The sequence below is a fragment of the Idiotropiscis lumnitzeri genome, chromosome 2 (genome assembly GCF_059441095.1).
Source record: "Idiotropiscis lumnitzeri isolate Australia: NSW breed Sydney's pygmy pipehorse chromosome 2, RoL_Ilum_1.0, whole genome shotgun sequence".
Lineage (NCBI taxonomy): Eukaryota > Metazoa > Chordata > Actinopteri > Syngnathiformes > Syngnathidae > Idiotropiscis > Idiotropiscis lumnitzeri.
Genome location: NC_142392.1, coordinates 8,545,752 through 8,617,840, shown reverse-complemented (window position 1 = coordinate 8,617,840; position 72,089 = coordinate 8,545,752).

Below are 72,089 nucleotides of genomic sequence, written 5' to 3'. Positions count from 1 at the left end.
AACTATGCACATGTGCACAAAACAGTGCAAAGCCACCGGAGGTTCATTGACTCATACCCGACCAAGCCAGTACAAAGTTAATAAATAAATAAGACCAATATGTACTTGATTTTTAAAAATAAGTTAATATTTTGTGTTTTATCCACTAAAATTGATCATCCGCCATTGATGTTTTCGCCGCAGTGTGCACATTTTGTTAGAGTCAGGCAGAATTCCTTCCGTAAGGAATTGCTTGAACATGATATAAAAACCAGAAAATTGAAAATGTTAAATAATCAGTTCAAATTTGATACTGGCAAAAACATGGAATTCACCCCCCACTATTGGTTATTCTTTGGCATTTATTTCCTGCACTGATTTAATTTGGCATAAACAATTGCTCAGCAGACCTGCAAGTAAAAGGCAATATTTAAAAATAAAACGGCGATAACCTTGAACGCATTTCCCCAAACAACTTAATGTTGTGATGCATATGTTTAACGACAGAAAGTCGTTCTTGACAAAGCAAATGAGAGTAAGACGTGTACAAACCTGCTTTGAGTGGCACAACACGAGGCTGCTTGCTAACTTCGCCCAGCAGTAGACGTTGCTCGTTCTCTTCTTTTATTCCACAAAATTCCTCTTTGTACTTGGGTGCCGTTCTTTCACACATTTTCAAATGATAATCCCAAAAAATCCGCAATGGATCTCTGCTTGGCGATGAGTCATGTGCCTCTTTTCGCTAGCAGCTAGCTAGCTAACAAGCTAAGCTAACTACGCCGAAAAGCATCAACGCGCGAAGATGAGGTTTTCGGGACACAAAGACTTAATGAATTATGTCGTAGTCCTTTAGAGTAGCACTGGACATCCTTTGAGAAAATTACAGTCAGTTCCCCACTAAATCAGACGAATTTAGCGGTGGACTGCTTTTGTTCCGGTGTGGACGGGTCGGTGGATGTGGTCGAGGTCCTTCGGAACCTGCGCGCTTGCTTATGACGTCATGCTTTAAGCGCGTATTTTCCAAATATATTTCTTTGCATCAGTGGGTTTTTTTACACCTGGCTGTTCTATTTTAATATATATTTTATATATTTTAATTCGGTTGATAAAAAAAATTAACAAAATAACTAAATTAACGCCACATTGGCGAGTCATCTCGCGCGTCACTTACACCTATGCCCCGAGAAGCCCCTGCTCGAACTGCAGTGGGACGTTTACGTTTCTCCGACCGAACTTGCAACAATGCTGTGGTTCACTCGGGCTGCAAGATTGTATGAATATAATGTCTGCGTATACTCGCAGTGCTTCTCAATTATTTCACGCCCGCCCCTACCAAGAGGAAAAAGAATCGTGCCCCCCACCACCATTTTTTTCTGTCTTTGTAGATTGATATTAGATTGTCAATAAAATATCCCTTAACTAACCTACATTGATAAGAAATATAATTTCGAGAACTATTATCGTGAGGATCTCGAAGGTCAGTACTCAGTTGTGCAAATATTGATGAGATGACAAATATTTGTCATGTCATGTCATTATCCACACCGCTTATCCTGAACAGGGTCGCGGGAGGGTGCTGGAGCCTATCCCAGCTGATTTGGGGCGAAAGGCACACGACACCCTGAACTGGTCGCCAGCCAGTCAGAGGGCAGACATAGACACCGTCACTGAGAGGGAACTGAACCCACGTTGCCTGCACACAACTCAGGCGAGTGTACCACTCCACCATCAGTGACATGATAAATATTTACTAATACGTTTTTTGTAAAAAACTTTATTAACATTAACAAACACAGTTATTAATACGTACATAATATAGAAAAGACAAAAAGAAGAGCCAGGGGGATTTTAAACAAAAACTCTATATGAATAACAAAAAGCAACAGCTTTAGTATTGTTGGAGTTGAGTCACTGTGGAAATGAGAAGTAGTTTGTAAAGCAACCTTTAAAAGCTAAACTCACTCCAATGCATGTTCGTTTTTTGTACTCAAGAAGAAAAGGGTCAAATGAAGACTCAACAACTGATTAGAGTTCCGATATTTAGTTTCTTCAATTTCTGGAGTTCAGGAAATAGTACAAAGACAGATATCTGGGCGGCTTTTTCTTAATCTCACGAGAAACTGGACTGGCAGAAGCGCTTCCATACTCTTGACACGAACTGTGGGCCCCGGTCAGACACCAGGTCGGAGGGAATCCCGTGAAGCCTGAACACGTGCCGCACGAGTAAGTTCGCCGTCTCCAAGGTGGACGGAAGTTTCGGCAGAGCGATGAAATGGGCTGATTTGGAAAAGCGATCCACTATGGTGAGTATAACGGAATTCCCCTTGGAGACCGGCAACCCGGTCACAAAGTCCAAAGCAATGTGCGACCAGGGTCGTGGGGGAACTGGCAAAGGGTGCAGTAGACCCGCTGGAGGTTGATGAGAGGCCTTACTCGAGGCGCAGGCATGACAGGCCTTGACATAGTCTTTGACGTCCTTGCCCAACACGGGCCACCAAAAGCGTTGGCCTATGAGGCCGTGGGTACGTCGGGCCCCGGGATGGCACGCCACCTTGGAGGAGGGACCCCATTTAAGCACCTCCGCCCGATGCTGGGGCGGCACGAACAGGCACCCTGCTGGGCACTCGGGCCGCTTGTCTGCATAATTTTGGGCTCCCTGTATCTTTTGCTCCACCTCCCAATGTAAGGCTCCCACCAGGCGATGGCTTGGCACCACGTAGTCTGGTTCTGAGTCTTCCTCCGCCGGATCGTGGATGCGTGACAGCGCGTCCGGCTTGGTGTTCCGCGACCCCGGGCGATACGTGAGAGTGTAGTTGTAGCGGCTGAGGAGTAAGGACCAACGGGCTTGGCGAGGGTTGAGTCTTTTAACAGAGCGGATATAGGACAAGTTCTTGTGATCCGTGAACACGATGAATGGTTCGATGGTCCGCTCCAACCAATGCCTCCATTCCTGAAGGGCCAGGAACACTGCCAAGAGCTCCTGATTTCCCACGTCGTAGTTGGCCTCCGCGGGGGTGAGTCGGAGGGAGAAGAAAGCGTAGGGGTGGAGCTTCTGGTCGACCGGAGAACGCTGGGATAGGACTGCCCCGACTCCCGAATCCGAGGCATCCACCTCTACAACAAAAACACAATCGGGTTAGGGTGACGCAACACCGGGGGCATTGTGAAGGCCCTCTTCAAATTATCAAAGGCCGCTTGAGCCTCCGCGCTCCATGTGAACCGCGTCTTCACGGACGTTAAGCGAGTAAGGGGTAGAGCCTTGCGACTGTAGTCCTTGATGAATCGACGGTAAAAGTTAGCGAACCCTAGGAAGCGCTGTAGCTGCTTCTGGGTAGTGGGAACCGGCCATTCCACCACCGCGCGGGTCTGGGCGGGGTCGGCTTTGATCTGCCCGTTCTCCACAATGAACCCCAGGAATTGCACCGAGCTCTGGTGGAATTCGCATTTTTCAGCCTTAACATATAGTTTGTTCTCCAGCAACCGCTGTAACACTGCCCGGACGTGTCGTTGGTGTTCCTCTGGGGAACTTGAAAAAAATCAAAATGTCGTCAAGATAAACGAAACAGCATACGTTTAGCATGTCCCTTAATACGTCGTTGATTAACGCTTGGAACACGGCCGGGGCATTCGACAACCCAAATGGCATAACTAAATATTCAAAGTGCCCTAAGGGCGTCTTGAAGGCGGTCTTCCACTCGTCCCCCGCTCGGATTCTAACCAGATGGTAGGCGCTACGTAGGTCTAGTTTGGAAAAAATCGCGGCCGACTGCACTGGAGCAAACGCGGAGTCTAACAGTGGAAGCGGGTACCGGTTTTTCACCGTTATGGCGTTCAGACCCTTGTAATCGACGCAGGGCCGCAAGGTCTTATCCTTCTTCTCCACAAAACAATCCGGCCCCGACCGGAGATTTTGACGGCCGGATCAACCCGGCTTAGAGGAAGTCAGTAATGTACTCGTTCATCGCGGTTTGCTTGGGCTGGGAGACTTTATACAGACGTGCTGACGGAAGCGTCGAATTGGGTAGCAACTCAATGGCGCAGTCATACGGACGATGCGGAGGTAAGGACTTGGTGTGGTCCTTGCTGAAAACCGCTCGCAAGTCGTGGTAGACCTCGGGAACGTTATCTAAATTAACGACCTCGGGCGGCGCTGCCCGGCCCCTTTACCCCTCCTCCGCGGAACGCAAACAGTGGGCATAGCAAAACGGACTCCAGTTTTCGATGGACATCCTTCCCCAGTCTATCACCGGATTGTGTGATTTTAGCCACGGTAACCCGAAGACAACCGGTGCCGCCCTTGACGGCATGACAAAAAAAGATCTCGTCTCGATATGATTACCGGATATTTTTAACGTGAGCGGTTGTGTTAACCCGCCGAATGTCTGCCAGGAGGCGTCTGTCCAGGTCGCACAGTTTTTCGGACTTGTCTAGTTCGGTGACCGAACAACCCAATTTTGCGACTAAACCGGAATCAATAAAACAGTCATCGGCCCCAGAGTCGACCAAGGCACGAATCTGGATGCTGCTGTTTGGTCCCCGGATCTCCCGGTCCACCTCCAGTCTCACAATGTCCTGTGATCCTCTGACCCGCTGTTCATGGGTTGCAAAGCTGGCGTTCTCCTTCCCGGAGTTGTGGTGGGCGGCTGCGGACTTACACTGGTCGGCCGGTGCCCGGGATGATGTCCGGCGCGGAGGTTGAGCCGGGCACGAGGACACCCGGTGCCCCTGGAGTCCACAGTAAAAACAGGCTCCCGAACTGCGCCGTCGTTGTCGCTCCTTGGAAATTGAGCCGGCCGGCTCCCAGCTGCATCGGTTCCTCGGCGGACGACGGCTCTGGAACCCGGTAGTGCGTGGACTCGCTGCGACGTTGCTACGCTCCCTTCTCGCGCCGTCGCTCTTTGAGGCGGTTGTCGAGGCGGATGGCGAGACTGATGAGCTCCTCCAGCGTGGCCGCATCCTCGCGAACAGCAAGCTCGTCCTTTAGTGCGGAGTTTAAACCCCGACGGAAAACAGTCCGCAGGGCACAGTCGTCGAACCCGCTCTCTGCCGCAAGAATGTGGAAGGCTATGGAGTAGTCCGCTACAGAGCGACTGCCCTGCGTGCAGTCTAAGAGCTCGGCCCCGGCTTCTTTTCCCCGGAGTGGATGGTAAAAAATCCGCTGGAACTCCGCCAGCAAAGCGGGGAAAGAGGAGCGAATGTCCGGACGTGCATTGCTCACGGCCATGGCCCATGCACGAGCTTGGCCAGTCAAGAGACCCATCATAAAGGCTATCTTGGAACTGTCGTGAGCGTAAGTATATGGCTGTTGATCGAAAATTAACCGGCAATGGTGAATAAATGGCCCGCAAAGGCCAAGTTCCCCCCCATAGCGGGGCGGGTGGGGTAGGTTGGGTTCGCGGCCGAAAACACCGGGAGGGAGCATCCCGTACGCGGAGGCAGTAGGATCAGCGCCTGGTGCTGTGTGCGCGCAGAGGGACCCTATGCGGGAGTCGACGCCCTCTAGTCGGAGGGCGAGCAAGCCGACTGCCTCGCGGAGCGTTGCGAGCTCTGCGTCTTGTTTACCGACTAGCTGTCCTTGGCTGGCCAGAGACTTTAGAATCCTTTCCTTGTCTGCAGAGTCCATGGTCGGACTATTCTGTTAGGGGTATTTCCCAGCAATCGCTGGGAAATACAGGCTGGACTCCAAAATCGCAGACAAGGATAGATCTTGGTGTAAACAACGGTATTTATTACTATAGTTAGAAATCAATTCACAATCAGGATTTATAGCGTGCCGACAACTATCGAACGAAAAACGCTGGTGGCTGATCGCGCACCAGGGGAGCATAAAACTGACGGCGGAACAAAAGGCGCTTGCAAAAGGCAAGGAACACAAAACATAAATTGTTTACCAACAAAGGGGGCAAGGGGTAGTCAATCAGAATAAACGAGAACAGAAACGAGCAAAGCCTTAGCTCGTCACAAAACGGGAAAACACAAAAACGTCTACTGCGAAGTGCAGGGCGAGAGCGCAATACAATACGACGCTTGGGATCATGAACGTGAGCAAGACGAAAGAATAGTCCAACGCTGAATGGTCAGCGTTGTTGGTTTAAGTAGAGCGGCAATCGTTGCATTAAGCAGCATCAGGTGCGCAGCCGGTGGGCGCGCCTCTCAGCCAGGATGACATGAGTGCCGGGGGAAACGCCCACTCAGCTGGAGAAACAAAACAAAAACAAAGGCATGACAGAACGGATCATGACAACTACTGTGCTTTATCCAATGCTGTACTTAAATATTGACCAATGCTGTATTTTGTTTACCATTGCAGTAGTCTTATCATTGCAGTACTTTTACCATTACAGCACTTTAATCATTGCAGTATTTTTATTAATTTCCCCTCTGTACCATGGACAGACATTCAGAGTGTTTCCTTACACTTGTATATGTTGTGGGATGTAAGTGTGTATATTCAGGGGGATTTGTGTATTTACGTATATACAGTGTATATTTGCATGCTTTTTATGAATGTCTGCTGCTAATGTTATACATTAACGGCGACATTACGCCGCCTCCTCTGTGTGAACTATACCTTTGCTGCTGTAACACTGCAAATTTCCCCATTGTGGGACTATTGAAGGACAACTTTATCTTTATCTTTAAAAACCTTGTGTTGGTGCTTGTTAAATAATTTTCCATAAGATTAAGATTGAACAAAATGGTGAAACAAAAATTTAAAAAGTAAATACTGTAACGATTAAACATTGAATACTAAATTATTCCTAAAACAGTTCAATGAATCTTGAAATTAATAGTGAATTCTTGTAGTTTAATGAATAATGAAACAAATGATGAAATATTAAAGTACTTAAATAAATACCGAAATCATTTTCGAACACAAGAACAGTTAAGTAATAAAACAGTGGCATATTTTAATTGAAAATTCACAACCACATCGCAACCTGTTGAAAAACCCTGTAAAAAGGCAAAGGTGCAAATATGTTGACATAAAGTATCACTTTATCATGTCAACTGATAATAATAGGGAAATACATTTGGAATACTCTCCAAACAACAACATGGTGTCAGATGTATAAAAAAGTAAAATTCAATACATCTCTCAAGTTCATATTTGGGAAGTAAAATGTTTGCTCATGTGCATATGGTTTAAATCGTACGTTTTTCCAATGTTTAGAACACATGTGTCACACTCAAGGCCCGGGGGCCAGATTTGGCCCGCAACCTCATTTTAGGTGGCCCGCAAAGGGCAAATCATCTGCATCAACTTCCTGTTTCTAGCATATTTTCTTCACTTTTAACAACACTGAGATATGAGATATTGCCATTTAGTTGTTACTCCCCTTTTAAAATAAATGGAAAAATTGTTGAACAATTACTTACTTGCTTCTGATTTCAAAACTGTCTTTCCAATCAATTTATATGGGTTCACAGTCATACCGGCCCTCTGAGGGAAACCACAACTACGATGTAGCCCGTCCACAAAAATGAGTTTGACGCCCCTGGTTTACAAGATAACAATGATTTGCATCGCAAATGGCGACATCTGTCGGTGAGTTGATGACAGTGCTCCACACAGCCAGCAGCCAATCATATCACAGCGGGGTGTGTCCTGTTCTTCCGCTTTCGTGACGAACAGGAAGTCCTTTCAGTGGGACTTTGAAAAACGACGCCATCTTTCATTCGTCTCGTCGAACAAAGAGAAGCACACGAGTTATCGCCAAGCAGAGATCAAGTGCGGATTTGTTGAGATTGGCTTTTGAAAATGTGTGAAAGAACGACACCCAAGTACAAAGAGGAACTTTGTGGAATAAAAGAAGAGAACGACCAGCATCTTCAACTGCTGGGCGAAGGTTGGAAGCAGCCTCGTGTTGTGCCACACAAAGCAGGTTTGTACACGTTTTACTCTCATTTGCTTTGTAAAGAACGACTTTCTATCGTCAAAAATATGCATCACAACAGTAAGTTGTTTGGGGAAATCGTTCAAGGTTATTGCCGTTTTATTTTTAAATATTGCCGTTTACTTGCAGGTCTGCTGAACATTTGTTTATGCCAAATGAAATCAGTGCAGAAATTAAATGCCAAAGAATAACCATTAGCGGGGGTAAACTCCGTGTTTTTTTCCCAGTTTAAAATTTGAACTGATTATTTAACATTTTACATATTCCAGTTGTTATATGTTGTTAAAGAAATTAAGTTTGTCATGTCATCATGTTTCAAAACTATGCTGACAGATGTTGTGTATTTTTATATCCACTGTTGGAGTTGAGCCACCGAGAAAATGAGAAACATTTAGTAAATGAATCTTAAAAGCCAAACTTGCTCCAATGTGTGTTCGTTTTTTGTACTCAAGAAGAAAAGGGCCAAATAAAGACTCAACAACAGCTGATTAGGGTTGCGATATTTTAGTTTCTTCGATTTCTGGAGTTCAGGAAATAGTACAAATACGGATATCTGGGCGGCTTTTTCTAAATCTGACGAGAAACTGTACTCAGACGCGTACAATCGAAAAATGGCGCGCTGATCTCAGCCCAGCCTCACATTTTATAGGAGGTTTTCTATGTCAAGGGTCATATAGGTTGAATCGGTCGTCCTTGCTCCTTCCCCCGTCCACGTTCCACGTCCAAGGCTGACCTTCTCAGGCAGCCGGCAGTCTCTCCTTCCCCTGTAATCTTGTCGGTGTGCAGATTGTGTGGTGTATGTTTTCCCAGATCAGATAATATTTTTGGTTCTTCTTGATAGCATCCCTGTGACGTCCTCCCCGGCCCAACTTGATATGTTTGTATCTTCTATGGCCTATGTGGAGAATGTGTTTTGTCGTATTTGTCCATGAAGTGCCATCTGGTTTGTCATCAGTTTGACCTGAGCAGACTGAATCTGTTTGTTCTGAATGAGAGTGTGGGTCGTGAAAATACTATGTGTGCAAGTTTGAGGTCTTACATTTAAACTAAGTCATATAAATTTAGCATATGAATGCATCAGTAAACACCATGACTACAATCCCAGTCAATCTTATCGATGCACTGTACTTCTACTTTCATTTGATAAATGCTTTTTGTTTAATCAATGTCGAACATATTCAGTAAATATGAACCTGCTAAATTAAATAATTGACCTTCTGTCCCATAAGTGTTTAAAATAATGCCAGCAATCGTAATACAATACCTTCAATATTCATGTCCGGTGTGGCCATTCCCTATAAGAAGGGAAGGCCGGAGAGAGGGGACACCTTTCCCTTTTTGCATTTTGGGGAGACTTCTTTTGACATCAGCATGTGACGAGAATAAAATCTCTTTCCAACCAAAATGGCTGTGTCAGAGAATTTTTTTCCATCACCAATTCTGTCATGCTCCGCGACCTGTCCGGAGGGAAGCAGAGCCAGACCCACACATCAACAACAAAATATACCACATTTTTGGTATTTTGCTACATTGAGGGTCTCAAGGGTGCTGGGGCGCAGGCGTTCAACAGCCGGCCGGCTGAACTTCAAGTGAGATGCTTTTACTCACAATGGGTGTTGTGCGCCTGTGTCCAAGCGGTCGGGGCTTTTGGGGTCGTGAAAGAAAGCTTGTGCGTGTGGGTCTGCTGGCTGATTGGTCATGCAAAATGTCCCTGTGTTAGTTTCAATTATCGTTTAAACAAGAGGCCTCTATAATGATTAAGACATTAAAAGATGTCAAAGTAACCACACTATGAAAGAACATTAGAAAAAGTATTTAGAAAAAATAAATAAATGAAAAAAATATAATAGGAACTAAGTAAATGGGGACTAGTGCGGGAGAAATGTGCAGAAGATAAAGAAAAGAAAGGTCTAGTGCTTAAAGAGATGAGAAATAAGAAGTGTAAAACTATAGCTCTAGACAACATAGTCGTGAATAAGCTCAGTTTGAGCACAGAACCTGGCCAGGGTGTAAATTTTAGCAGGACAATTATGAGCTGATAATAGAAATAATGAAGAGCAGCGCGCTTCCACGAATCGTATTAGGCACTTTGTGGCATGGAACACAGTAAGGATCGAGACGTACCGTTGTGTGGAGAGCCTGGGGCTGAGCCGACAGTTTCGCTGGTACGTAGCAAGAATAATGCATTAAGTTTGGGCCGGTTTGACTCCGCTGTTCAGATACGTACCCTGTGATTACTCGTGTTCTGGTCAAGGCCACGCAAAATCAAAAACCTGGCTGCGGTCCGCCCCGTATTGGCACAGGATGTACGCAGGGGTTTGTGAAGAGATGAGATGAAAGTACGTGGAAGTTCGGCCTAATTAGGGGGGTTGCTGCTTCGTTTGTTTTTATTGTTATTTGTGTTGACACATGTGGGGCATGTGTCAAAGGGGGGAGATAGGTGCAGTATTTTGTTCTCGTAATTGTTTTTTGCATGTAAGGATTTTTAGGTGTTAATAGGACATGTCAACAATGATCATGCAGAGGTGAAAGTTGAAGATTGGGCCCAGCAGGAAGAATGCAAGCAGAGCGCTGTGGTCTCACCTCCATCTACTGTGGGACCAGGAAGTCAGGCAGCCCCCACGCAGGAGATAAGGGGTGATAGTTATAAACCAGTGCCGAATTGCCCCTTCTAAAAGCCGTATGTGATTGCATTAATATTCCGTTTTATCAGTTCAACTAACGCGTGTGCGTCCTAGTGTGCATTGAAAGATGCAGCATAAAAAATGTTTAAAATTTTGGATTATAACTAAAGCAAAATTAGAATGAGAAAGATAATTGGCTACATAATCATTGGGGTGAAATTAATCTTCATTGCAAGAAGCGGTGAATTAAATACAGAAATATAAGATCATAAAAGAATGAATGCATGTTCCGTGGAATGGGATTTGTCAACACGGAAAAGCCCTGAGTGATGAAATCGTTAACACAGATAAGAGATACAATTTTGTTGAAACAGAACATGCAAGGTTAAAGGTCATGCAAAACGAAAAAAACCCCATCTAATGTTCCATACTTCAGTTTTGCGACCGATGTACTACGGTAATTCAATTAATGGAACGACATTTTGAGATGGAAATGACAGGAATGTCATGAATTATCATGTTATGAGGGGACTTTTGATTTACAGTTAATTGATATAAATTAAATTAGAAATTTTTAGTCTGGGGATAATCCACTTCAAAGAATACTGACTCATGGGTTGAGGAAAACGGGGTTATATTAGTTAGTTAAAAAAGAATAGCTAAATTATAATTGACGTGTTCATGGGGATTGAATATGAATCATAAACAGAAGACAAAACCAATTGGCATTGGCATTTGTAAAATATGATGAGGGATTAAGTTGGTGAGCTCTTATGGGAGACGGCGCAAGACGCGAATGGATTGAAGCTTCCGCCAGTGACCCGTCCAATAGTGTCACCACCACACAGCTGTGCTGGTGGCCGTCCTCGAGGGCGTGCGCCTCCCAGTTACTGACATCATGCGAAACAGTCCGTCAATGAGAAACTGCTCATCAGTATGAGTAGAACCCCCGTTTTTGCATCGATGAAAGAAAATATTGGATTGGATGGAGAAAAAGAATTGTTACACCTGCGGGTTCAGAGGGCCAAGAGTGCTAATTCACCGGGAAAGGAAAAAAGAATATGGGAAAAATAAATAAAATAAAACAGGGGGAAGCAGTTAATGCAGCAGCCGACGCATGCAGCTCCCATTGCGTCTGCTCTTTCCGTTTCCGCTGCCACCGCAGGCTTGTTGTCCGCACCGGCCGGTCAACAAGGTCACGTAACAGAAGTAGGGGTGGTTATAGACATGGGTTGTGAGTGGGACGTTCTTTTGCTGTGGGGTCACTGGGTGATGAGTGGTCCAAACCGAGCCACTTCCTGAAATGTGCCATCCTGTGGTCCAGCACCATGCCAGTCACAAAGAGGTCCACTAGCACTGGGGCGCCATCGCTACCCCCTCTTCCGACAACGCTTCTATGGCTTCCAAACGCACACTTGACGCCTCAACCCGATTGGGACCACATTCCACGATAGGGGTGCCCGCGGAGCCTCAGCATTCAAGGACCGGCAAGTCTTGGCATTCCGGTGACGATTGATGGACAACAGTTTTTGATGGTGGAACAAGATATTCCACGCTTTGCAAGCTCCTTCTGCATATCCCAGTGAGCAACAATACTGTCATGCTTGTGGGACTCTTGAGATTGGCCGAGTCACTGCCATGGACTGAACCTGCACCTGTGAAACAAACACTGGAATTCGAGTGGGACTGAATTTCCAGAAGGGACTGAATTTGACTGTGCACAACCGCGGGGGGAAGCATATGTTGTCCTCCGTTCCAGTAGACTGGGCAGCTCTGAGACCAGGGTCTCCATCCTCCCGCGGGTGGTACGTCCTGTTCCTGCTCTGGTCTCTGAATTGTCTCTGTTCGCTGAGCCACAAATCACATTCACTATCGGTGCGCATCATCATACTAAAGATTTAGGCCCATTGGTGAAGACGGTTGGCAGAGTTAATTTCAGATGTAGAATACTCCATGTGACTTGCAGGGTGTGGTGTTTCAGCACCCATTGCGAATTCCTCTGTTATGGAACATTTTCAGAATTTCGACACTATGGTGGACCCGGGGTCTGACTGCTCCACAGCTTCTCCAATTTGTTTTTGCAATATCTGCGAAAGTTTTTATATTATTGTGAAAGAAATTAAGTTTGTCATGTCATCATGTTTCAAAACTATGCTTACAGGTTAATAGAAGGTCACAAAAACATGGACCTCTTAAACAGGAAAACGTTAGTTCAGTGGTAACAGAGTTGTGTCTATGCTGGCAGTTTAGCAGGAAGCCACAAAAACAGATGCACGTCTTGAACCGTGTTTGACAGAAAACCGTTTAGCTCGCATTGAACAGAAGTGTGATAAAGTCAAAGTGTTCATGTTTTTCCATTCTTTATGAGTTGACATCTACAAATTGCTTTGCTGCGCTTCAATAAAACGCCGCACAGGAGCGGGAACGCTTTTCTCTTTGGCGGACTGCTCCTCGCGAGTGACAAAGACAATCTTGGCTGGGTGATTCATTTGTGCAGACTTGTCTCGTTTTTGACAAAAACTGTGCACACTGCGGCAAAAAGATCAATGGCGGTTGATGAATTTTAGTGGATTAAGCACAAAGGATTAATTTTTTTTAAATAAATCAAGTACGTATTGGTCTTATTTATGAAATTTTTACTGGCTCGGTCAATGAACCTCCGGTGGCTCTGCACTGTTTTGTGCATATGTGCGTCGTTTCACCCCATCCAATCTTTTAAAATACATTTAATGCATCCATCCAGGGTTGCATGGATCTCATCGGTGAACAAGCGCATGCTTCAAGGAATGCATCTGCATCTTTGGCTTACTATGGGCTTAAAAAGGGAGTACGCCACAACCCCCTTTTCTACCAACAAGCCCAGGAACATTTAGTTCTATCTCTAAATGCAAAAATAAATTGTCATGATCCGTGTCGGTCATGGCAGGGCTTTGTTGTCATTTTTCACGTCCCATGCCTTGTCCTTGTTTTTGTTTACCCCGGTAGGCTGAGTAGGGGCGTTTCCCCTCAGCTCTCCGTTCCCTCCAGCCACGCACCTGTTCCCCCTTAGCCCCGCACACCTGACTCCCATCTGCTCCCCTAATCAATGGACTACTAAACCACCCCGTGCCGACAGCTCAGCGTCGGCGCATTGCCCCATTTGCGGACAGCACTGCCATTGCTTTGCCCTTTCCTCATGCCACCGTTACTCTTTGCTGTCATTCCTGATCATAGCTCGTAGTCACTTGTTATTGTCCCCGTTTCACAGTCTAGTTCAGTTCTGTCCTGTTGCGCCCTTGTTCGTCCTCATTGTTTTGTTATTTTGTCCCTAGTACCTTGTTGCCTTTTGGTTTCGTTTTGTTGAATAAATTCCCTTTAAGTTACCCTAATCCCGGCTTCCTCGCATTTTGGGTCCACCCCTTCCTCGCCGACCGGCGAACCTAACAGAAATACTTGTAAACATATTTCACTTGAAGGATTCCTATTTTATCAATGACATTATGTTGCGATGGCCCCCAGTGGCCCCCAATTATATGTTAGGGTCCCACAACAGGTGTTCCATCAGACGCACACAATAGCCTGTGTGTGCTAACTTCAGCTCGCTTCCAGAAACGTCTGTGACTCTGTCAGGAATTAAATCTGGCATCAGCCGCAACGTGCTTCCTTTTTAAATGCTCGTTTATCACAGTTGTGCTGCTAAAGGGAGGTTTACATCGTAGGACGTAATTTTGTGAAATGCCCCCATGGTCCGGTCCAAATCGGGGTTGCACGCATTGCTCCGTGTGCGGCGAGCACAAGTCAAGGTAGCATGGTAGAAACAATATAAGTCGAAGTCGCCGCCTGAGGTTTGACTTGACCAAACCAAATTTGTCTTTTTGTGTCCTGCAGACGTCAGACAAAATGATCTCTGTTCTGTGAAAGGGGAGCCAGATTTGACTCACATCAAAAAGGAGGAGGAGGCGGAGATCAACAAGTCACCAGTGAACGTTGTCCCTATAAAGACTGAAGATGAAAACAAGGATGTGAGTGAGGACAACAGAGGGGCGGAGCCTACAAGCAGCAGCTCAAGACATCACGTGACAACAGAAGGTGATGAAGACCACCGGGGGCCATCACAAGCACATAATGAGGACACATTATCAGACGCTCATGACGATGATGATGATGATGATGGGCAAGCCAAAGGTGAAAGGGCATGTCACTCTGACTCATTCACTTCAAAACTGTCTTTAAAAGGGCACAGAAAAACACACAGTGGTGAAAAACCTTTTTCCTGCTCGGTTTGTGGCAAAAGCTTCTCTCGAAAGTCTCATTTTGTAAGGCACACAAGAACGCACAGTGGAGAAAAACATTTTTCCTGCTCAGTTTGCGGAAAAGGTTTCTCTCAAAAGGCAAGGTTAATAGCACACAAAAGAATGCACAGTGGAGAAAAACCTTTTTCCTGCTCAGTTTGTGGGAGACGCTTCTCTGTAAAGTCAAATTTAAATTGTCACACAAGAACACACACTGGAGAAAAACCTTTTTCCTGCTCAGTTTGTGGCAAGAGTTTCTCTCAAAAGTCGCATTTAATAATTCACACAAGAAAACACAGTGGAGATAAACCTTTTTCCTGCTCAGTTTGTGGCAAAAGCTTTGCTTATAAGCCAAATTTAACTTGTCACACAAGAACACACACTGGAGAAAAACCATTTTCCTGCTTGGTTTGTGGTAAAAGCTTTTCTCAAAAATCAAATTTAACAAGTCACACAAGAACACACAGTGGTGAAAAATCTTTTTCCTGCTCAGTTTGTGGAAAATGCTTCTTTCATAAGGCAAATTTAACAAGCCACACAAGAACACACAGTGGAGAAAACCCTTTTTCCTGCTCAGTTTGTGGAAAATGTTTCTTTCATAAGGCAAATTTAACAAGCCACACAAGAACTCACAGTGGAGAAAAACCATTTTCCTGCTCAGTTTGTGGCAAAAGCTTTTCTGTAAAGTCAATTTCAATGAAACACACAAGAACACACACTGGTGAAAAACCTTTTTCATGCTCAGTTTGTGGGAAAAGCTTTTCTCTAAAGTCAAATTTAATAAAACACACAACAACACATAGTGGAGAAAAAACTTTTTCCTGCTCAGTTTGTGGGAAAAGCTTCTCTCAAAAGTCTCATTTGATAAATCACACAAGAACACACACTGGAGAAAAACAATTTTCCTGCTTGGTTTGTGGTAAAAGCTTTTCTCTAAAATCAAATTTAACAAGTCACACAAGAAAGCACAGTGGCGAAAAACCTTTTTCCTGCTCAGTTTGTGGCAAAAGCTTCTCTCAAAAGTCAAGTTTAACAGAACACACAAGAACACACAGTGGAGAAAAACCTTTTTCTTGCTCAGTTTGTGGAAAATGCTTCTCTCAAAAGGCACATTTAACAGAACACACAAGAATGCACAGTGGAGAAAAACCTTTTTCCTGCTCAGTTTGTGGAAAATGCTTCTCTCAAAAGGCACATTTAACACAACATACAAGAACACACAGTGGAGAAAAACCTTTTTCTTGCTCAGTTTGTGGCAAAAGCTTCTCTGTAAAGTCAAGTTTAACAGATCACACAAGAACACACACTGGAGAAAAACATTTTTCCTGCTCAGTTTGTGCCAAGAGTTTCTCTCAAAAGTCGTATTTACGACGCCACACAAGAACACACAGTGAAGACAAGACATTCAGTTGCAGCGTTTGTGCTAAAAAATTCTCCACTAAACAGCATGCGGAGAGTCACAATTGTGCTGGTGAGAATAGCAGCGATCCTTGAAGCTTAAAAAAAAGAAAACAAAAAACTGAAGGAACTGACTCTTTGTGGTAAGATGTAAATGTGATTTTGAATAAAATACGATATATTGAATTTTGCAAAGCTTTTTTATTGACATTAAGCCAATGTGATCAGTGCCAGAAGAACCATCGTGTCTGAGTGATGAATTTTTTTTGTATTTATATGAAACATTTTTAATGAAATTAATTGCCTTTGCCTGGAACATTTGTTAACATTATGCTTTTCAGTTGTCTTTTTAATCGTACTTAATGGAAAAGGTGTGAGAAGAAACGGTGCTTATGAAATCGTTGCCTTCCACAATCATCAATAAAATCACTTGTTCCACTTGCTCAACTGACTTTCATTACGCTGTGAAAAGGTGAAAAACTGAACTAGAAGTTGAACTATAAAAAGAACCAGAAAGAGAAACGGAAATAGTCTCAGTTTCTCTTAAAGGTTTTGTCAGGAGTTGGCAACTCGATGGCGACTGGAGTCAGCGCTGGTTTTCTCGCTGTGTTTGGCTGGCTCGTATATGTATGGTCCATTGAACAAAACTCAAACTCTTCAAATATCCCCTCACATACATTTAATATTACGGTTTCTGAATAAATTTCTGACTGCCCAAATACACTTTCTCGGTTGAGCTCTATCAAGCGTTTGTTGTGTGCTTCTAAGCAGAATCTCACTTTGGAAAAACTATGATTTTGTCAAATATACCCCAAAATATTTTTCATGCTATATTATATTTTTTATATATTGGATTATTTAGATAATGAAATAGGGAAATTTTAAAATTCGCAACCACATAAGGACTTAATTCAATTAAGAAGAAACATAGAATTTTTTTTTAAATATTGAAGTCATTGAGAAGAGTCCTAATCTTGAAATAAATATTGAATTATAAAAAATACTTAAAAAATTAATTCAATAACCCGACCCCGGATGAGCGGCAGAAAATGGCTGGATGGATGGAATAATTTCAATTGCACACATATTCAAAAGAACAAATTTGTTAATAAATATTCAAGTGTGAAATAAAAAGGTTTAAATTGTTGATAATTTTACATATTAAAATAATTGAATAAATATTGTATTATTACATAAGCAAGCTTAAATATAAATTGAAATAAATGAAAAAAAAAGTCTTGTATTTTTAAATGGCCTAATTTAGATCTGGGAAGTAATTCTCTTTATGAAACTATGAAGGGACTGAAGCTCACAGAAGTGACCAGTCTTGGTTCTGAAGTTCCGATGTAACCAGATACTGCCCTGAGAGAAAATAGGCCTGAGTATTGTTTATGGTGGGGGCAATTCTCTCGCCAGGTCAGTGACCTTCCAGGGTGTGAGAGTAATTTAAGGTGGTCACGAGTAGACTGGTCGTATCAAAGGGGAGACGCACCTGCTCTCCCTCTGGGGGACTTTTGGAGGGAAATCCCGAAGACTAGCGTGATGGGAATGCATATGCAACAAGGGAAAATGAGATATTCATGTCCTATTTGGGCATTCCCTATAAGAAGGGAATGTCTGAGAGGGGGCTCGCACGTGTGCGGAGCACACACACGCACACGTTTTTGGGGAGACTTCTTTTGACATCAGCATGTGACGAGAATAAAATCTTTCTCGAACCAGTTCTTTTTCATCACCAATCCAGCCTTGCTCGGCTGCCTCTCCGGAAGGCAGCAAGGACCCACACTTCAAAGACAAAATATACTACATATTGAAAGAAAAATAATACTCAAATATTGAAATAAGTATAGAATTGAATGAATAAACAACAAAGAAATAAATACCTCCTGGAAAATATCATTATTTATCAACAATTGTCAACATTTTTCTTTCTTAAACATTCTTCAGCAATTGTAATTTTATTTTTTTTTATTTTACTTTTTAAGTTACTTCAGTGCATTTCACACCTGTGCCTTCGGGGAATTCCTACTTTGTTCTACTTGAATAAATCCCCATCAAAATACCATCATTTATGACTGTGAGCCAGGGCTGGAAAGCGGTGAAGGTGGATTCTTAAAACGCTGACAAGGGAAAAGGTTGGTTAACAAGGATTTATTTTGACCGGCAAATGACAATCAATACACGATAGGCAAGGTAACTTGCTATGAATAATACTTTGGTATCTATTAGTGATGGGTCCAACGACACCGAGGCGTCGATGCGCGCGCCGAGCTTCCAGGGCAAACCCCGTGTCGGTGCGCGTACTGCTTTGAGAAAGTCACGTGACCACTACCAGAATCGTGTCGACACAGCGGTCGCGCGCCAAACTGTGTTCATAAGGAAGCGCATCTGTCAACAGGATGGACGCTCAAAACAAGCATCGAGTTATTGGCACGTTACTTTGCATTAAATATCCGCAAGATGGAAGACGTCACTGTTGATGCGCACTCAGAGGTGCAGCGCTATATGTCAGCAGGACACGTTGCACGTACGGAAGACCCGCTCTTATACTGGAAGTCCATGGAGGCAACGTTCCCTCACCTATTTATATTAGCCACACAGGCGTTGTGCACACCGGCCTCTTCAGTGCCTTGTGAGAGGATCTTCTCAAAGGCGGTGGAAATTGCCTAAAAAAAAAAAAGAAACAGACTGAATAACAAAACGCTGGAGAAACTAATTTTTTTTAATAAAAATCTTTAATTACAATGAGTCCATTGTCATTCACAACACTTTTACTTGGGCATTCAGACAGATGTTCTCTTAATTTATCAACTGCGTCTCGAATATCAAAGATTTTTTTTATGAAATTGCGTTTATGTAAAAATAATGTGAAAGCAAATGCCTAATCAGAATCAGAAATCCCTTTGTCATTGTACTCAAGTGTGCGACGAGATTAGAGAGCTCCTCTCTCCAGTGCAATACAACAATAATTCAGTTAAATATATAAATTAGATAAATATGAAAATAAATAGTGCGATGGAATGTAATACGAAATAGGATATATAAAAACACATCACGTCGCTAATCAATGGAATTGGATACAATTAGTTTGACAGATCAGTGTCAGATGACCCTGTCAAATGTTTCCTGCAAGTCCACCAGGTGTCAGTATTCAGCAACACAGTGTCAACACAGTGTCAATACATTGTGTCACTGTGTCGAAACGATACAGGATGCCTCATCTACCCATCACTACTTGATAGAGCTCAACCTAGAAAGTGTTTTTAGCAAGTCAGAAATTTATTCAGAAAGTGAAATATTAAATGTATGTGAGGGGATATTCGAAGAGTTTGAGTTATGTTCAATGGACCATACATATACGAGCCAGCCAAACACAGCGAGAAAACCAGCGCTGACTCCAGTCGCCATCAAGTTGCCAACTCCTGACATTCCAAAACCTTTGAGAGAAACTGAGACGATTTGCGTTTCTCTTTCATGTTCTTTTTAGAGTTCAACTTCTAGTTCAGTTTTTCACCTTTTCACAGCGCAATGAAGGCCAGTTGAGCAAGTGGAAGAAGTGATTTTATTGATGATTGTGGAAGGCACCGATTTCATAAGCACAGTTTCTTCTCACACCTTTTCCATTAAGTACGATTAAAAAGACAACTGAAAAGCATAACGTTAACAAATGTTGTTCTAGGCAAAGGCAATTAATTTCATTTATAATGTTTGATGTTAACGCACAAAAAAACTCATCCTCACTCAGACACAATGGTTCTTCTGGCACTGATCACATTGGCTTTGTGTCAATAAAAGATCTTTGCAAAATTCAATTTCATCATATTTTATTGAAAATCACATTCACATCTTACCACAAAGAGTCGGTTCCTTCAGTTTTTTTTGTCATTTTTTAAGCTTCAAGCATCGCTGCTTTTGTCACCAACACAATTGTGTCTCTCAGTACTATGTTTAGTGGAGAATGTTTTAGCACAAACGCTGCAACTGAATGGCTTGTCTCGACTGTGTGTTCTTGTATGGCTTGTAAAATTCGACTTTTGAGAGAAACTCTTGCCACAAACTGAGCATGAAAAAGGTTTTTCTCCACTGTGTGTTCTTGTGTGCATTTGTAAATGTGACTTTACAGAGAAGCGTCTACCACAAACTGAGCAGGAAAAAGGTTTTTCTCCAGTGTGCTTTCTTGTGTGGCTTATTAAACTTGCCTTTATAGAAAAGCTTTCACCACAAACCAAGCAGGAAAAGGGTTTTTCTCCAGTATGTGTTGTTGTGTGTTTTGTTAAACTTGACTTATCAGAGAAACCTTTGCCACAAACTAAACACGAAAAGGGTTTTTCTCCACTGTGTGTTTTTGTGTGGCTTGTTAACGTTGACTTGACAGAGAAGCATTTTCCACAAACTGAGCAGGAAAAAGGTTTTTCTCCACTGTGTGTTCTTGTGTGGCTTGTTAACGTTGAGTTTTGAGAGAAGCTTTTACCACAAACTGAGCAGGAAAAAGGTTTTTCTCCACTGTGAGTTCTTGTGTGGCTTGTTAACGTTGACTTTACAGAGAAGCATTTTCCACAAACTGAGCAGGAAAAAGGTTTTTCTCCACTGTGTATTCTTCTATGTTTTGTTAAAGTTGATTTTAGAGAGAATCCTTTGCCACAAACTGAGCAGGCGAAGGTTTTTTCTCCACAGTGCGTTCTTATATGTTCTTTTAAACTTGACTTTTGAGAGAAACTCTTGCCACAAACTGAGCATGAAAAAGGTTTTTCTCCAGTGTGTGTTTTTATGTGACTTGTTAAATTTGACTTTAAAGAAAATCTTTTGCCACAAACTGAGCAGGAAACGTTTTTTTCTCCAGTGTGTGTTTTTATGTGACTTGTTAAATTTGACTTTAAAGAAAAGCTTTTGCCACAAACTGAGCAGGAAAAGTTTTTTTCTCCACTGTGTGTTTTTATGTGACTTGTAACATTTGACTTTCCAGAAAAGCTTTTGCCACAAACTGAGCAGGAGAAAGGTTTTTCGCCACAGTGTGTTCTTGTGTGTTCTGTTAAACTTGCCTTTTGAGAGAAGCATTTTCCACAAACTGAGCATGAAAAAGGTTTTTCTCCAGTGTGTAATCGTGTATGTGTTTTTAAATTTGACTTTAAAGAAAAGCTTTTGCCACAAACTGAGCAGCAAAAAGCTGTTTCTCCACTGTGTGTTCTTGTGTGAATTGTCAAATGAAACTTTCGAGAGAAAATTTTGCCACAAATTGAGCAAAAAAGAGGTTTTTCTTGACCGTGGTTTCTTGTGTGTCGTTTTAAAGACAACTTTGAGGTTAATGAGTCAGTGTGACATGCCCTTTCAGTTTTGGCTTGCCCATCATCTTCATCATCATCATCGTCATGAGTGTCTGATAATGTGTCCTCATTTTGTGCTTGTGATGGCCCCCAGTGGTCTTCATCACCTTCTGTTGCCACGTGACGACTTGAACTGCTGCTTGGAGGCTCCGCCCCTCTGTTGTCCTCACTTTCATCCTTGTTTTCATCTTCAGTCTTTATAGGGACAACGTTCACTGGTGACTTGTTGATCTCCTCCTCCTCCTCCTCCTTTTTGATGTGAGTCCAGTCTGGCTCTTCTTTCACAGAAAGGAGATCGTTTTCACTGACATCTGTAGGACACAGAAAGACAAATTTGGTTTGGTCAAGTCAAAGCTCAGCCGGCAACTTTGTCTGATATTGTTTCTACCATGCTACCTTGACTTGTGCCTGCCGCACACGGAGCAATGCGTGCGACCCCAATTTGGACCGGACCATGGGGGTATTTCACAAAATTACGTCCGATGATAAGCTGTGATAAACGAGCATTTAAAAAGGAAGCACGTGTCGGCTGATGCCCGATTTCATTCCTGACATAGTCACAGACGTTTTTGGAAGCGAGCTGAAGTTAGCACACACAGGCTCTTGTGTGCGTCTGATGGAACACATGTTGTGGGACCCTAACATATTGATGCAGACCACTGGGGGCCATCGCAACATAATGTCATGGATAGAATAGAAATCCTTCAAGTAAAATATGTTTACAAGTATTTCATTTTGCATTTATAGTTTCATCGTGGGTACTTTTTGCTTTCATGATAATCTGGATACCTAAAAAAATTAAAGGGGCCCTGGCATCAGAGTCGCTATTTATTGTATGATTTACGTTTGGGTTTTTTTTTTACCCAAAATGACATTTATCCTGCGATAAGTTCCGACATTACCCTTTTTACGTTTTTAGAAAATTTCTGTTTCTAAATAAACTTTAAAACAAAATTAACGTTCGAAGAGTCAAAACCCCTACACATAAATTAAGCAACAACACTTTCACTCTGACTTTCGTGTTGACATATTTGAATAATGACTGTATATTTTAAAGTTATCCAATACATATTCAAATTAGACTAAGATACACCAAAACATTATGAGTTCACTGAATTATTTTGGAACTGCAATGATGCTTAACAGCCAAAGGGTGTCAGTAATGAGTAACAAAGTAACACAAGACCTCCCACTGATACATCCTCAATGTCATTTGGATAAATTACCAGGAACTATGAGTTGTGGGGGAGATGCAAACCACCTGGGCCACAGGAACTTTATTACCAGGAACTAAATGTTCCTGGACTTGTTGGTAGAAAAGGGGGTTGTGACATTCTCCCTTTTTCAGCCCATAGTCAGACAAAGATGCAGATGCATTCCTTGCAGCATGCGCTTGTTCACTGATGAGATCCGTGCAACCCTGGATGGATGCATTCAATGTATTTTAAATGTTTGGATGAGGTGAAACTATGCACACGTGCACAAAACAGTGCAGAGCCACCGGAGGTTCATTGACCGAGCCAGTAAAAATTTCATAAATAAGACCAATACGTACTTGATTTATTAAAAAAACGTAATCATTTGTGTTTTATTCACGAACATTGATCAACCTCCATTGATCTTATTGCCGCAGTGTGCACATTTTTTAGAGTCAGGCAGAATTCCTTCCGTAAGGAATTGCTTGAACAAGATATGTCAGAGTTTTTGTCAAAAACGAGACAAGCCTTCATAAATGAATCACCCAGCCAAGGTTGTCTGTCACTTGCGAGGAGCAGTTCGCCAAAGAGAAAAGCTTTCTCGCTCCTGTGCCGCGTTTTATTGAAGCACAGCAAAGTAATTTGTAGATGCAAACTCATAAAGAATGGAAAAACATGAACACTTTGACTTTATCACACTTCTGTTCAATGCGAGCTAAACGGTTTCCTGTCAAACACGGTTCAAGACGTGCATCTGTTTTTGTGGCTTCCTGCTAAACTGCCAGCATAGACACAACTCTGTTACCACTGAACTCACGTTTTCCTGTGTAAGAGGTCCATGTTTTTGTGACCTATTAACCCGTAAGCATAGTTTTGAAACATGATGACATGACAAACTTAATTTCTTTCACAATAATATAAAAACATTTGCAGATATAGCAAATACAAATTGGAGAAGCTGTGGAGCAGAGCACAACATCAGTCAGACCCCGGGTCCACAACCCCTCTGGCAGAGACGCAAACAGAGCTTTCGCTTCAGAGTGACCCATTCACTGTCTACCGTAGTGTCGAGAAACTCGGAAAATGTTCCATAAGAGAAGAATTCGGAATGGGTGCTGAAACACCACACCCTGCTTGTGACATGGAGTATTCAACATCTGAAATTAACTCTTCCAACCGTCTTCACCAATGGGCCGAAATCTATGATGATGCGCACCGATAGTTAATGTGATTTGTGGCTCAGCGAACAGAGACAATTCATACCGTTTCCTCTGCTCTGGGGCAAGGCACACATGCGAGGCAGCACCGGTAGACATCACAAATACATAATCCTAATGCAAGACGCACTTCTGACCCTCGAAATTGGGTGAATGCATCCTGAAAAACAAAATCATCATAACTCAGTGTTCAATGCAAAGGACCAATTGGTGGTTTGAAGGGGTGGAGGCGGCTACACCACGCAGACCAGAGCAGGAACAAGGACGTACCAGCTGCGGGAGGATAGAGACCCTGGTCTCAGAGCTGCCCAGTCGACTGGAACGGAGGACAACATATGCTTCCCCCGGCGGATGTGCACAGTCAAATTCAGTCCCTTCTGGAAATTCAGTCCCACTTGAATTCCAGTGTTTCACAGGTGTGGGTTCGGTCCATGGCAGTGACTCGGCCAATCTCAAGAGTCCCACAAGGGTGACAGTGTTGTTGCTCACTGGGATATGCAGAAGGAACTTGCAAAGCGTGGAATATCTTGTTCCACCATCAAAAACTGTTGTCCATCAATCGTCACCTGAATGCCAAGACCTGCTGGTCCTTGAATGCTGAGGCTCCGCGGGCACCCCTATCGTGGAATGTGGTCCCAATCGGGTTGAGGCGTCAACTGTGCATTTGGAAGCCATAGAAGCGTTGTCGGAGGAGGGGGTAGCGATGGCGCCCCCGTGCTAGTGGCGCTCTTTGTGTCAGGCATGGCGCTGGACCACAGGATGGCACATTTCAGGAAGTGGCTCGGTTTGGACCGCTCATCACCCAGTGACCCCACATCCCACAGCAAGTGCACGTCCCACTCACAACCCATGTCTATAACCACCCCTACTTCTGTTACGTGACCTTGTTGACTGGCCGGTGCGGACAACAAGCCTGCTGTGGCGCTGCGTCACCAGAACCTGGCCCAGGAGCAGCGGAAACGGAAAGAGCAGACGCAATGGGAGCGGCATGCGTCGGCTGCTGCATTAGCTGCTTCTCCCCGGTTTTATTTAATTCCCCCCCCCATATTCTTTTTTCCTTTCCCGGTGAATTAGCACTCTTGGCCCCCTGAACCCGCAAGTGTAACAATTCTTTTTCTCCATCCAATACAATATTTTCTTTAATCGATGCAAAAACGGGGATTCTACTCATACTGATTAGCAGTTTCTCATTGACGGACTGTTTCGCATGATGTCAGTAACAGGGAGGCGCACGTCCTCGAGGACGGCCACCTGGCACAGCTGAGTGGTGGTGACACTATTGGACGGGTCACTGGCGGAAGCTTCAATCCATTCACATCTCGCCCCGTCTCCCATAAGAGCTCACTAACTTAATATTTTACAAATGCCAATTGGTTTTGTCTTCTGTTTATGATTCATATTCAATCCCCATGAACACGTCAACTATAATTTAGCTCCTTTTTTTTAACCAACTAATACAGTGATTCTCAAATAGTGGGGCGCGGTGCGATGCTGAGGGGGGCGCGTGAGTTGATGACAGTTCTCCACATAGCCAGCAGCCAATCATATCACAGCGGGGTGTGTCCTATTCTTCCGCTTTAGTGCAGAACAAACTGCAGTTTTCACGCAGGAAATCCGTTCAGCGCTGCTCTAAAAAACTATGCCATCTTTCATTCGTCTCGTCGAACAAATAGAAGCACACGAGTTATCGCCAAGTAGAGATCAAGTGCGGATTTGTTGGGATTGGTGTTTGAAAATGTGTGCTCGAACGACACCCAAGGACAAAGAGGAACTTTGTGGAATAAAAGAAGAGAACGAGCAACATCTTCAACTGCTGGGCGAAGTTAGCAAGCAGCCTCGTGTTATGCTACACCAGTGATGCTGAGGGGGGCGCGTGGGACCCTGGGGAACATAATTTTTTGCATGGTTTTGGGACCGAAAAAGGCGATCTCAGACAACGCGAGTTTGAGCTCGTCAAAGCTGTTTGTGCCCCGAGTTCACGCAGTACAGGTTTTAAAAAAAACGTGTCGCCTTGTCACGCAGTACTGATTAAAAAAAAAAAGCGTCGCCCCGTCGCTCGTTGACCCGGAAGTGATATCTTTCGCCCCTCCTTAAATGCCCCGCGCCAAGCTATCTTGCGCCGCAGCATAGCGAGCAAGTTGGCGCTAAACGCGCTAATCGCTAAAATGAATTGCTTCGATGGATGCTCGACTTTTAAAGGAAGTCTGACTCAAACCGCGTTCGGGCGGAGAGCCAGCAGCTATGAACAGAAATGTTGTATTGCAACCATGACGTATCCAAAAAAATAAGACGATGGCTACGTGAGCAATTTAGCAGACGCTCTCAGGCTGGAACACGGAAATGGCTGACGTCATCACAACGAAGCGGTTTGACGTCAATCAGATTGTGAACATAAACAAAAATGTGTAGTCAACATATTAAAACTGTTGCTTTGTTATTTATATAGAATTTTTGTTTGAAATCCCCCTGGCTCTTTTTGTCTTTTCTATATTATGTACGCATTAATAACCGTTTGGTTTGTTCATGTTAATAAAGTAAAAAAAAAAACTAAACAAAAACGTATAGTAAATATTTATCATCGCATCAATATTCGCACCACAGAGTGCTGAGTTTCGAGATCCTCACAATAGTCGTTCTCAAAATGATATATTTTTTAATCAATTTAGCTTTGTTAAGGGATATTTTATTGACAATCTAACATTAATATACAAAGAACATGTACATGAGTATGAAATGTAAAAAAAACTGTAGTGGGGGGGCGCAAATGTATTTTCTTCTTGGTAGGGGGGGCGTGACAGGAAATAATCGAGAACCACTGAACTAATATAACCCCGTTTTCCTCAACCAATGAGTCAGTATAATTTGAAGTGGATTATCCACAGACTAAAAATGTCCAATTTAATTTATATCAATTAACTGTAAATCAAAAGTCCGCTCAAAACATGATAATTCATCATATTCCTGTCATTTCCATCTCAAAATGTCGTTCCATTAATTGAATTACCGTCGTACATCCGTCGCCAAACTGAAGTATGGAACATTAGATGTTTTTTTTTTTTTCATTTTGCATCACCTTTAACCTTGCATGTTCCGTTTCAACAAAATTGTATCTCTTATCAGTTTCCCTGTTTCATGAGTTGCTGCCGGGGGCAAAAGGGAGGAGTTCAGAGAGGAATTTCACCGTCAGGGGCAATCCCAAACTTTTGTTTCCAGGACATTGTAACACTCTGGGCTGGTTTATTGTTCTTCTTATTGCAATTTTACTGCGTTCAGTCTTCCTCGAGACTGAATACGTTCTCGTGTTTGCCAAATAGTTAATCCTAGTTTCTCACTTTAGCTTTTCACAGTCAAGATATGAACTTTTTCAACTGCACAATCACTTCATTGAGGTCTAATTATCAATTGTTTACCATAGTCAGACTTTGGCCGTCAAAGAGACCTGTTCCTGAACCGTACGTTAACGTTTTCATCACATTACGTTTTTCCGTGTTGACAAATCACATTCCACGGAACATGCATTCATCCTTTTATGATCTTAGATTTCTCAATTTAAATTACCCCTTTTTGCAATTAAGATTAATTTCACCCCAATGATTATGTAGCCAATTATCTCTCATTCTAATTTTGCTTTAGTTATTATCCAAAATTTTAAACATATTTTTTATGCTGCATCTTTCAATGCACACTAGGACGCACACGCGTTAGTTGAACTGATAAAACGAAATATTAATGCAATCACATACGGCTTTTAGAAGGGGCAAGTCGGCACTGGTTTATAACTATCACCCCTTATCTCCTGCGTGGGGGCTGCCTGACTTCCTGGTCCCACAGTAGATGGTAGCCAGGTTTTTGATTTTGCGTGGCCTTGACCAGAACACGAGTAATCACAGGGTACGTATCTGAACAGCGGAGTCGAACCGGCCCAGACTTAATGCATTACTATTGCGACGTACCAGCAAAACCATCGGGCCCTCCACACAACGGTACGCCTCGATCCTTACTGTGTTCCATGCCACAAAGTGCCCAATACGATACGTGGAAGCGCGCTTCTCTTCATTATTTCTATTTTCAGCTCATCATTTTCCTGCTAAAATTTACACCCTGGCCAGGGTCTGTGCTCAAACTGAGCTTATTCACGACTATGTTGTCTATAGCTATAGTTTTACACTTCTTATTTCTCATCTCTTTAACCACTAGACCTTTCTTTTCTTTATCTTCTGCACATTTCTCCCGCACTAGTCCCATTTACTTAGTTCCTATCATCAATTTTTAAATGTATTTTTTTTTTTATACTTTTTATAATGTTCTTTCATAGTGTGGTTACTTTGACATCTTTTAATGTCTTAATCATTATGGAGGCCTCTTGTTTAAACAATAATTGAAACTAACACAGGGACATTTTCCATGACCAATCAGCCAGCAGACCCACACGCACAAGCTTTCTTTAACGACCCCAAAAGCCCTGACCGCTTGGACACAGGCGCACAACACCCATTGTGAGTAAAAGCATCTCACCGAAAGTTCAGCCGGCCGGCTGTTGAACGCCTGCGCCCCAGCACCCTGAGACCCTCAATGGAGCAAAATGCCAAAAATGTGGTATATTTAGTTGTTGATGTGTGGGTCTGGCTCAGTTTCCCTCCCGACAGGTCGCCGAGCATGGCAGAATTGGTGATGGAAAAAAATTCTCTGACACAGCCATTTTGGTGAGAAAGAGATTTTATTCTCGTCACATGCTGATGTCAAAAGAAGTCTCCCCAAAAAGAAAAAAGGGAAAGGTGTCCCCTCTCTCCGGCCTTCCCTTCTTAGAGGGAATGGCCACACCGGACATGAATATTGAAGGTATTGTATTACGATTGCGGGCATTATTTTAAACACTTACGGGACAGAAGGTCAATTATTTAATTTAGCAGGTTCATAGTTACTGCATATGTTAAACATTGATTAAACAAAAAGCATTTATCAAATGAAAGTAGAAGTACAGTGCATCGATAAGATTGACTGGGATTGTAGTCATGGTGTTTACTGATGCATTCATATGCTAAATTTATATGACTTAGTTTAAATGTAAGACCTCAAAATTACACACATAGTATTTTCATGACCCACACTCTCATTCAGAACAAACAGATTCAGTCTGCTCAGGTCAAACTGATGACAAACCAGATAGCACTTCATGGACAAATACAACAAAACACATTCTCCACATAGGCCATAGAAGATACAAACATATCAAGTTGGGCCGGGGAGGACGTCACAGGGACACTATCAAGAACACCAAAAACATAATTTGATCTGGGAAAACATACACCACACAATCTGTACACTGACGAGATTACAGGGGAATGTGAGCAGGAGAGACGGAGAGACTGCCGCCTGCCTGAGAGGGTCAGCCTTGGACATGGACCGGGCCGGGGGAAGGAGCAAGGACGACCGATTCAACCTACATGACCCTTGACATAGGAAACCTCCTATAAAATGTCAGGCTGGGCTGAGATCAGAGCGCCATTTTTCGATTGTACTCGTCAGTTTCTCGTCAGATTAAGAAAAAGCCGCCCAGATACTATTTCCTGAACTCCAGAAATCGAAGAAACTAAAATATCGCAACCCTAATCAGCTGTTGTTGAGTCTTTATTTGGCCCTTTTCTTCTTGAGTACAAAAAACGAACATGCATTGGAGTAAGTTTGGCTTTGAAGATTCATTTACTAAATGTTTCTCATTTTCTCGGTGGCTCAACTCCAACAGTGGATATAAAAATACACTTCATCTGTCAGCATAGTTTTGAAACATGATGACATGACAAACTTAATTTCTTTCACACCATTTAAAAACCGGAATATGTAAAATGTTAAATCAGTTCAGATTTTATACTAGGGAAAAAACACGGGAGTTTACCCCCCACTATTGTTTTTTCTTTGGCATTTATTTTCTGCACTGATTTCATTTGGCATAAACAAATGTTCAGCAAACCGGCAAGTAAAAGGCAATATTTAAAAATAAAACGGCAATAACCTTGAACGCATTTCCCCAAACAACTTGATGTTGTGACGCATATTTTTAACGATAGAAAGTCGTTCTTTACAAAACAAATGAGAGTAAGACGGGTACAAACCTGCTTTGTGTCGCACAACACGAGGCTGCTTGCAACCTTCGCCCAGAAGTTGAAGATGTTGCTCGTTCTCTTCTTTTATTTCACAAAGTTCCTCTTTGTACTCGGGTGTCGTTCTTTCACACATTTTCAAACGCCAATCTCAACAAATCCGCACTTGGTCTTTGCTTGGCGATAACTCGTGAGCTTCTCTTTGTGCGACGAGACGAATGAAAGAGAAAATGGCAGTCTGTTCGGCACTAAAGAGGAAGAACAGGCCACACCCCGCTGTGATATGATTGGCTGCTGGCTGTGTGGAGCACTGTCACCAACTCACCGACAGATGGCGCCATTTGCTATGCAAATCATCGTTATCTTCCTCTAAACATAGAGAAATACCTAAGATGCACATGAACAAACATTTTAGTTCCCAAATATGAACTTGAGAGATGTATTGAATTTTACTTTTGTTGCTGGTTTTATTTATACATCTGACACCATGTTGTTGGTTGGATAGTATTCCAAATGTATTTCTCTATTATTAACAGTTGACATGATGAAGTGAAACTTTATGTCAACATGTTTGCCTTTTTACAGGGTTTTTCGCCAGCGACGTGGTTGCGAATTTTAAATTAAAATACATCACTGTTTTATTCTCGAAATGTTAGAATCTTAAAAAATGATTTCAGTGTTTATAACTTAACTAACTTAAAAATGTCATTATTCGTTTCAGTATTCATTAAACTACGGTGATTCATTATTTATTTCAAGATTCATTGAACTGTTTTAGTAATAATTTAGTATTCAATGTTTAATCGTGACTAAATTTATTTTTTCAATATTTGTGTCACTATTTTGTTCAATCTTAATATTATGGACAATTATTTTGCAAGTAAGGTTTTTGTTATTTATTGTGGCCACTTGCTTTTGAAGAAAGTGCCTTTAGCTTCTTGTACGAGAGGATTCTTTGTGAAGCCAAAACAACACGAACTTGACTGATAAGTAGGCTCAACGCAGAAAAAATATCTTTTTGTTTTAAGATTACACAGTTCCTGTCAAATAAATCTTCATCTTCCTGTGTGCATCAGTATCTTCCCACGCACTTCTCCCACTGAGATTACTCTGCAGACTGACCCAAAAGACAATTTATTTTCCAGACTATCTCATTGATCTTCCCTTACTGCTGAAAATTCCACAACAATCTGGGGTCAGACGTGGGATAGCTGAATATCCGCCGGTGAAATTCAGGGATGCTGGCAGGTAACCTCCGGGGTTCAATTAAGACAGCAGCAGCAACGAACAGCGTGATGCGAATCATCTCGTCCGTGGTGACAAATAAACGCTGACTCCAGTCGCCATCAGATTGCCAACTCCTGATGTTAGAAAGGTTCCTAGGTTGAATGTCGCCATCGATTGTGTGCTTGTTGTGTGATTGAATTCGCGTCGGTGCCGAGCTCTCGCGAGAAGCGCCCGCAGACTGGCAAATGCCTGTAGCGCAGCAATTGTCAGCCGACCACCACTAGTATGTGACGTGTTCGATGCCTCAGTGTCTGTGTGCGTTCCTGACCGCAAGTGAGTACATCGGTGTATTTATTTGTTTACAGCGTTCATTCATCGCGCCGCTGTGCATCGTCATGTCTACTCCCGTCTAGTCTGTATGTCGTTGTGCGCCGCCGCCATGTTTCTTGCCATGCGCCGTCGCCGAGCTGCCTTTGAAGTTCGCCGCGTCATTGAATATGTGCCTTTCGCTCGGTGTGTGAATGCCTAAATGTTCCCCGCGGTGTGCTAGTTATATACAAGGAGGTTGTACTCCACTAAAGCGCGCTCCTTTGTATAGTTTTATATAGTTTATACACCTAGGTGCGTCAGGTCTGCTGCAACCTAGGTAGTACGTCTGCTGTAACCTAGGTAGTACGCAATCCCTATGGCCGCCGCCATTGTGCGCCGTCCACGGCCGTAGTTGGCAACCGTTTGATGCAGTTGATGTCTCATTTGAGCTTATGTAATTGCGCATGCAAATACAGTTTATAGCTGCTGTTTGTTGAGTTGAGCTATATATTTATATGATGTTTCTTTTGTTACAGAACCACACGCACACACACATACACGTGACCACTGCTTGGCACACACGTGCTCACTGTCTGCCACCCGCTCATTGCTTCATGAGCTCACTGCCACAAGCTCACATGCATCCTGCATGCCTGAGCCCATCACCTCATTCCCATCTGTGCCTATGTGTTGTCCGCCTGTTGCCTGTGCTGTTACATGTTATGTGAAGATACACTATTAAAGCTGCCAACCCACATCTTGGACTCATCCTTGTGTTCTGACCGACACCCAGGGGTGAAAAGAGCATACCCCCATTGAACCAAATCACCTATACAGTCCACCCCCTAGGCTCTCCAACATTGTGGTCCTTCGAGCCGGATGCTCTCTTTACCCTTGATCAACATGGAGTTTGAAGATTGTGGAGCACGACCGACGCGTCAGACACGCCCCCCCCCCAACCATTTAGACAACTACCATGTCCAATATTTTGGGCACAGGCAGCGAGACAGGCATGGGCACGAAGAGGAGTGGCCATCTCACGAAGAGGGAGCAGCCAAGATGACACCCCCTCACTTCTCCCCCACTCCCTATACGGATCACCACAGGCGGGATGCTGACCTCCATGAGGCGGACCTGTACCACCCAGTGCGGAGGATATACAGTCCGGATTCCCAGCTAGCCCACCTGCAGCGTCCAGAGGGAGATCCCAGGGAGGAAGTCCGAGAGCCACACTCCCCCTATCCGGTGCTGCACAAACGCGCCTTGAGAGATGGCACACAGGACATCCATAAAGAGAAGGTCGTGCTACATCAACCACAGCAAGCCCTTCATTCCGACGTAGCTGCACTCCAAGAAGTTCAGGCTGAAATGAGGAGGCTCACCAACACAGTACTCAGTCTTCAACAAGCTATGTCACACTCTGTCAGCAGTCATGACCTCCGTCCCCTCCACTCGGTAGATGAAGATGAAGAGGACTGGCCTGACCCCCCCGCCATGGCCTGACACAGCAGACTGTGACAACCCGCCGACTCCAACGATGACTGAGCAAATAGAAGAGCTGATTTCAGAGTTACATCGGATGAAGAGACAAGCCTCTAGCCACTGCGAAGTGTCGCCAGTCAAGGTCAGCAGTCAGCCGTTGCGCCGCCAATCCCAGCAGTTGAGCGCGCAGCCCGGCCACCCTCATCTAGCTTCCTCTTCCACTGCGTCACAGCACTACAAGTGGAGTCATAGCTTCTCACCAAAGCATCCAGCTGCTACGGCGCCACCGCCACAACTCCAGCACCAGCCTGCGTACAAACCCTCACCGTTTAGGGCTACACCTTATGCCGCAGCTTATGCACCTCAGCAGCCTCCAAACCTCCACCCGCCTGCGCACTCACAGCATCTACCTCCTAGATGTCCATCCTATGCTGCAACCTGTACTCCTCAACAGTCAACGTACTTGCCAGCACCCACACAGCAAAGCTACGGGACGCCAGGACCAGGCTGGGAGACTCCAGCTCCACGGCACCAGGATCCACCCGCCACCACTGAACAGAGCTACAAAGGGCCACGCCCCTCCATACCCTACTTCAGCCACCGTGATCCATGTGAGTTTGCACGCTTGAAGATGGCTTTGGAGAACCTCTTACCAGTGGGAGGGACAGAGCTCTTCAATTACCAAATCCTGGTTGATCATCTGAAATTAGAAGAGGCCAAGTTGATTGCAGATTCCAACATAAACTCACCTACGCCTTACACAGACACCATGTTAGCCCTCAACGAGAAGTTTGGTCAGCCCCACCAAATAGCCCTCAAGAAAATTGCAAGTGTCCTCGACTCACCCGATGTTCGTCGCGGCGACACCGCAGCCTTTGAACGGTTCGCCCTTCATGTCCAAGCATTGGTCGGTCTCCTGAGGACATTGGGCACCGCCGGCGACGTCGAACTCCGCTGTGCCTCTCATGTGGTGAGACTGCTCAGCAAACTACCCCCAGAGCAGCGAGCAGACTTCCGTCGGTCCACCTTCCGACAAGCAGGCAACATTCCCACTCTGCTTGATCTGGCCCAGTGGCTCAAATATGAATCGTGGTGTCTGGACTTCGATGAGCCAACAGCATCCAAAGGGGAAAAGGAGAATCAAGCATCCAAGTTCGAGTGCCGCGAAAGACAGCGAACTGTTGCCGTTCTCCACGGCGCCAAGAGCACAGAGAACAGCGCACCGGTGAAGGACTCACAGAGGAAGAAGGGGAGGCCCAAGCCCTACTGCCCTTTCTGCGAGAATGAAGAGCACTTTCTTAGTCAGTGCGCCAAAGTAACCAACCTGAGCAGAGAAGAACTCACAGATTGGATAAAGAACAACAAGAGGTGCTGGCGCTGTGCAAGGCATCACCAAGCAGCCCAGTGTGATCTGAAGAAGCCCTGCAGCCTGTGTCAAGGAAAGCATCTACAGGTCCTTCATGAAGTCAACGACAGACAACACAGACCTTCGAACAGCGAAACCAGTCAGCAAGTGAGCCCCACTACTGAAGTCCTGTACCTCGACCGCCCCCGAGAGGGAAACAGGGTCTTACTGAAGGTCGCTCATGTGCTTCTTCATCACGGCAACCGCACCATAACTACCTATGCCATCCTGGACGACGGGTCAGAGAGGACAATGCTCCTGTCAGCAGCTGCCCGGGACCTGGGCATACAAGGCACGAGGGAGGACCTCCCACTGCGAACCATTCGACAGGATGTTCAGACTCTCCGTGGCTCGACGGTGTCTTTCCGCATCTCTCCCGCTGCTGACCCCAAGACCAGTTTCAAAGTCTCCAAAGCCTTCACTGCAATGCGCCTTGGTCTGGCAGACCAGTCCTACCCGATGGATCGACTCCAACGGAGGTACCCTCATTTGGTTGGGTTACCCATTAAGCCCTTTCACAATGCCAGGCCACTGCTGCTTATTGGGTCCGACCACCCACACCTGATTACCGCTGTCGAGCCAATCAGACGGGGCACTCCAGGCGGACCAGTAGCTCTCCGTACCAGATTGGGCTGGGTCCTCCAGGGTCATCCAGGACCCCTTACGTCCACAAGAGTGTTTGTTGACATCGGTATCCCCAGTCGATACAGAACTGTTTAGACACGTCGAAAGACTCTGGCAACTCGACACTCTTCCCTACAGAAGCGAGAAGATCGTGACGAGGTCAAAGCAGGATCAAGCAGCCGTGGCCCTGCTCGAAGAAAAGACCATCCGCTTAGAGGTGCACGGGATCCTTCGCTATGCCACCCCCCTTCTGCGTAAACGAGACATGCCTATTCTCCGCGCCCCGAAAGAAGCCGTCATCCCGAGTCTGCGGAGCACAGAACGTCGACTGGCTAAAGATCCAGAGCGTGCCAAGGTCTATGGCATCGAGATCCAGAAGCTGGTGGATGCAGGCTCCGTCTCCAAGTTAAGCCATCAAGAAGTTAACCAAGAGGGAGAAGAGTGGTATATTCCGCACCACATGGTGAGCCATCGCGGCAAGAACAGAATCGTCTTCAACTGCTCTTATCAGTATAGAGGCCAGAGCCTGAACGGTTCACTGCTGCCTGGACCCACTCTCGGAGCATCGCTTTTGGGAGTGCTGCTGCGCTTCAGGGAACACGCTGTCGCCCTTACTGCAGACATTAAGGGGATGTTCCATCAAGTCCGCCTACTCCCTGCTGACCGTTCCCTCCTTCGGTTCGTCTGGCGTGACATGACCAAAGGTGACCCTCCAGAAGTGTACGAGTGGCAAGTTCTTCCCTTTGGCACCACTTGTAGCCCCTGCTGCGCTACGTTCGCCCTGCAACGCCATGTAGCCGAACATAGCCAACCAGAAGATGACGTGAGGTTCTCCATTGAGAGATGTTTTTATGTGGACAACCTCCTGCAGAGTCTTCCTACTCCACAGGAAGCCAGTCGTCTGGTGGACAGACTCCGGACGCTCCTAGCTGCTGGCGGATTCGACCTACGGCAGTGGGCAAGTAACATGCCGAGCGTTGTCGAACACCTACCCAAGCAGGCAATATCAGACAGCTTTGAGCTCCATCTTCCCCACGACCAGGCAGACTCCCCTGAATCCACGCTAGGACTCAGCTGGCACTGTCATACGGACACTATGAGTTACCAACACTGACATTTCGAATATGGCGCGCCAACGCTGCGGAACATCTACCGCGTCTTAGCCAGTCAGTACGACCCCTTAGGGTTCCTGATCCCATACACCACTCGAGCCAAGATGCTTGTCCGACGCCTCTGGGAGAAGCACAGAGGCTGGGATGATCCTCTCCTCCCCCAAGATCTCCTACAAGCATGGAACAGCTGGGAAGAAGAGTTAGGGTTCCTCCCTCAAGTCACCCTACCAAGAGCCTACCTACCTGCCGAGGTAGATTCGTCAAGTGTCACCCATGAACTTCACGTGTTCTCGGATGCTTCCGAACAAGCATACGGATCAGTGGCATACCTGAGAACAAGCGACAAGCACGGGCAAGTCCACCTGTCTTTCCTTCTTGCACGCTCAAGAGTTGCACCCAAGCGTCTCCTCTCTATGCCCAGATTGGAGCTGTGCGGAGCTGTCACAGGAGCCCAACTAGCCAAGCTCGTCAGGAGGGAGCTCACGCTGAAGATTACCCAGACAATCCTGTGGACTGATTCCACCACGGTTCTGACATGGCTGCAGTCGGAGTCCTGCCGTTTCAAGGTCTTTGTTGGCACTAGAGTGGCAGAGATCCAGGAACTCACCAGCTCTGATGCCTGGCGATATGTAGACTCAGAGAGGAATCCTGCGGATGATATCACAAGGGGCAAGAAACTGCTAGACCTTGTGAAGCCCAACCGATGGAGTCAAGGACCTTCATTCCTTCTCCAACCCCCAGAAGATTGGCCAGTCCGGCCTAAGCTTGATAAAGACGACGATACCTCAGAGCTAAGGAGGTCTGCCTTCTGTGGAGTCACGACAATCCCCGTCAGCACCGCAGATGCGACGAGATATGACACCTGGAAGGACTTGTTACTCGCTACAGTGCAGGAGCTGCAGGGGGCGGCAGATCAGAGCAGCGGTCATACTGCTGAAGATTACCGCAGGGCAGAGATCCTCATCCTCAAGCGATCCCAACGTGACAGCTTCCCAGACGAGCTGAGGCTCCTGAAGGCTGCCAAGCCTGTCTCATCCAGCAGCCGACTACTCACCTTGTCTCCTGAGATGGATGAAGAGGAGGTCATTCGTGTTGGAGGTAGGCTTCGTCGCGCTGAAGATGTAGACCAGATAGCCGTTCATCCTATCGTGCTGGATCCCAGCCACCCCTCCACTAGACTCCTTATTCAAGACTTCGACAGCCGTCTGCATCACCCCGGACCAGAGAGAGTGTTCGCAGAGATACGGCGCTCCTACTGGATCCTGCGTGGCCGTGAAGCAGTACGCCGCTACCAACATACCTGCACAGAATGTCGACGCTGGAAGGCTAGACCTGCGGTCCCCAAGATGGCGGACCTGCCACCTGCTCGGCTACGCCTCTTCAAGCCAGCCTTCTTCTCCACTGGGATGGACTGTTTCGGGCCATTCCAGATCAAGGTGGGAAGACGCACGGAGAAGAGGTGGGGCATCATATTCAAGTGCCTCACCACCAGAGGCGTTCACTTAGACCTTCTGAACACGATCGACGTCGACTCGTTCCTGATGGCCCTCAGGCGGTTCATTGCACGCCGAGGGACACCCGCTGAGCTGTATTCGGACCAGGGAACCAACTTCCGAGGAGCAGAAAGAGAGCTGCGAGAGGCGTTCGCTACCCTGTCCCCAGATCTACAGCAACAGCTTGCCAAGCAGAAAATCAGCTTCCACTTCAACCCACCAGCTGCACCCCACTTCGGAGGGACGCGGGAAAGGGAGATACGTTCAGTGAAGGCAGCCTTGTACACCACGGTGGGAGCCCAGCCAGTCCCAGAGGAAGTACTAAGGACTGTACTGCTTGAAGTGGAAGGGATCCTCAATTCGAAGCCACTAGGATACGTCTCATCCAGCCTCAATGACCTCGATCCTGTGACACCCAACGTCCTGTTGTTGGGGCGGCCGGATGGATCATTACCCCAGATTGTGTATCCAGAGACTGACCTGCTGAGCCGTCGCCACTGGAGACACTCCCAAGTTCTGGCGAACCACTTCTGGTCCAGCTTCCTGCGTAACTACCTACCGAACCTGCAGACACGACAGAAGTGTCAATCCACCAGAGCCGATATCATCAAGGGCGCTGTCGTGATGCTGGTGGACCCCCAGCTGCCAAGAGCGATGTGGCCCGTGGGCCATGTCACCCAAGTCCATCCCAGCGCCGATGGACACGTCCGCTCCGTTGATGTGCAGATCGGCGAGCGCAACTACACCAGACCAGTGGCCAGGTTGGTCGTTCTGCCAGCTCTCCCGGCTGGTGATGAGGACGTCGCTACAATCAAGACCAGCCTGCCGTGAGACATTCGAGACTCTATCACCTTTCTTAGGAGCGAATGTACTTCGTACATTCGGGGGCGGCTGTTAGAAAGGTTCCGAAGTTGAGTGTCGCCATCGATTGTGTGCTTGTTGTGTGATTGAAGTCGCGTCGATGCCGAGCTCTCGCGCGAAGCGTTCACATACGGGTTACCAACAACGGCTTGTAGCGCAGCAATTGTCAGCCGACCACCACTAGTATGTGACGTGTTCGATGCCTCAGTGTCTGTGTGCGTTCCTGACCGCAAGTGAGTACATCAGTGTATTTATTTGTTTACAGCGTTCATTCATCGCGCCGCTGTGCATCGTCATGTCTACTCCCGTCTAGTCTGTATGTCGTTGTGCGCCGCCGCCATGTTTCTTGCCGTCGCCGAGCTGCCTTTGAAGTTCGCCGCGTCATTGAATATGTGCCTTTCGCTCGGTGTGTGAATGCCTAAATGTTCCCCGCGGTGTGCTAGTTATATACAAGGAGGTTGTACTCCACTAAAGCGCGCTCCTTTGTATAGTTTTATATAGTTTTTACGCCTAGGTGCGTCAGGTCTGCTGCAACCTAGGTAGTACGTCTGCTGTAACCTAGGTAGTACGCAATCCCTATGGCCGCCGCCATTGTGCGCCGTCCACGGCCGTAGTTGGCAACTGTTTGATGCAGTTGATGTCTCATTTGAGCTTATGTAATTGCGCATGCAAATACAGTTTATAGCTGCTGTTTGTTGAGTTGAGCTATATATTTATGTGATGTTTCTTTTGTTACAGAACCACACACACACACACACACACATACACGTGACCACTGCTTGGCACACACGTGCTCACTGTCTGCCACCCGCTCATTGCTTCATGAGCTCACTGCCACAAGCTCACATGCATCCTGCATGCCTGAGCCCATCACCTCATTCCCATCTGTGCCTATGTGTTGTCCGCCTGTTGCCTGTGCTGCTACATGTTATGTGAAGATACACTATTAAAGCTGCCAACCCACATCTTGGACTCATCCTTGTGTTCTGACCGACGCCCAGGGGTGAAAAGAGCATACCCCCATTGAACCAAATCACCTATACAGTCCACCCCCTAGGCTCTCCAACAGTATGTATGTAACTGTATGTAAACTGAGAAGAAATATGATTACAGACTTGATTCTCTAGAAGCCAGGTTTTTAGGTGTTTACCAAAGGAAGTGAGAGTGGGTAAGTCTCGTACGGCATTTGGTATTGTGTTTCAGGTGTGAGATGCTCTGTATGAGAACACTGACTGGCCAAAGGTACTTTTTCTGAATGGAACTGTACAGTCACCTCTAGACTCTGCACATATTTATTTAGTGGAGGTGGAGCCAAACCATTGAGAATTGTATACACAAGAATACAATCTGAATATTTTTGTATGTTTTCCCAGCTCAGGAGTTCATATTTCTTCAGAAATTGACAGTGGTGGTATGTGTTCGGGTTTTTATCCAAGATTTTCAAGGACTGTTTGTATGCAATTTCAACAGGCTTAAGTGTGGTTTTACATGCCATTGCCCAACTAGTTAGACAATAAGTCATATGTGACATTATTATGGCATTTAAAAATAGTTTGGATGAATCGAGAGTTAAATTATTCCTAATATATCTAAAGTTAGAGAGATTAAGTTTCATGTGATTCATTAATCTTTCTATTTGTTGCCTAATCTGTAACTGCGAGTCCAACATGATTCCTAGATATTTAAACTCTTGTACAACCTCAATTTTCGTTCCTTGCACATATACGTGAGGATTTGTATCAGCACACCTCCGAATTGAAAAGAACATACAGACAGTCTTTGATACATTAAGATGTAAGTGAGAACGTTCTAGCCAATTTGACACATCAGACATGGCTGCTGATACATATTGTGCAGCTTGATATTTGTGTGTGTTCATTCCGACTGCCACATCGTAACCATAAATTAAAAAAAAATAAAAATGTCGCGTATACATACTAAAGCTGTTGCTTTGTAATTTATATAGATGTTTTGTTTAAAATCGCCCTGGCTCTTCTTTTTGTCTTTTCTATATTTTGTACGTATTAATAACTGTGTTTGGTTTGTTAATGTTAATAAAGTTTTTTCACATAAACAAATATTAGTAAATATTTATCATCTCATCAATATTTGGACAACAGAGTACTGAGTTTCGAGATGCTTGCGATAATCGTTCTCGAAATTGTATTTCTTATCAATTTAGCTTAGTTAAGGGATATTTTATTGACAATCTAACATCAATATACAAAGACAGAAAAAAATGGTGGTGGGGGGCGCGAATCTTTTTTTCTTCTTGGTAGGGGCGGGCGTGAAATAATTGAGAAGCACTGCTAGTATATGCAGACATTATATTCATACAATCTTGCAGCCCGATTGAACCACAGCATTGTTGCAAGTTCGGTAGGAGAAACTTGAACGTCCCACTGCTGGAGCAGCAGCGGCTTCTCGGGGCATAGGCGGAAGTGACGCGAGAGATGACTCGCCGATGTGGCGTTAATTTAGTTGTTTTTTTTTATCAACCGAATTAAAATATATATTAAAATAGAACAGCCAGGGGTAAAAAACAAACGCAGAGGTAAAGAAATATATTTAAAAAATACGTGCTTAAAGCATGACGTCATTAGCAAGCGCGCAGCTTCCGAAGGGCCTCGACCACATCCAGCGATCCGTCCACACCGAAATAAAAACAACCACCGCTAAATTCTTCTGATTTAGTGTGGAACTGACTGTAATTTTCTCGCAGGATTTCCAGTGCTACTCTAAAGGACTACGACATAATTCATTAAGTCTTTGTGTCCCGATAACCTCATCTTCACGCGTTGATGCTTTTCGGCGTAGTTAGCTTAGCTTGTTAGCTAGCTAGCCGCTAACGACTCATCGCCAAGCAGAGATCAAGTGTGGATTTTTTGGGATTGGCGTTTGAATATGTGTGAAAGAACGACACCCAAGTACAAAGAGGAACTTTGTGGAATAAAAGAAGAGAACGAGCAACATCTTCAACTGCTGGACGAAGTTTGCAACCAGCCTCGTGTTGTGCTCCACAAAGCAGGTTTGTACACGTCTTCCTCTCATTTGCTTTGGAAAGAACGACTTTCTGTCGTTAGAAATATCCATCACAACATTAAGTTGTTTGGGGAAATGCGTTCACTGTTATTGTCATTTCATTTTTAAATGTTGCCTTTGTTGGAGTTGTGTCACAGTGGAAATGAGAAGTAGTTCGTAAATCAACCTTTGAACGCCAAACTTCCTCCAATGCGTGTTCGTTTTTTGTGCTCAAGAAGAAAAGGGTCAAATAAAGACTGAACAACTGATTAGAGTTCCGATATTTAGTTTCTTCAATTTCTGGAGTTAAGGAAATACTTCAAAGACATCTGGGCGGCTTTTTCTTAATCTCACGAGAAAACTGCACTCGGGCGAGCACAGTCGAAAAATGCGCGCCATCTTTCAGCCCAGCTTCAGTCTTTATAGGAGTTTTTTATGTCAAGAGTAATGTAGGTTGAATCGGTCGTCCTCACTCCCTCCCACGACACGGGTCCACGTCCAAGGGAAGGTCCTCCCCAGGTTAGTCATCGTGTGGATAGTTGATTCCCGTCTGGTCGCCAAGACTGGCACGCCAAGTCTGGCCTTCTCCGGCGGGCAGTCTCTCCGTCTCTCTCCTCGCTGGCATTCCTCTGTAATCTTGTTGGTGTGCATGTGTGCGTGTGTATGTGCAAGTGTATGTGTGTATATGTTCGCGTGTATGAGCAGGTGTGTGTATATGTTTGTGTGTGTATGCGTATGTGCATGTGCTCTGATCTCCAATTGTTCTGTCTTTCGGAATGTGTTTTTTGCGATAGCGTCTGTGTGAGTCCTGCAGTGCCCAATTTGGTATGTTTGCATCTCTACAGCCAATGTGGAGAATGTGCTTTGTCGTCTTTGTCCATGAAGTGCTGTCAGTGTGAGGGCAGCTCAAGGAAATGCTATGTGTGCAAATTTGTTCTCACTACTGAGAATTTCAATAAAGTTCACACATTTCAACTAAGTACTATAAATTTAGCATATGAGAATAATATAATAAATCAGTAAACATCAGGACTACAATCCCAGTCATTCTTGTGACCCATGCTTCTAGTTTCATTTGATAAATGCTTCTTGTTTCATCCATGTTTAAATATTTAGTAAATATGAACCTGCTAACTTTAATAAACGACATTCTGTCCCGCATGTGTTTAAAATAATGCCAGTATTCGTAATACAATCCTTCACCTTTTACTTGTCGGTTTGCCGAACATTTGTTTATGCCAAATGAAATCAGTGCAGAAAATAAAAACCAAAGAATAACCAATAGTGGGGGGTGAACTCCATTTTTTTCCTTTTTTTTTTTTTATAAAATTTGAACTGATTATTTAACATTTTACATTTTCTGTTTTTTATATCTTGTTCGAGCAATTCCTTACGGAAGGAATTCTGCCTGACTCTGAAAAATGTGCACACTGCAATGAAACCTCAATGGCGGTTGATAAATTTTAGTGAATAAAACACAGAATATTAATTATTTTTTTAAAAAATCAAGTACGTATTGGTCTTATTGTTTGTCTTTTTGTGTCCTGCAGACGTCAGTGAAAACGATCTCCGTTCTGTGAAAGAGGAGCCAGACTTGACTCACATCAAAAAGGAGGAGGAGGAGGAGGAGGAGATCAACAAGTCACCAGTGAACGTTGTCCCTATAAAGACTGAAGATGTAAACAAGGATGAGAGTGAGAACAAGAGAGGGGCGGAGCCTACAAGCAGCAGTTCAAGTCGTCACGTGACAACAGAAGGTGACGAAGACCACCGGGGGCCATCACAAGCACATAATGAGGACACATTATCAGACGCTCATGACGATGATGATGATGATGATGATGATGATGATGGGCAAGCCAAAGGTGAAAGGGCATGTCACACTGACTCATTAACTTCAAAGCTGTCCTTAAAACCACACACAAGAACACACAGTGGAGAAAAAACGTTTTCTTGCTCGGTTTGTGGAAAATGGTTCTCTGAAAAGGGAAATTTAACAGAACACACAAGAACACACACTGGAGAAAAACCTTTTTCTTGCTCAGTTTGTGGGAAAAGCTTTTCTGTAAAGTCACGATTAAAAGAACATACAAGAACACACACTGCAGAAAAACCTTTTTCTTGCTCAGTCTGTGGTAAAAGCTTCTCCCGAAAGTCACATTTAACAAGCCACACAAGAACACACAGTGGAGAAAAATCTTTTTCCTGTTCAGTTTGTGGCAAAAGCTTCTCTCAAAAGTCTAATTTAACAATCCACACAAGAACACACAGTGGAGAAAAACCTTTTTCCTGCTCAGTTTGTGGAAAATGCTTCTCTGAAAAGGGAAATTTAACAGAACACACAAGAACACACACTGGAGAAAAACCTTTTTCCTGCTCAGTTTGTGGAAAATGCTTCTCTGAAAAGGGAAATTTAACAGAACACACAACAACACATAGTGGAGAAAAACCTTTTTCTTGCTCAGTTTGTGGGAAAAGCTTTTCTCTGAAGTCACGATTAAAAGAACATACAAGAACACACACTGCAGAAAAACCTTTTTCTTGCTCAGTCTGTGGTAAAAGCTTCTCCCAAAAGTCGCATTTAACAAGCCACGCAAGAACACACAGTGGAGAAAAACCCTTTTCCTGCTCAGTTTGTGGAAAATGCTTCTGGAGAAAGTCACATTTAACAAGTCACACAAGAACACACAGTGGAGAAAAACCTTTTTCCGGCTCAGTTTGTTGCAAAAGCTTCTCTCAAAAGTCACATTTAACAAGTCACACAAGAACACACAGTGGAGAAAAACCTTTTTCCTGCTCAGTTTGTTGCAAAAGCTTCTCTCAAAAGGCACATTTCACAAGTCACACAAGAAGACACAGTGGAGAAAAACCTTTTTCCTGCTCAGTTTGTTGCAAAAGCTTCTCTCGAAAATCACATATAACAAGTCACACAAGAACACACAGTGGAGAAAAAACATTCGCCTGCTCAGTTTGTGGCAAAGGATTCTCTCAAAAATGAACTTTAACAAAACATAGAAGAACACACAGTGGAGAAAAACCTTTTTCCTGCTTGGTTTGCGGTAAATGTTTCTCTCGAAAGTAATCACTCAAGAACACACACTGGAGAAAAACCTCTTCCATGCTCTGTTTGTGGAAAATGCTTCTCTGATAACTGGGCTTTAACAAAACATAGAAGAACACACCTTGGTGAAAACCGTTTTTCCTGCTCAGTTTGTGGCAAGAGTTTCTCTCAAAAGTCGTATTTAAGAAGCCACTAAACAGCATGCTGAGACACACGATTGTGATGGCGAGATTAGCAGCGATCCTTGAAGCTAACAAAAAAGACAAAAAAATGAAGGAACTGTCTCTTTGTGGTAAGATGTAAATGTGATTTTGAATAAAATATGATGTTTTGAATTTTGCAAAGCTTTTTTATTGACATTAAGCCAATGTGATCACTGCCAGAAGAACCATTAAGTCTGAGTGATGATGAGTTTTTTTGTGTGTGTGTTTACATCGAACATGTAAATGAAATTAATTGCCTTTGCCTGGAACAACATTTTTTAACATTATGCTTTTCAGTTGTCTTTTTAATCGTACCTAATGGAAAAGGTGTGAGAAGAAACTGTGCTTATGCAATCAGTGCCTTCCACAATCATCAATAAAATCACTTGTTCCACTTGCTCAACTGGCCTTCATTATGCTGTGAAAAGGTGAAAAACTGAACTAGAAGTTGAACTATAAAAGGAACCAGAAAGAAACGCAAATCGGCTCCGTTTCTCTCAAAGGTTTTGGTATGTCAGGAGTTGGCAACTTGATGGCGACTGGAGTCAGCGTTCATTTGTCACCACTGAGGAGATGATTCGCATCACGCAGTTCGTTGCTGCTGCTGTCTGAATTGGACCCGGGTGGCCACACGCGAGCGTCCCTGAATTTCACAGGCGGATCTTCAGCTATCCCACGTCTGACCCCAGATTGTTATGGAATTTTCAGCAGTAAGGGAAGATCAATGAGATAGTCTGGAAAATAAATTGTCTTTTGGGTCAGTCTGCAGAGTGATCTCAGTGGGAGAAGTGCTGGGAAGATACTGATGCACACAGGAAGATGAAAATTTATTTGACAGGAACTGTGGAATCTTCAAACAAAAATATATTTTTTCTGCGTTTATCATGAAATATTTAAGCCCTTATATCAACACTGAAATCATTTTTAACACTAATATTTAGATAATAAAACAGTGACGTATTTTAATTTAAAATTCGCAATAACGTCGCTGGCGAAAAACCCTGTAAAAAATGCAAAGGTGCTAACATGTTGACATAAAGTATCATTTTATCATGTCAACTGATAATAATAGGGAAATACATTTGGAATACTCTCCAACCGACGACATGGTGGCAGATGTTTTAACAAAACCAGCAACAAAAGTAAAATTCAATACATCTGTAAAGTTCATATTTGGGAACTAAAATGTTTGGTCAAATGCATACGGTTTAAATCTTTCGTTTTTTCTTTTTTCAAATCGTACGTTTTTCCAATGTTGAGAAGAAGATAACAATGATTTGCATCGCAAATGGCGACATCTGTCGGTGAGCGGTGACAGTGCTCCACATGGCCAGCAGCCAATCATATCACAGCGGGGTGTGTCCTGTTCTTCGGATTTCGTGCGGAACAGACTGCAGTTTTCACGCAGGAAATCCATTCAGCGCTACTTTAAAAATCGACGCCATCTTTAATTCGTCTCGTCGAACAAAGAGAAGCTCACGAGTTATCGCCTAGCAGAGATCAAGTGCGGATTTGTTGGGATTGGCGTTTGAAAATGTGTGCAAGAACGACACCCAAGTACAAAGAGGAACTTTGTGGAATAAAAGAAGAGAACGAGCAACATCTTCAACTTCTGGGCGAAGGTTGCGAGCAGCCTCGTGTTGTGCTACACAAAGCAGGTTTGTCCACGTCTTACTCTCATTTGCTTTGTAAAGAACGACTTTCTATCGTTAAAAATATGCATCACAACATTAAGTTGTTTGGGGAAATGCGTTCAAGGTTAATTGCCTCTCTCATGTCTTGAATAGACAATGTTTCACAAGTTTGTTTAAGTCTAAGATTTTGAATTTGTTCACCTTTCCTCATAAGCAAGTATATTATTTTTGTTCTCTTGGTGCTGTTGGAATTTAACTCTAAGACTGTAGCATAACTTTTACCAAATTATTCGAATTAATTATCTGATTCCATTAATGATTAACCAAACATGACCGACATTCATCCAACAATTATGCGCGCTCGTTTTGAGAGAAAGACGACCAGGAAGCCGGCAACTTCACACAGGAGCCGATTTATTCCTCACAGGAGATCTAGTACAAAAGCCCCTCTCAACACAGTTCTGCGCGCCTCTGTACCCAACAGAAGACAAAGTTTTGTTACCTCTTTTGGATTTCACCTGGACGGGTAGTATTGATAACACACAGTCCTGTTTACCGGTCCCAGTCAAGCCAGTGGACTGAATTGACACCACAGCACCGTCCGTCTCTGACACTTTCTAAATCAACATCGGCCTGTGTTGAACTTATTTGCTTCGTTTGGGAATAAATATGCAACAAGGTAGGGTGCTTCTTATTGCATACTCGACACACCAAACGTCCTTTGCATTCTCTGCTTCTGTGCCCAATGCACAAACAACCAAAGCACATTCCTTTTTCCTTCAAAAAAGACATCTTTTCAACTTGCGTCTTTTTATCCAATAGAAGGCAAACATCCAAAGAATGTCCAGCTCCACAAAACAAGCATGCCTTTACAGGTAAGTTCTTCTCCATTTTATTTACAGGCTCCATTTTCTTTTCCACATGTAGTGGCAAAGCTACTCCCTTTAGCTTTCGTACCAGTCCGAAAAGTCACAGGATTAAACTCTCTTTTTACTGTTGCAGGCAAATCTTGTATATCTCCAAAGAGAGGATCACTTGCAATCTTAACTTGCTTCTCCACAAACTCCACAATGTCATGAAATGTGGCTCTGCGATGGTACGTTTCTTGCAGATGGCAGACCACACTTCTCCACTTATCTCTAAGCTTGTAAGCCAGTTTTTTAACCATAATTTGCATATTGGTGGGCACGTTTAGGTCACCGACAGAATCTCCCGTTGAATTACAGCATTCACGAAGCAATAAACTGTAGGCCTGCATCGCCTTGAGATTTTCTCCCTTTATCAAAGGCCATGAAAGTACCTTGTCCATGTATGCAGAAGCTACTTTAAACGGATCTCCAAAATGTTCTTGTAGCAAAGCCTTCGCTTTAATGAATCCACGAGAAGGTGGCAGATGTTGACAGCTTCGGACCAGATCCAGGGACTGGCCTCTGGTATATTGCTCGAGGTAGTACAAACAGTCCTTGTGATTAGGAGTTCTTTCTTCGATGTTGTGTTCAAAGGCTCTTATGAAACTTAGGTATTTTAATGGATCTCCATCAAAAACTTGCAAATCTCGTTTGGGTAACAGCAAAAGTGATTGTTTGAAAAGTGAAGATGTAATTTCATTTTGCTTCTCCAGTGCTGTAAGCAAACGATCAGGTTGTTGGTGAAGCTTGGTCACTCTGTATTGTTGGAATAGTTTCACGTTGTACACCTGCTGGTAGTGATGACAGACCGGCCCCAGTTAAGACAGAATGAAGCTCAGGTTGAGGATACACTTTGGGTCTGACAGTAGCACCTCCTGTTGAAATTATGTACGGCTTTCAAGCAACAATTCCAGCTCTCCCTTGCTGCCGTGGGAGTCGGAAACAGAACGGACGAAAGAAAAATAGCCCTTTTGAGAACCAATGCCGGAGCCGAGGCCATCGAGGTATTCAATGAACCCGAAGATAAAGACAAGTTTGAAAAGGTCCTACAAAAATTTGATGAACACTGTCTAGCTAAGAAAAACGGAACTTATGAAAGATACGTGTTTCGTTCAAGACTCCAACAGCCCGGTGAGTACTTTGACAATTTCCCCACGGATCTCAAAATTAAAGCTAAGTCTTGTAACTTTGGTGATCTGAAAAACTCAATGATAAGGGATCAGATTGTGTTCGGGACGAACGAAAAGAAACTAAGAGAGACACTGTTGAGGGAAGCCGACCCAACATTGGAAAGTGCAATAAAGACTTGCCAAGCTAACGAGCTAGCAAAGCAGCACGTGCTAGCTTTCCAAGCAGCGCCATTTTATGAAAAAACAGAGTCCGTGAAGGCAGTGACGAGGAAAGGTAAACTGCGATTCAAGAAAAAGACCAAAAACAATGAAAATGATCAAGCTCCATTCAGCTGTAAAAAGTGGAGAAATGCACGAGCCAAAACGATGTCCTGCATTTGGGAGAACATGTGCTAAGTGTAAAAAGCAAAATCACTATGCTAAGATGTGCTACACCAAGAAGAAAGTGCACACCGTGCAGGAAGACACAGATGATAGTGATGACCTAAGTGACACTTTTTTCATCAAAATTGTGTCATATGACGAAAGCGATGTGCAACAACAAAGGAGGAGACCCAGAGCAAGCTGTTAATGCAGTAAAAGAAGATAAATGGATTGCACCACTGCTTGTCAATGTGACTCAAGTTACTTTTAAAATTGACACAGGAGCAAAAGCAAACATAATAAACGAAAAAGACTTGAAATCACTTGAAGAGAAACCGGAAAGAGTCACAGACAAGGCCATGAAATTGAAAACCGACAACAATCAGCCAAAAAAAACAAAGGGATGTTGTAGGCTAAAAGTGACAGCAAAGGGAAGACAACACAAGTTAACGTTCACAATTGTGCCAAGTGGACTGGAGTCAATCCTTGGAGACAGGACATCTGAAGATCTTGGATTGGTAAAAAGAATTTACCAAATCAACAGCAAGGATGTCAATAAGAACAACAAAGTGTTGCAGAGTGAAGGTAGTAAGAGTATAGTGAACAAATACTTTTCTGTCTTCAAAGGACAAGGGACGCTACCTTACACTTATAAAATACAGCTCAAGGAAGATGCTAAACCTGTAGTACATGCCCCGAGAAGAGTTCCAGCCCCTCTCAAAGATAGATTAAAAAAGGAACTGTACAGAATGACACCAGCAAGAGTCAGAGAGAAAGTGGAAGAACCCACCGACTGGGTAAATTCCATCACGTGTGTTAAAAAGAGGAACTCCCCAGAGTTACGTGTTTGCCTCGACCCCAAAGATCTGAATGAAAACATTAAAAACGAACATTATCAGATTCCCAAGCGTGAAGAAATCCTGAGTGACATGGCAGGTGCTAAGTACTTTAGCAAATGAGATGCATCGCATGGATTTTGGCAGCTGAAGCTGGACACCGAAAGCAGCAGGTACACCACCTTCAACACACCATTTGGGCGTTTCTGTTTTCTGAGACTGCCATTTGGCATAAAGTCTGTGCCTGAGATCTTTCACAGAGCTATGGAGTCAATCATAAAAGGTCTGGAAGGAACCCGTGTGTACATTGATGATTTGGTTGTTTGGGGAAACACGGAACAAGAACACAATGAAAGACTTGAGGAACTGCTACAAAGAGTTCAAATGAATGGACTTAAACTAAAACGAGAGAAATGTCTAATCTCGTTGCACACTTGAGTACAATGTCAATAAAGGGATTTCTGATTTCTGAAATGTCTGTTTGGAGTTACAGAATTGACACAGCAGATGGAGTGGTGCCAGACAGAACCAAAGTGCAAGCAATACTGGACATGCCAGCTCCAACCGAAAAAAAAGGACTTCTGCGAGCAATGGGGATGATAAATTTCCGGGGCAAGTTCATTCCAAACCTCTCTTCAAGAACAAAGTCCCTAAGTTTGCTGCTGCATCACAACGTAGTCTCTGAGTGGACAACAAAACATGACGAAGAATGGCAAGATCTAAAGAGAACTGTGACAGCTGAGCCAGTCCTTGCCTACTTTGATCCATCAAAACCAACCAAAATTTCCACGGATGCGTCGAAAGATGGGCTAGGTGCCGTACGGTTGCAAAAGGCGAGAGACACATGGCAACCTGTAGCCTATGCATCCAGGTCAATGTCAGAGACTGAAAAACGCTCTGCTCAGATCGAAAAGGAGTCACTGGGTCTCGTGTTTGGATGTGGCAAATTTAGTATAGTTTATGGACTGCCCACGTTCATAGCAGAGACTGATCATAAGCCACTGATTTCAATTAGGAAGAAAAATCTCAATGACATGACGCCCAGAATTCAACGCATGATGATGACATTGCAGCGCTATGATTTTGAGCTAATATACACGCCTGGAAAATACATAGTGCTTGCTGATGCGTTATCCCGAGCGCCGCACCATAACAGTGACATCAAGGACTGCGTTACGGCGGAGGAGGCTGAGGCTCACATCAACATGGTCACAGCCGCACTTCCTGCTACTGACGTTATGCTGTCAGTCTTGAACAAAGTGTCACAATGTATGAACAATGGATGGTCAAAAGGGAACTGCCCTCAGTTTTACCCGATGAGAGCGGAGTTGTGCATGGCGGACGGCCTCCTGCTGAGGACGGACAGGATTGTAGTTCCACAAGCTTTGCCCAAGGACATGCTTCAGCGTCTTCACAAAGGACACCTGGGAATGGAGAAATGTAAGAGAAGAGCACGAGAAGCCATCTACTGGCCGGGCATTAACAAAGACATAGAAGAAATGATTCAAAAATGCCAAGTTTGCCAAAAACATCAACACAAACAAGTCAAAGAGCCAATACTGGTAGCTGACCTTCCCACAACTCCCTGGCAGAAGGTAGGCACTGATTTGTTTCATATAAGAGAACATTATCAGATTCCCAAGCGTGAAAAAATCCTGAGTGACATGGCAGTACTTCAAATTAGATTTTGGTATTCATAAATGTGTTTGGTTTGCTTTTGTGAATAAAGATTTTACAAAAAACGTATGAGTAAATATTTATCATCTCATCAATATTTGCACAACAGAGTACTGAGTTTCGAGATCCTCACAATAATAATTCTCAAAATTATATTTCTTATCAATTTAGCTTAGTTAAGGGATATTTTATTGACAATCTAACATCACGAGACAAAGACAGAAAAAAAATTGGTGGTGGGGGGGAGCGAATCTTTTTCTTCTTGGTAGGGGAGGGCGTGAAATAATTGAGAAGCACTGCTAGTATATGCAGACATTATATTCAAACAATCTTGCAGCCCGAGTGAACCGCAGCATCGGTCAGAGAATCGTAAACGTCCCACTGCTGGAGCAGCAGAGGCTTCTCGGGGCATAGGCGGAAGTGACGCGAGAGATGACTCACCAATGTGGCGTGAATTTAGTTATTTTGTTAATTTTTTTAATCAACCGAAATAAAATATTATATAAAAAATATATATATTAAAATAGAACAGCCAAGTGTAAAAACAAACACAGAAGCAAAGAAATATATTTGAAAAATACGTGCTTAAGGCATGACGTCATTACCTAGCGCGCAGCTTCCGAAGGACCTCGACCACATCCACTGACCCGTCCACACCGTAACAAAAACAGTCCACCGCTAAATTCTTCTGGTTTAGTGTGGAACTGACTGTAATTTTCTCACAGGATGTCCAGTGCTACTCTAAAGGACTACGACATAATTCATTAAGTCTTTGTGTCCCAATAACCTCATCTTCGCTCGTTGATCCTTTTCGGCGTAGTTAGCTTAGCTTGTTAGCTAGCTAGCCGCTAACGAAAAGAGGCACATGACTCATCGCCAAGCAGAGGTCAAGTGCGGATTTTTTGGAATTATCATTTGAAAATGTGTGAAAAATCTACACCCCAGTACAAAGAGGAACTTTGTGGAATAAAAGAAGAGAACGAGCAACATCTTCAACTGCTGGGCGAAGTTTGCAACCAGCCTCGTGTTGTGCTACACGAAGCAGGTTTGTACACGTCTTACTCTCATTTGCTTTGTCAAGAACGACTTTCTATCGTTAGAAATGTGCATCACAACATTAAGTTGTTTGGGGACATGCGTTCACGGTTATTGCCATTTTATTTTTAAATGTTGCCTTTTACTTGTCGGTTTGCTGAACATTTGTTTATGCCAAATGAAATCAGTGCAGAAAATAAATGCCAAAGAATAAGTAATATTGGGGGGTGAACTCCATGTTTTTCCCAGTATAAAATTTGAACTCATTTAACATTTTACATTTTCTGGTTTTTATATCTTGTTCAAGCAATTCCTTACGGAAGGAATTCTGCCCGACTCTCAAAAATGTGCACACTGCGGCGAAAACATCAATGGCGGTTGATCAATTTTAGTGGATAAAACACAAAATATTAAGTTTTTAAAAAAAAAATCAAGTACGTATTGGTCTTATTTATTTATTTATTAACTTTGTACTGGCTTCGTCGGGTGAGAGTCAATGAACCTCCGGTGGCTCTGCACTGTTTTGTGCATATGTGCGTAGTTTCACCCCATCCAATCATTTAAAATACATTGAATGCATCCATCCAGGGTTGCACAGATCTCATCAGTGAACAAGCGCATGCTGCAAGGAATGCATCTGCATCTTTGGCTTACTATGGGCTTAAAAAGGGAGAACGTCACAATGCCCTTTTCCACCAACAAGCCCCGGAACATTTAGTTCTATCTCTTAATGCAAAATGAAATACTTGTAAACATATTTCACTTGAAGGATTCCTATTTTATCAATGACATTATGTTGCGATGGCCCCCAGTGGTCTGCATCAATATGTTAGGGTCCCACAACAGGTGTTCCATCAGACGCACACGATAGCCTGTGTGTGCTAACTTCAGCTCGCTTCCAGAAACGTCTGTGACTATGTCCGGAATGAAATCCGGCATCAGCCGCAACGTGCTTCCTTTTTAAATGCCCGTTTATCACTTTTGTGCGGCTAACGGGAGGCTTACATCGTAGGACGTAATTTTGTGAAATGTCCCCATGGTCCGGTCCAAGTTGGGGTCGCACGCATTGCTCCGTGTGTGGCAGGCACAAGTCAAGGTAGCACGGTAGAAATAATATAAGACAAAGTCGCCGCATGAGCTTTGACTTGTCCAAACCAAATGTGTGTTTGTCTTTTTGTGTCCTGCAGACGTCAGACAAAATGATCTCTGTTCTGTGAAAGAGGAGCCAGACTTGACTCACATCAAAAAGGAGGAGGAGGAGATCAACAAGTCACCAGTGAACGTTGTCCCTATAAAGACTGAAGATGAAAACGAGGATGAGAGTGAGGACAACAGAGGGGCGGAGCCTACAAGCAGCAGTTCAAGTCGTCACGTGACAAAAGAAGTTGATGAAGACCACTGGGGGCCATCACGAGCACATCATGAGGACACATTATCAGACGCTCATGACGACGATGATGATGATAATGGGCAAGCTAAAAGTGAAAGGGCATGTCACACTGACTCATTAACTTCAAAGCTGTCTTTAAAAGGGCACAGAAAAACACACTGTGGTGAAAAACCTTTTTCCTGCTCGGTTTGTGGCAAAAGCTTCTCTCGGAAGTCTCATTTAGTTAGGCACACAAGAACGCACAGTGGAGAAAAACCTTTTTCTTGCTCAGTTTGTGGGAAATGCTTCTCTCGAAAGTTTGATTTAACAATCCACACAAGAATTCACAGTGGAGAAAAACCTTTTTCCTGCTCAGTTTGTGGAAAATGCTTCTCTCGAAAGTTTGATTTCACAATCCACACAAGAATGCACAGTGGAGAAAAACCTTTTTCCTGCTCGGTTTGTGGCAAAAGCTTCTCTGTAAAGTCACATTTAACAAGGCACACAAGAACGCACAGTGGAGAAAAACATTTTTCCTGCTCAGTTTGCGGAAAAGGTTTCTCTGACAAGTCTAATTTCACAAGCCACAGAAGAACACACAGTGGTGAAAAACCTTTTACTTGCTCGGTTTGTGGCAAAAGCTTCCTGCGTAAGTCGCATTTAACAATCCACGCAAGAACACACACTGGTGAAAAACCTTTTACTTGCTCGGTTTGTGGCAAAAGCTTCCTGCGTAAGTCGCATTTAACAATCCACGCAAGAACACACACTGGAGAAAAACCTTTTTCCTGCTCAGTTTGTGGAAAATGCTTCTCTCAAAAGGCAAGGTTCATAGCACACAAAAGAATACACAGTGGAGGAAAACCATTTTCTTGCTCGGTTTGTGGCAAAAGCTTTTCTCTAAAGTTCCGATTAACAGAGCATGCAAGAACACACACTGAAGAACCTCTTTCTTGCTCATTTTATGGTAAAATCTTCCCCCATAAGTCACATTTAACAGAACACACAAGAACACACAGTGGTGAAAGTCCTTTTTCCTGCTCAGTTTGCGGAAAAAGTTTCTCTCAAAAGGCAAGTTTAACAAGACACACAAGAACTCACAGTGGAGAAAAACCTTTTTCCTGCTCAGTTTGTGGAAAATGCTTCTCTGAAAAGTCAACGTTAACAAGACATACAAGAACACACAGTGGAGAAAAACCTTTTTCCTGCTTAGTTTGTGGAAAATGCTTCTCTGAAAAGTCACATTTACGAAGTCACACAAGAACACACAGTGGAGATAAGCCATTCAGTTGCAGCGTTTGTGCTAAAAAATTCACCACTAAACAGCAGGCTGAGAGACACGATTGTGATGGCGAGAATATAGGGCTGGGCAATATGACCTAAAATCAATATTGCAATAAAATGATCAATTTTACCTCAATAACGATAAATCACGACAAATTTCCGCCCGTGGACCAAAATCAAAATAAATGCAGGAAATACATAACTGTTTTTTTTATTGACCAACTGGTACACATTACTTTCAATGGAAAATAAAAGTACAAAAATCATGTGTAGAAGCCTTCCAAATATCTTACTTTGCATGACTTGAACAATGTGACAAAGAACAGGAGAAAAAGGGAACTTCTCGCAAAATCTTCTCTGCAAACAGATTGTGCCAAGATGCTGTAATGCCATGTGCAAAGGCGCTAGTCGCCTGTCAACAAAATGCTAAATAAAATGAAAAAAAAATGTCAATGGAATGCCAATGCCAAATAAAAAAAGTGTACTTCATCAGGAAAATGCGCCGTCTCGAGTACTCTGGTGCGCAGTTGCCACTTGTCGTCAATGTCATGCACAGTCGGGCTCAAACAGGGATCCATGTCGCGTCTCGACCACAAGTCGGATGAGGATGCAAAATGCTTGTCATGTCTGCGCTCCCGTCCCGATGTTGTCCATATTCGGAAGTGCGGTTTGCGACAAATATTTTCGTACCTCTTGTCGACAACTTTCATGAGGCGTTTAAATCCTGTCCGCTCCACTGTAACTAGAGGAGCTCTATCTTTCGAGCTATGTGCTCGGCCATCGCGTCCACCACTGAGACGTTCTCTCGTATGGTGTCGGCTCCGTTATGGGCTGTTGTCACTTGTCGAACCTTGCTTCTCACTTTGAACTTTTAGCGTAAGCTCCAAGTCAACAGCATGGTTGTGTTGTGGGTGGTGAAAAAGAAAAGGTTGGACGCGCTGTTTCGGATGCTTACGATGTACTTGGTAGTTCGTGTTCTTTTGCTCAAACATCGTCTATGTGGAACCCAAAACATTTCCAAACGACAGATGTCGAATTTCTTTTCGGGACAAGCACAACTGGAACAACTTCAACTAACGTTACTTCGCGTGTCAGCCGCTTCTGGATTTGAATCGCCAGCAACGACCGACCGGGTCGTCAGTTTTCTTTCTAGTTCAGCTGGGTGGAGTCACGTGACTAAAAAGACTTTTCTTTTTTTTTATAAACACTGAATTTTCCGACATGGGCAAAATGATTGTATTAAATTTCAGGAACAGTAAATTTTCGGTTTATCGTCCAGCCCTACGAGAATAGCAGCGATCCTTGAAGCTTAAAAAAAAGGACAAAAAAAACCTGAAGGAACCGACTCTTTGTGGTAAGATGTAAATGTGATTTTGAATAAAATATGATAAATTTAATTTTGCAAACTTTTTTATTGACATTAAGCCAATGTGATCAGTGCCAGAATTATCAATGTGTTTGTGTGATGATGATCTTTTTTTTGTGATTTTACATCAAGATGTAAATGAAATTAATTGCCTTTGCCTGGAATAACATTTGTTAACGTTATGCTTTTCAGTTGTCTTTTTAATCGTACCTAATGGAAAAGGTGTGAGAAGAAACTGCTTATGAAATCGGTGCCTTCCACAATCATCAATAAAATCACTTGTTCCACTTGCTCAACTGGCCTTCATTACGCTGTGTGAAAAGGTGAAAAACTGAACAAGAAGTTGAACTCTAAAAAGAACAAGAAAGAGAAACGCAAATAGTCTCAGTTTCTCTCAAAGGTTTTGGAATGTCAGGAGTTGGCAACTTGATGGCGACTGGAGTCAGCGCTGGTTTTCTCGCTGTGTTTGGCTGGCTCGTATATGTATGGTCCATTGAACAAAACTCAAACTCTTCAAATATCCCCTCACATACATTTAATATTTCGCTTTCTGAATAAATTTCTTCTTTCTAGGTTGAGGTCTATCAAGCGGTTTGTTGCTAAGCAGAATCTCACTTCGGAAAAAAACTATCATTTTGTCAAATATACCAAATTTTTTTTTTCATGCTTTATTATATTTTTATACATTGGATTACAGTGGAACCTCGGTTCTCGAACGACTCTGAGTTCAAACAAATTGGAGTCCGAACAAAAAAATAGAGAAATTCTTGCTTCGCAGTTCGAACAAACATCGGAGTTCGAACGTCGGTATGATGCGTGAGTGCGTACGCGAGGGTGGGATGCTGAGCGGCGTACGGGTGAAGATCGCTCTCTTGCTCTCTTTGTGACCAACTGTTGTCGCGTGCGGACGTGCTGCGTTTTGCTCTCGCGTTTTATATAGGTGTACGAAGTGTTTTAGCCTCTAATCATGCCTCCAAAGAAAGTCAGTGCAAGCAGCAAAGGAATGGTTTCGGTGTTCGAACAATTCGCTTTTCGAACAGGGTTCAGGAACGGATTACGGTCGAGAACCGAGGTTCCACTGTATTTATATAATGAAATAGGAAAATATTAAAATGTAAAATTGGAAACCACATACAGACTTAATTCAATTAATAACAAATATAGAAACATTTTATACATATTGAACTAATTGAGAAGAGTCCTGATCTTGAAATAAATATTGAATTATAAAAAATACTAAAAAATTAATTCAATAACCCGACCCTGGATGAGCGGCAGAAAATGGAAAAAAAATGGTCGTGTTGTTTTGGCTTCACAAAGAATCCTCGAGTACTAGATGTGAAAGTCACTTTCTTCAAAAGCAGGTGGCCACAATAAATAACAAAAACCTTACTTGCAAAATCATTTTCCAGAACATTAAGATTGAACAAAATAGTGACACAAATATTTAAAAAGTAACGACAGTAATGATTAAACATTGAATACTAAATTATTACTAAAACAGTTCAATGAATCTAGAAATAAATAATCACCGTAGTTTAATGAAAACTGAAACGAATAATGAAATATTTAAGTTGGTTAAGTTATAAACACTGAAATAATTTTTTAACACTAACATTTAGATAATAAAACAGTGACGTATTTTAATTTAAAATTCGCAACCACGTCGCTGGCAAAAAAACCTGTCAGAAGGCAAAGGTGCAAACATGTTGACATAAAGTATCAATTTATCATGTCAACTGTTAATCATAGGGAAATACATTTGGAATACTGTCCAACCGACGACATGGTGGCAGATGTTTGAACAAAACCGGAAACAAACGTTAAATAAATACAAGTCTCAAGTTCATATTTGGGAACTAAAATGTTTGTTTATATCCATACGGTTCAAATCGTACGTTTTTCCAATAATTAGAAGAAGATAACAATGATTTGCATCGCAAATGGCGACACCTATCGGTGAGTTGGTGACAGTGCGCCACATAGCCAGCAGCCAATCATATCACAGCGGGGTCATCATCATATCGTGTCACACCAGTGGTTTATCCATATTTTTGCCCTGTCTGTGACCTTTTGTAGGTCTGGTGGAGTGATATATACAGGGCTTATTGGACATTCAAGTTGGATATGTTTCATATTTTGGTTTAGGAAACCACAGTCACATACTGAGGATGTGGCAAGGCCCCATTTTGTTAGGTTGTCTTTGGTTTTCCCAACACCAGATCTTGCACGGTTTAGGGTACACCATTTTTTCCTTTCAAGGTTTGTGCCCTTGGGTAGTTTTTGTTTTGGTTTTGGGACACACGGTTGTTCTGGTCCCATGTTTTCTTTTTCTCTCCATTTATTCATTCTGTACCGTCTAGGGGTGATGTTTTCAGGCAGACTTTCAGTTGAAATGAAACTTTTCCTAGATTTCAGCCTGGGAGGGACTGGTACATGGGAGAAGAGTGGATGGCGATTATCATTTTCTTGCTTGCGTTTTTCCACTTTGGTGTGTGTTTCTCTTCTCAAGGCAGGAGGTGGAGTGCCCGAGAGCCTGTGGAGGATATTGACTGGTGTTGGTCTTAATGCTCCAGTTATCACACGGCAAGCTTCATTAAGGATAGGATCTATTTTGCTGGCATGGGCAGATCGAGACCATACGGGGGCACAATATTCTGCTGTTGAGAAACACAGAGCCAAAGCAGTTGTTCTCAATGTCTTTGGATCTGTGCCCCATTTTGTTCCAGCCAGCTTTTTCAATAAGTTGACTCGAGAGGACACCTTGCTCCTAAGTTTCTCTAGGTGTTTTTTGAAGGAGAGAGTCCTGTCTAGTGTTACACCCAGATAAGTTGGATGGTCATCATGGGTGAGATTTTTCCCATTCCATTCAATATTTAGTTTTCGATATGCTTCCCGGTTGTTTAGGTGGAAAGCACATATCTTTGTTTTCCCTGGGTTGGCATTTAATGACCATTGCTGGTAATATTTGCCAGTTACACTTAGTGCTCCAGTCAGACAGTTTTCAATGTCTTTAAAGTCCTTTGCTTGGGTGGCAATGCAAAGATCATCTGCATAAATGAAGCGTTTAGTGTTGGGATATGATGGTTGGTCATTAGTGTAAATGTTGAAGAGCAGAGGGGACAGCACTGATCCTTGTGGGAGTCCGTTCTTTTGACTTCTCCATCTGCTCCTTTTGCCATCCATTTCAACATAAAATCTCCTGTTGTTAAGGATGGTTCTGATGACATTTACAATGTGGCCATTTATTCCCATTGTGGCCATTTTCATCAGTAGGCTTCGGTGGTTGACTGTGTCATATGCTGCTGTTAGATCAACCAGGACTATTCCTGTTTTGAGGTTTTTCTCGAATCCATCCTCAATGAATTGGACAAGGTTGAGGACTTGGCCACAGCAGGAGCGTCCTTGTCTGAAGCCTGCTTGTTCTTCAATAAGCTGGTCTTCGACTGATGGAGTTAGCCTATTGAGGAGGAGTTTTTCGAAGAGTTTATAGGTGGTACAAAGAAGTGAAATTGGGCGATAGCTCTCAGGCTTCTCTGGGTCTTTGCCTGGTTTAAGTAGACCTACGATTTTGGCCTTCTTCCACTTCTTTGGGAGCTTTAGTGAACTGCTTTATTTGTTTTAAGTAATTTGATTTCTGATGTCAGTTCTCTTATTGTGAAAGGGGGAAGGGTTTCATGTCGGTTTATGCATTCTTTAATTATATTATTGTAAGCTTTGGTTTGTTTTATTGGTTTATGTTGAGGTTTTCCATATTTGAGAAGTTGGTTTGCGACCTGGTTGGGAGTTACGGCTGCTGTCCGGGATGGGGGTTTGCCTTCACAGTTTAGTTTCCGAATGGTTGCCCAGCCCTTCTTACTGTTTTTGCTTAGGTCTATACTTGTTATCATCTCATTCCATCTTCTCCTTCTTTCTTCCCCAATGTCATTCATCAAAGCTTCTCCCATTTCAATAGTTGATTCATCAAAAGGATCTTCATCATATAGTTTTATATACTCTTCATATAACTCTTTGGTCTCTGGATACATCCCCTTGGGATGCTTTTTTGAGCAACTTTCCACATTTGCTTTACCCAAACATCATAGTTTTCTGGTCTTGGAGCTATGGTGTTTGTTCTTACTTCCATGTCCTCCATGAAAGATTCCCAGTTTGCTTTTTTGAAATTAAACCTGAGGAGGTAATCAAATACAATTGGTCTTATAATTTGTTGTGTCCTTACTTCAACTGGTCGGTGTTGGGATCTGGGGATGTGACCCAGAACAGTTCTTCGGAACACTTGTCTTTGGTTGTTAGAAATAAACACCAAATCAGGATTGTATCCTCTTCTCCAGCGGGCACTAGAAAAGGTAGGGGGATCTTTACTTTCATAAAGAAGTGTTAGATCATTGTTAATGGCCCATGAGATAACTTGTTCTCCGTTCTGATTATCTTCTCTGTATCCCCATTGGGTACTGTGGCTATTAAAGTCACCAATTATTAGATGTGTCTTACAGGATATATTTAAGTTTGTTGGCCATTGAAACTCAGCATTAGGTGGTTTATAGACTGAGATTACAACCATGTACTCAGTCTCAAGCTTTAATAGTTCCATTTCCCCAGCTGGGATTTGTTCCGTTTTTATGACTTTTGCTGGGTCCTTTACAAAGATGGTACTTCCATAAGTGCGGCTGGGTATTGAGACCGCCATTGCCATTCCTGGAACTACAGGTGGATTGTGTAGTTCCCTGTGTGTTTCTTGAATGCATAAGATGTCAGGTTGCATGGAAGCCAGTAATTCTCCTTTGCTGGCAGAAAAACCCTCCACATTGTGGGAAATGATGGTAATGTCATTTCGGGTCATTGTGATGTTGTATCAGGGTCGAGGGTTTATCCTTTTACCGCCCTTCTACTCACACAGTAAATGTACACACTGGTGTGTTGTGCTAGGATTGGTTCTCCAAATTTTTTGAGGATCTGGATTCTGCAGGGTCACGACGTGCACGTTCCTAGCTCGACCCCAAATAAAATAATTGAGAGCCACTGTTAGTATATGCAGACATTATATTCATGCAGCCCGAGTGAACCACAGCATTGTTGCAAGTTCGGTCGGAGAAACGTAAACGTCTCACTGCTGGCGCAGCAAAGGCTTCTCGGGGCATAGGCGGAAGTGACGTAGGAGTTGACTCGCCAATGTGGCGTTAATTTAGTTATTTTGTTAAAAAAAAATTCACAACCGAATTATAATATTATTTGAAATATATATTAAAATAGAAGAGCCTGGGGTAAAAACAAACACAGAGGCAAAGAAATAAATTTTAAAAATACGTGTTTAAATCATTACGTCATAAGCAAGCGCGCAGCTTCCGAAGGACCTCGACCAGATCCACCGACCCGTCCACACCGGAACAAAAACACCCACCGCTAAATTCTTCTGATTTAGTGTGGTACTGACTGTAATTTTCTCATAGGATGTCCAGTGCTACTGTAAAGGACTACGACATAATTCATTAAGTCTTTGTGTCCCGATAACCTCATCTTCGCGCGTTGATGCTTTTCGGCGTAGTTAGCTTAGCTTGTTAGCTAGCTAGCCGCTAACGAAAAGAGGCACATGACTCATCGCCAAGCAGAGATCAAGTGTGGATTTTTTGGAATTATCATTTGAAAATGTGTGCAAGAACGACACCCAAGTACGAAGAGGAACTTTGTGGAATAAAAGAAGAGAACGAAGCAGGTTTGTACACGTCTTACTCTCATTTGCTTTGTAAAGAACGACTTTCTATCGTTAAAAATGTGCATCACAACATTAAGTTGTTTGGCGAAATGCGTTCACGGTTATTGCCATTTTATTTTTTAATCTTGCCTTTTACTTGCAGGTCTGCTGAACATTTATTTTTGCCAAATGAAATCAGTGCAGAAAATAAATGCCAAAGAATAACCAATAGTGGGGGGTGAACTCCGTGTTTTTCCCAGTTTAAAATTGGAACTGATTGTTTCACATTTTACATTTTCTGGGTTTTATATATTGTTCAAGCAATTCCTTACGGAAGGAATTCTGCTTGAATCTAAAATATGTGCACACTGCGGCGAAAACATTAATGGCGGTTGATCAATTTTAGTGGATAAAACACAAAATATTAAGTTTTTTTTTTTTAAATCAAGTACGTATCGGTCTTTTTTATTTATGAACTTTGTACTGGCTTGGTCGGGTGAGAGTCAATGAACCTCGGGTGGCCCTGCACAGTTTTGTGCACATGTGCGTAGATTCACCCCATCCAAACAATTAAAATACATTTAATGCATCCATCCAAGGTTGCACGGATCTCGATCAGTGAACAAGCGCATGCTGCAAGGAATGCATCTGCATCTTTGGCTTACTATGGGCTTAAAAAGGGAGAACGTCACAAACCCCTTTTCCACCAACAAGTCCAGGAACATTTAGTTCCTGGTAATAAAGTTCCTGTGGCCCAGGTGGTTTGCATCTCGACTGCAACTCATAGTTCTTGATAATTTATGCAAAAGACAATGATGACGTAACGGTGGGAGGTGTTGTGTTACTTTGTTACTCATTACTGACACCCTATGGCTGTTAAGCATCATTGCAGTTACAAAATAATTCAGGGAACTCTTATAATATTATGGTGTATCTTAGTCTAATTTGAATATGTATTGGATAACTTTAAAATATACAGTCATTACTCAAATATGTCAACATAAAAGTTAGAGTGAAAGTGTTGTTGCTTAATGCTTATGTGTAAGAACTTTTACTCTTCAAACGTAATTTTGTTTTAAAATTTATTTCAAAACTAATTTTATAAAAATAAAAAGGGTAATGTCGGAACTTACTTGCAAGGATAAATGTCATTTTGGGTAAAAAAAAAAACCCAAACGTAAATCATACAATAAATAGCGACTCTGATGCCAGGGCCCCTTTAATTTTTTTAGGGATCCAGATTATCATGAAAGCAAAAAGTACCCACGATGAAACTATCTATAAATGCAAAATGAAATACTTGAAAACGTATTTCGCTTGAAGGATTCCTATTTTATCAATGACATTATGTTGCGATGGCCCCCAGTGGCCCCCCATTAATATCTTAGGGTCCCACAACAGGTGTTCCATCAGACGCACACGATTGTGTGTGCTAACTTCAGCTCGCTTCCAGAAACGTCTGTGACAAATTCATTAATGAAATCGGGCATCAGCCGCAACGTGCTTCCTTTTTAAATGCTCTTTTATCACAGTTGTGCTGCGAAAGCAGGGATGTCCAAACTTTTTGCAAAGGGGGCCGGATTTGATGTTGTAAAATGTGGGAGGGCCGACCCCGGCTGACATTAACTACATAAAGAACAATATATTCAAACACATTTTAGCAAGTGATTCTGTGTTTCACATTTGCTTTTTTATTTTCATTTAAACCATCAAACATGTATTTTGGTTCATTTGAAACATGAACATCACATGCAATTGAATATTTGCTTAACTTTTTTTCTTTAACAGAAGTAATTATAGTCTTGAGTGCAAATAATATTTGAACATGAATTATATCATCACGGGAGTTCAATGTTCACAGAATTTTTGAATTACAGAAATGATTATCCACAAGTGCAAGGACTAATTTGATATATATGACATATCATCAAATATAAATGTTGAAGGAACATTTTATTCTGGAATGAAAACCGACAACTTGTCTAAATTTGTGACTGAACAAAACAAAATTAAGTCAGTTATTTAAATGACAAATGACTTGCCTGCATTAATGTGACGGGTGATACTGAGATCTGGACTGCAGCACAAAGGCCAGGTCTGGCTCAAAGGCAGTGGTATTGATGCGCGAGGTGAGAGTCTGTGAGCCGTGTCCTCACGCGACTCTGATTTAAGTTCATAACCGAGAATGTCTTTTCACACAAATACGTCGACCCAAACAAGCTCAGCATTTTCCTAGCAAACTCTCGAATCTCTCGAAACCTGCCTTTATCCATCTGTCAGTAAAAGTTGTCGAGAGAATGTTGCCGGTGCCGACTGCGGCTCTGGGCGTCACACTGCAGCTCAATGAGCTCCAGCTGGGCTGGAACATTGTCTGTGTCCACGGAGAAAGGTGATGAAAAAAGAGGATATGCTTCTCAATAGCTGCAAAATTCCGAAAGCGTCGTGTGAACTCTTCAGCCAAAGACTTCCTATCTAATGCGTACTTTGTTTGCGCACTGATATTGCTCTCAGTCAACTTTCCTTTTTTTGTTTATTGTCGCCATTTTAGAAATTGGGGGTAAAGGTCACCCGGGGTGATGTCGCAGAGTGGTACTGCCTCTAGTGGGTAAATTAGGAACAGCAATTAAGAAGAGAGCGAACTAAGCACTGTATATGTGCGGGCCAGAATGTATTAATTTTATTACAGAGGCTGCGGGCCAGATGAAGTTTGACCCCGGGCCGCATTTTGCCCCCGGGCCGGACTTTGGACATGTCTGTGCTAAAGGGAGGTTTACATCGTGGGACGTAATTTTGTGAAATGCCCCCATGGTCCGGTCCAAATCGGGGTCGCACGTATTGATTCGTGTTCGGCAGGCACAAGTCAAGGTAGCACGGGAGAAACAATATAAGACTAAGTCGCCGCCTGAGCTTTGACTTGACCAAACCAAATTTGTCTTTTTGTGTCCTGCAGATGTCAGACAAAACGATCTCCTTTCTGTGAAAGAGGAGCCAGACTGGACTCACATCAAAAAGGAGGAGGAGGAGGAGGAGGAGATCAACAAGTCACCAGTGAACGTTGTCTCTATAAAGACTGAAGATGAAAACAAGGATGAGAGTGAGGACGACAGAGGGGCGGAGCCTACAAGCAGCAGCTCAAGTCATCACATGACAACAGAAGTTGACGAAGACCACTGGGGGCCATCACAAGCACATAATGAGGACACATTATCACACTCTCCTGATGATGATGATGATGATGATGATGGGCAAGGCAAATGTGAAAAGGCATGTCACACTGACTCATTAACTTCAAAGCTGTCTTTAAAACCGCACACAAGAACACACAGTGGAGAAAAACCTTTTTCTTGCTCGGTTTGTGGAAAAAGCTTCTCTCGAAAGTTTCATTTAACAATCCACACAAGAACGCACAGTGGAGAAAAACCTTTTTCCTGCTCAGTTTGTGGAAAATGCTTCTCTCAAAAGGCAGGTTTAACATATCACACAAGAAAGCACAGTGGAGAAAAACCTTTTTCCTGCTCTGTTTGTGGAAAATGCTTCTCTCAAAAGACACATTTAACAAGCCACGCAAGAACGCACAGTGGTGAAAAATCTTTTTCATGCTCAGTTTGTGGCAAGAGTTTCTCTGACAAGTCTAATTTAACTAAACACACAAGAACACACAGTGGTGAAAAACCTTTTTCTTGCTCAGTTTGTGGCAAGAGTTTCTCTCGAAAGTTTCAATTAACAATCCACACAATAACACACAGTGGTGAAAAACCTTTTTCCTGCTCAGTTTGTGGCAAAAGCTTCTCTCAAAAGGCTGGTTTAACATATCACACAAGAAAGCACAGTGGAGAAAAACCTTTTTCATGCTCAGTTTGTGGCAAGAGTTTCTCTGGCAAGTCTAATTTAACAAGCCACACGAGAACACACAGTGGTGAAAAACCTTTTTCTTGCTCGGTTTGTGGCAAAAGCTTCCTGCGTAAGTCGCGTTTAACAATCCACACTAGATCACACACTGGAGAAAAAACTTTTTCCTGCTCAGTTTGTGCCAAGAGTTTCTCTCAAAAGTGGCATTTACGACGCCACTCAAGAACGCACAGTGGAGACAAGCCATTCAGTTGCAGCGTTTGTGCTAAAAAATTCTCCACTAAACAGCAAGCGGAGAGCCACAATTGTGCTGGTGAGAAAAGCAGCGATCCTTGAAGCTTAAAAAAAAGACAAAAAAAACTGAAGGAACTGACTCTTTGAGGTAAGATGTAAATTTTGATTTTGAATAAAATATGATATATTGAATTTTGCAAAGCTTTTTTATTGACATTAAGCCAATGTGATCTGTGCCAGAAGAAGCAATGTGTCTGAGTGATCATGTTTTGTTTTGTGTGTTTACATCAAACGTGTAAATAAAATTAATTGCCTTTGCCTGGAATAACATTTTTTAATATTAGGCTTTTCAGTTGTCTTTTTAATCGTACTTAATGGAAAAGGTGTGAGAAGAAACTGTGCTTATGAAATCGGTGCCTTCCACAATCATCAATAGTCACTTGTTCCACTTGCTCAACTGGCCTTCATTACGCTGTGAAAAGGTGAAAAACTGAACTAGTAGTTGAACTTTAAATAGAACAAGAAAGATAAATGCAAGTAGTCTCAGTTTCTCTCAAAGATTTTAGGATGTCAGGAGTTGGCAACTTGATGACGACTGGAGTCAGCGCTGGTTTTCTCGCTGTGTTTGGCTGGCTCGTATATGTATGGTCCATTGAACAAAACTCAAACTCTTCAAATATCCCCTCACATACATTTAATATTTCACTTTCTGATTAAATTTCTGACTGGCTAAATACACTTTCTAGGTCGAGCTCTATCAAGCGTTTGGGGTTTGTTGCGAAGCAGAATCTCACTTCGGAAAAAACTATCATTTTGTCAAATATACCAAATATATTTTTTCATGCTGTATTATATTTTTTATACATTGGATTATTTATAGATTGAAATAGGAAAATATTAAAATTTAAAATTGGAAACCACATACAGACTTAATTCAATTAATAATAAATATAGAAACATTTTATAAATATTGAACTAATTGAGAAGAGTCCTGATCTTGAAATAAATATTGAATTATAAAAAATACTTAAAAAATTAATTCAATAACCCGATCCTGGATGAGTGGCAGAAAATGGCTGGATGGATGGAATAATTTAAATTGCATCCAAATTCAAAAGAACAAATATGTTAAGAAATATTCAAGTGCGAAATAAAAAGGTTTAAATTGTTGATAATTTTACATATTAAAATAATTGAATAAATATTGTAGTATTACATAAGCAAGCTTAAATATAAATTGAAATAAATGAAAAAAAAAGTTGTGTATTTTTAAATGGCCTAATCTAGATATGGGAAGTAATTCTCTTCATGAAACTATGAAGGGATTTGAGCTCACAGAAGTGACCAGTCTTGGTTCTGAAGTTCCGATGTAACCAGATACTGCCCTAAGAGAAAATAGGCCTGAGCATTGTTTATGGTGGGGGCAATTCTCTCGCCAGGTCAGTGACCTTCCAGGGTATGAGAGTAATTTAAGGTGGTCACGAGTAGACTGGTCGTATCAACGGGGAGACGCATCTGCTCTCCCTCTGGGGGACTTTTGGAGGGAAATCCCGAAGACTCGCGGGATGGGAATGCATATGCAACAAGGGAAAATTAGATATTCATGTCCTATTTGGGCATTCCCTGTAAGAAGGGAATGTCTGAGAGGGGGCTCAAGTTTTTGGGGAGACTTCTTTTGACATCAGCATGTGACGAGAATAAAATCTTTTTCGAACCATCACCAATCCAGCCTTGCTCGGCTGCCTCTCCGGAAGGCAGCAAGGACCCACACTTCAAAGACAAAATATACGACATATTGAAAGAAAAACAATACTCAAATATTGAAATAAGTCCAGAATTGAATGAATAAACAACAAAGAAATAAATACCTCCTGGAAAATATCATTATTTTCAACATTTGTCAACATTTTTCATTCTTGCACATTCTTCAGCAATCGTAATTTTTTTACTGTTAATTTTTAAGTTACTTCAGTGCATTTCACACCTGAGCCTTCAGTGAAGTCCTACTTCGTCCGACTTGAATAAATCCGCATCAAAATACCATAATTTATGACACCACGGCTGGACAAATAATAATATAATCTCACGAGAAAACTGCACTCGGGCGAGCACAGTCGAAAAATGCGCACCATCTTTCAGCCCAGCTTCAGTTTTTATAGGAGTTTTTTATGTCAAGGGTAATGTAGGTTGAATCGGTTGTCCTCGCTCCCTCCCACGGCACGGGTCCACGTCCAAGGGAAGGTCCTCCCCAGGTTAGTCATCGTCTGGATAAGTTGATTCCCGTCTGGTCCCCAAGACTGGCACGCCAAGGCTGGCCTTCTCCGGCTGGCAGTCTCTCCGTCTCTCTCTTCGCTGGCATTCCTCTGTAATCTTGTCGATGTGCATGTGTACGTGTGTATGTGCACGTGTATGTGCAGGTGTAAGTACGTGCCTGTGTGTATGCATGCGTGTTCATGTGCTCCGATCTCCAATTGTTATGTCTTTCGGAATGTATTTTTTGCGATAGTGTCTATGTGACACGTCTAGTGCCAAATTTGGTATGTTTGCATCTCTACAGCCAATGTGGAGAATGTGCTTCGTCGTATTTGTCCATGAAGTGCTGTGAATGCAAGTCATGGAAATGCTATGTGTGCAAATTTGTTCACACTACTGAGAATTTCAATAAAGTTCACACATTTAAACTAAGTACTATAAATTTAGCATATAAGAATAATATAATAAATCAGTAAACATCAGGCCTACAATCCCAGTCATTCTTGTGACCCGTGCTTCTAGTTCCATTTGATAAATGCTTCTTGTTTCATCAATGTTTAAAATATTCAGTAAATATGAACCTGCTAACTTTGATAATCAACATTCTGTCCCGTATGTGTTTAAAATAATGCCAGTAATCGTAATATAATCCTTTAATCCCCGCCGAAAAATATTTTACCATCAAAATGAAAACGCAACCTGTGGCCACAAAAAATGCATGCGGCAAGAAATATACTATGACCCCCCCCCCTAGTGGGGTTGATCCCAATCAAAGTTATATGAGCCAACAAAAAGTAACAAATTAATTAGTGCCGTCCCGCAATTAAATTTCTTAACTAAATAATCGCAACACTACCGTAATTAATTGCACTCAATCACCTTTTTAAACTTGTTTATGAAGCTTGTATCAGTCACTTGAATAAGATATTGTAATTAACGTAGACCAATAAATTCAGAAAGCGCACATTTTCAAACGCCAATCCCAACAAATCCGCACTTGATCTCTGCTTGGCGACAACTCGTGTGCTTCTATTTGTTCGACGAGACGAATGAAAGATGGCGTCGTTTTTTTAGAGCAGCGCTGAACGGATTTCCTGCGTGGAAACTGCAGTTTGTTCTGCACTAAAGCGGAAGAACAGGACACACCCCGCTGTGATATGATTGGCTGCTGGCTATGTGGCGCACTGTCATCAACTCACGCGCCCCCCTCAGCATCGCACCGCGCCCCATTATTTGAGAATCACTGTATTAGTTAGTTAAAAAAAGAATAGCTAAATTATAGTTGACGTGTTCATGGGTGTTCTGAAGGTTCGCATGTTTATAGAATCATCCCTTTGAGTTGTGATTAAGAAGGGGATATTTTCCGAACTAATGTTAATTGTCCTTACTGACATCATGCGGAACAGTCTGTCAATGAGAAACTGCTAATCAGTATGAGTAGAACCCCCGTTTTTGCATCGATGAAAGAAAATATTGTATTGGATGGAGAAAAAGAATTGTTACAGTTGCGGGTTCAGGGGGCCAAGAGTGCTAATTCACCGGGAACGGAAAACGGAAAAATAAATAAAATAAAACAGGGGGAAGCAGTTAATGCAGCAGCTGACGCATGCAGCTCCCATTGCGTCTGCTCTTTCCGTTTCCGCTGCTCCTGGGCCAGGTTCTGGTGACGCAGTGCCACAGCAGGCTTGTTGTCCGCACCTGCCGGTCAACAAGGTCACGTAACAGAAGTAGGGGTGGTTATAGACATGGGTTGTGAGTGGGACGTGCTTTTGATGTGGGGTGTGGGGTCACTGGGTGATGAGCGGTCCAAACCGAGCCACTTCCTGAAATGTGTCAGCCTGTGGACCAGCGCCATGCCAGTCACAAAGAGGTCCACTAGCACCGGGGCGCCATCGCTACCCCCTCCTCCGACAACGCTTCTATGGCTTCCAAACGCACAGTTGACGCCTCAACCCGATTGGGACCACATTCCACGATAGGGGTGCCCGCGGAGCCTCAGCATTCAAGGACCGGCAGGTCTTGGCATTCCGGTGACGATTGATGGACAACAGTTTTTGATGGTGGAACAAGATATTCCACGCTTTGCAAGCTCCTTCTGCATATCCCAATGAGCAACAACACTGTCACGCTTGTGGGACTCTTGAGATTGGCCGAGTCACTGCCATGGACCGAACCCGCACCTGTGAAACAAACACTGGAATTCGAGTGGGACTGAATTTCCAGAAGGGACTGAATTTGACTGTGCACAACCGCGGGGGGAAGCTTATGTTGCCCTCCGTTACAGTCGACTGGGCAGCTCTGAGACCAGGGTCTCCATCCTCCCGCGGGTGGTCCGTCCTGTTCCTGCTCTGGTTTGCCCAGTGAAGCCGCCTCCACCCCTTCAAACCACCAATTGGTCCTTTTCATTGTACACTGAGTTCTGATGATTTGGTTTGTCAGGATGCATTCACCCAATTTCGAGGGTCAGAAGTGCATCTTGCATTAGGATTATGTATTTGTGATGTCTACCGGTGCTGCCTTGCATGTGTGCCTTGCCCCAGAGCAGAGGAAACGGTATGAATTGTCTCTGTTCGCTGAGCCACAAATCACATTAACTATCGGTGCGCATCATCATACTCAAGATTTAGGCCCATTGGTGAAGACGGTTGGCAGAGTTAATTTCAGATGTAGAATACTCCATGTCACTAGCAGGGTGTGGTGTTTCAGCACCCATGACGAATTCTTCTGTTATGGAACATTTTCCGAATTTCGACACTTTGGTAGACAGTGAATGGGTCACTCTGAAGCGAAATCTGTTTGCGTCTCTGCCAGAGGGGTTGTGCTGCTCCACAGCTTGTCCAATTTGTTTTTGCTATATCTGCGAAAGTTTTTATATTATCGTGAAAGAAATTAAGTTTGTCATGTCATCATGTTTCAAAACTATGCTTACGGGTTTATAGAAGGTCACAAAAACATGGACCTCTTAAACAGCAAAACGTGAGTTCAGTGGTAACAGAGTTGTGTCTACGCTGGCAGTTGAGCAGGAAGCCACAAAAACTCAAATTTCCCCATTGTGGGACTAATAAAGGACATCTTACATCTTATCTTATCTTAAAAACAGATGCACGCCTTGAACCGTGTTTGACAGGAAACCGTTTAGCTCGCATTGAACAGAAGTGTGACCCTAACATGTCTTGTAAGCTGAAACCGTTCGAACAACAGGAAGAGTGTGGACGGGTGTGATCAAGTCAAAGTGTTCATGTTTTTGCATATACAAATTGCTTTGCTGTGCTTCAATAAAACGCCGCACAGGAGCGGGAAAGCTTTTCTCTTTGGCGGACTGCTCCTCGCAAGTGACAAAGACAATCTTGGCTGGGTGATTCATTTGTGCATGCTTGTCTCGTTTTTGACAAAAACTCTGACATATCTTGTTCAAGCAATTCCTTATGGAATGATTCGACCTGACTCTCAAAACTGTGCACATTGCGGCAAAAAGATCAATGGCGGTTGATGAATTTTAGTGGATAAAGCACAAAGGATTCATTTTTCTTTTAAAAATCAAGTACGTATTGGTCTTATTTATGAAATTTTTACTGGCTCGTTCAATGAACCTCCGGTGGCTCTGCACTGTTTTGTGCACGTGTGCGTAGTTTCACCCCATCCAAACAATTAAAATACATTGA